The sequence below is a fragment of the Pinus tabuliformis genome, chromosome 5_1, assembly GCF_031772625.1.
Source record: "Pinus tabuliformis cultivar Carrire ecotype Pingquan chromosome 5_1, CPIR1, whole genome shotgun sequence".
Lineage (NCBI taxonomy): Eukaryota > Viridiplantae > Streptophyta > Pinopsida > Pinales > Pinaceae > Pinus > Pinus tabuliformis.
Window position 1 is genome coordinate 957,379,709 of NC_142305.1, and position 72,089 is coordinate 957,451,797.

At 38.0% G+C, this 72,089-nt stretch overlaps 2 pseudogenes across 1 annotated transcript; both read right to left on the reverse strand.

Annotated features, from left to right (window-relative positions):
* Positions 1-11,389: 11,389 nt before the first annotated feature.
* On the reverse strand, positions 11,390-27,394 carry LOC149167938 (fumarate hydratase 1, mitochondrial pseudogene; annotated as a pseudogene).
* Positions 27,395-30,026: 2,632 nt separating this feature from the next.
* Positions 30,027-31,274, reverse strand: LOC149167939 (fumarate hydratase 1, mitochondrial pseudogene; annotated as a pseudogene). The gene is made up of 3 exons (XR_016260159.1): positions 30,817-31,274; positions 30,452-30,779; positions 30,027-30,224 (listed from the first exon to the last, which is right to left on the reverse strand). The product of XR_016260159.1 is annotated as a fumarate hydratase 1, mitochondrial pseudogene (transcript).
* Between the last annotated feature and the right edge of the window lie 40,815 nt (positions 31,275-72,089).

The window sequence follows — 72,089 nt, forward strand, 5'->3', positions numbered from 1 at the left end:
TGTAGGGACACATATCTTACCAAGATTTGAATGCATTCAATAGAGTTGATTGGACTCTATCATTACATAAATGCTTTGGAAAGGTGTTTGCAATTACTACACTAACCATATCAAATTATTACATAAAAAGACCACACTCAATCAAATGAATGAAAGAAAACTAAATATTTTAGAAAACAAATTCATTTCTTTTTCTAATGTTAACTTTATATAATGCAATTTAGTTTTTAGTCAAGCATAAAAATAATTAATGGTCAAAGAGATGATCCAATGCATTATTCTTTCTTGGAGTCTTCGAGTCTTTCTTAATAGATTAATAATTGTTCTCATGATTTTCATACACCTGAAAATCCAAATAAAATTCTTTGTATGAAATAGGGGATTGCTTTCTTTGTTGTCTTATAGCTTAAGAAACCATTCTCACGTGTTACATTTTTGCTCACAAATAGAGTCGTTTTGTCTTTGAGTTGATATTTAATTTTGTCTTCTAGCATAAGAAATCACTTAGCTCTTAGTGGGCATACAAAGGCCTCCTACATATTCATCAAATATTCATCAAACTTCAATGGCTAAATAAATAAATATCATATTATGTTGAGAGAATCATTATTCTTTAACTTTTGAAAACATTATTGTATAAGAAAATGCCTATAAATATGTCATTTATTTATTTATATATATATAGAAAATATTTATTAATTAAAATATATTTAACGTATAATAAGTTACATGTTATTTGTGGAAATTGCAATAAAGTAGAAAGAAAAGCAAATAATACCATAACTATTAAAACTATAGATAAAATATTATATAAATATATATAATTTCACATTCACTTTATCATAATGCATGTTCTCTTTTTAAATAAACCATATAAATAAAAAATAAAATCAAAATTTCACTATGGTCCATGGAACTCATGGAAGAGTAATAAATAAACTTTATTGATATATCAAATATTCTCATAGTCCATCCTTACTCACATGTAAGGTTATTCATATACGATTCCACCTACAAGCTTTGTGTCTTATCTAATTATCATTCTTAGTCGGTAAACTTTTTTTTGTTTCTAGAGGCGCATGATATTTAGTAAGAAAAAGACTAACACTACCAAAAATATCAGCATTTGTGGGCATGGTTTTGACCTCTCTCACCCCATCTAAATAAGTAATCATAATTTTAACATCATATCATATCATATCATATCATATTATATATATATAATTTAATTAATAAATTATTATCTTATTTTATTTTAAAAAATAATAATAAATATATATTTCATATATACAAATCTAACAAGTGGTCTCATATTAAAAAATCAATAATTTTATATAAAAATACTGATAAATACATTTATACTTTCTTCTTTTATGAATGAATAACTCACAATTTCATATAAAGGATAAAGGCATGCCTCTGATAATATACTTTTATTATTTTTATAATAAAAAAATCCATTTAAACTATAAAAACATATTATATATAATATAATATAATATAAAAAAATTATAAAAAATAAAAATAATAACTTTAAAATATTCAAATATAAATCCTTATAATAAATAATATTTTTCCGATTTCAATATATTAAAACTCAATAATGCCCATCTCATAGTTTTTTTTAAAGTAGTTTATGGTCTTTTCCTATAAAAAAATTGAGTATCATTTATAGCATTTACCTCCATTATAACATTTTTAAAGAAGTTCATGGTTCTTTCATATAAAAATTATGTTATTAATTTTGTTACATATATAGATGAATTAGAAAATCATCTATTTTCGAGTATTATTCTTAGCATTTATATTCATTATAGCTTTTTTAAGAAGTATATGGTTCTTTCATACAAAATGAATTAACAAATCACCACATTTTTGTTTTTTATAGTTTATTGTAGATTGTCTGTTATCATTGTTCATTTGTTTGTCATGTTGTTATTCACTTTAGTCTCTTTCAACAAATTAAAAACCCAATTTAACCCAAAAATACCTATCATCTACCACTATAATCCAATAGTATATCCAACAACCTATAGCTAGACATCTCACTTGTGAGAATTGATACAAAGTGGAGAAGAAAACAAACAATGCCCATAGCAATGTTGGAAATATTATTGTCGTTGATGTCAAAGATAGGGGGAGACTACAAATATCCAAGATAAAGATTGTAAGATGGAGATTGTTGGAAATATTGATTTTGAGCTTTTGATGCCTAGAAGAAAATTTTATCCTCTCGTCGTTATTAGTGAAGGAAAAATTGTTGATAAACTGAGTTGCCATATGGTCCCATTCATCATTTTATCTTCTTATCTCTTCCTTCATGTACCGCGCCTGCAGAAATGTCCCCAGAGTGTGGACAAAGCTATGCATCCACAAATTTTCTAGAAGCCCTTCTCTGATCCATCTATCCTTATAGTATTGTAGGTGTTGCTGAGGGTCATTGCTCCCTCAATACTTAGTGATATTGGGAGGGCAGTCCTCTGAATATCCAAATCGGGCCACCAACACTGCCTTAACCTCCTGCTACTCTTTGAGATGATTTCGGCTAGAGCCCCACCACTTTGTTGGTGTCGCTTGGAGGGAGACATCTTGTAAGGGTACTTTATGTATTTCCAAGATGGTTGAATTGTTGGCTCAAAAGAGTCATTAGGGAAAAGACCTTGGGTTTGGGCATAGGAGGCCAACAGTGGTCAACTGTAGTCTAGGAAAGCGCCAGCATTTTCACCTTGCCTCGAAGGGCAAGGAGTCTCACCCGAGGTGCACCGCAACCAAAAGGGAGAAGGGTTCAGCATGGGGTCGAAGGAGTATTAATCGGTCACAGTCGATCACGCACACACATATCCATTATACGTGAAACAAAGATAACAACATCTTTGAATCATACACATATATCCATTACAGAGAAAACATAGATAACAACATCCTTGAATCAATCTATGAATTACTGTCCATATGCAACTGATAGACTATTCAAAATTTTAATAGACCCACTAAGCACGAGGCCAAATACATCAAAAGTCACAACCAACATCGGCTCTATCTTATATTAAACTTAACATAAAAGATTATATTAGGGCCTGACATTCACCATAAGCATTACATAAAGTACCCGGCTCAGTCGCTCGGGTTCAAATCAATTCCGTAACCAAGTCCCTCGAATCCCAGCACTCCATCATTCAACCTCTGTAACTGTGTATCCCTTCACCTGCAACCAACTCCTTCTTCTACTAGCAGGTTCAACAATAACCTTTTTCCTCTCTGGTCTTCCCCTTTTACATCCTTCTCCACTGCCTGGATTGCCAATTCTCGCTTGGCTGTTTTCTCCCTCGGCTGCTTCTGCGCCTTCCTGCCTCCTCGGCTACCTTTGCTTTCCACTGCCACCTTGCCACCACTCCTCCGCAACTGTTCGTTCCACCACCCAACCATTGCTGCCATTTGTCTCTTTCCCACCCTTCGGTCAGTCAAAACTGGTCAAAATCTGTCAAAATGAAACAAAGGCCCTAACAAGCCCTGACCACAATTTCTTGACTCATCCCTGAGTCAAGTCATTTCGACCTCTGGTAGTCCTGCTTACTTCCATGTGCTCTACAGGTGGTGGCTATGTTACTATCGGCGCTGTCTCTATTGTTTGTTGTAACGACACTTCTGCTGCTTCAATCGTTGCTTGCAGAGTGGGTGCCTCTTTTGCCTTGATCCTGGCTTTCGACGTGGCATTTGTTCTTGTGGCCCTTTCTTGCCCTTTTGGTTCCTCCGTTCCAAACGAAGGCTCCAACTTTGGGACTGAGGATATTGTCCACTACCTGAACTCAGTGTATCTTTGAAGGGCCAGGTCCCAATTGGCGAGGATTGCATCAACACCTTGAGTGAATGCCTCGGCCGATTGCGATGTTAGGTTTGTTGGTCGCTGGCTCTGCAGGTCATCCCATTGCTGGCCGCTGGAGTCGCATGCCTCCTTCAAGAGTAGAACTTGCATTCAAACTGAGGGCCGCAGATATCTGATTATCCGTTTCGTCTTTGCTTACTCCTCCTCAATGCTATCAACCTGGGCCAGGAGGATGTATATTTGATCATTAATCTGCTGCAGCTGAGTATGTTCTATACAATCCCTTGTGCTGGAAAACAGTGACTGAATCTACTCTCTTAGCAGGTAAACCTGGTGGTTCTTTAGTGCTAAACTGCCTGACCAGTCGTGGACCTTGCCCATTAGGGTGTATCCATCAGTGAGGGCCTCGGCCAAGGCTTTCTTCTTCACTTCTAGTTCTCTGACCTTTCCCTCGACCGTCCGCGCGTAAATTTCCACGGGATCTGGTAGTGCGGACCTTACCATCTCTAGCTTCCACCTCATCTCAGCATTGGTGGCTGCCAGGCACGTGCACATCATCTGTATGTGATCACAACAGTCGACCAACGTGCAGGTAGCCATGTCCATCGGTGCTTTAGTGTTGGCCTCGGTGACGGTCGGCCATATTGATCTAAACCATTGTGTAATCTGATCAACCTGGGCTTGCAATTCTGTGTTTTCTTCCCATAGGCGATCTCGCTCCTCTGTCACCATGTGCAACTGCTTCATCTGTTGTTCATGTTCTTTAGCCAGGTCTTCATGGAGGCTCTCGGCCTTGTGTGCTGCTTACTGAATAAAGGAAAATAATTGGGTCGATGACTAGTGATGGAGTGTATCAGCTTGCATTGTGCTTGGTTCAGGGAACTGTTGTTGTAGGGGTAGGCCGTTGGCAATGGATTTGTCAGAATGGGAGGCGGGTGAGTGGACCTGCTATGATGGTGGAGTGAACTGTGGGGTGGTTGGAATAATGCTAGGGTTTGGCAGTAATGCAAGCTTTATAGGGAGAGTGGGCAAGTACGGTTCAGTCCTTTCCCCCTACCAAATGGTATCCAGGCGTCTCCTTGCTGGTGGGTCCAACCCAAGCATTGGTGATGTACTCTCTGTTGGTGGCGTTCCCATGGTCGAGGTGGTGCCCTCTATCCGACTGGCTAACTAAACTTCTGCTTCTGCAATAGTCCTTCGGTGGCCTAACAAGAGGATCTCAGACAGGGTCGTGGAAGTGGAAGCGGTTTGTGGGGATGACTCCCGCGAATAATGTAATGTGGTGGATGTAGTGACATGGATCTCTTCGAGTATGGGGGTTGTGGGAATTGACTACTTAACCTCAACAGTGGGGTCGACGACTGGAGCTGGCAGGTTAATTTTCGGCTTTTTAGTAGTCGTCTTTCTGGCATGTGGGGTTCAGATGACTCACTTTTTCTGAGGTCTGGGGACCGTGATCTGGGAGGGAGCCTGAGCTGCTCCTGAGGGAAGTGCCATAGCGAGTGGTGGCATTACAATGGGGGAAAGCAAGGTGGAACCTTGAAAGTTCTCAGGATAGTTACTCTCACATGGCTCGAAGTTGGCGACTGTCCGTCTTAGTTTGAACTTCTTTTTTTTCATCTATAGCAGCATCAACTGGAGTACTTCGTCGGTTTCCCGCTTTCGACTACTTTCTGCCCCATCTCCCTCTCGGCCCTATGGCATCAAGGCTCTTAAAAGGTACTTGGGTTTCCCTTCCCTTACCTCGCAGGCCACTCCCAACCAGGAATCCACCTCGCTATGCAATGCTTCCTTCGTCAGGATAAACCTCTGCTGCCTCAACTTAAACATGCTCGGGTTGACACACTGCGGTCTTACGTAAGTGTGCACGTGGGAGGCGCAAAACCATAGCTTGTTTGAGAATTCATCAAAGAGAGCCTTGGGTATCCTCTTAGTGGACTGAATGGTGTCCAACATCTGCTCATACCAGCTCTTGAAAGCTTTCTCGTTGATTTCCTTTGTGTTGCGATCCCCCTGATGCATTCCACAGTTCATACCTGAGCGTAATTGGTTGGTATTCGGTAATGGTTGCCATTTGCCTCTCTAGTGGTGGCCTCCATTTCCACATTTCTAGTGCCATTAACAAGTACCCGAACACAAACCCAGTGCTGCTCTTGTGCACATCTTCACAAGCCTTGAATAGTTCATTGAGCACGAAGGCTAACCAGTTGAGTACTTCTCCTTGGCAACAATGTTCTACAACTGGAACAATGTATAAGGTCAACTTGTTCCTTGTGAAATTCCTCATTGTTTTACCTGCAATGAGATAGCAAGCAAAACTGATATTATCCTTGTTAATTCTATCCAGATTTGTGCCCCTCCCACCTTGCTCCATCCCGTATCTCGCATAGATGTTGGCCTTTGTTTGCTTCTTTCCCCACTTGACCCCAGCCTGGAATGTTGTGCTGACTGCATTTCCAACTTCTTCTAGTTCGGTGAGTCGATTGATATCCTCGACACGAATGGGGTATCCCTTATCCAACCATAGCGACCCACTGTGCATCCTGCTTTCCCGTAATTTTGTGCACTACATGGCGAAAAATTGGGTGCCGAATACGAGAAAATTTCTTAAGTGGAATAGTGTGGACCTCTGTATCCCCCTGAACTCATCTCTAATTCTAGAGGTCCTGGTGCCATCCTCCTTTTGAAATTCTTCCGCATACACCTCCCTTTTCATGGCTGGAAATTGGAAACCATCTGTGAAGTCATTGTCGATCAGATTCGACCTGTCATACTTCCCATACAGATCATCCACTGCTTCAATTCGTGCATTGAGAGCGTTTTGTGGGACTGATATTATTCCTTTCACCATCGCTTCTCTTCTGCGGTAAACTATCTGCACTGGAGGTTTCTTGCTTCTCTTCCTCTGCCCCTGTTCTTTAGAGCGATCTTGGAATTCTTCTGTGATTTGAAATTCTAGAGTCCCCTGCATCCTCTTGCTATGTAAGTAGCCAAATCTGACACGATGTCCCCTGAATGAGGAGGCTTTAATCAAAAAATTACTTCGGTGACCTTTCCATGTATTCTAGCAATATCTTGCCGCCGATATAGCTATCATTGGCCGACTTGGACATGATAACTGTGATGTGGTTTGGAAAGTACAGAGTGGGATGCATGGCATCTTTATTTTACCATGATGGGTTTATTTATTAACTAATTCTATGCTTAATGAGAAAGATTTTGTGACCCTATCTTGATAGTTGCCTTATTATTTACTTAATCAAGAAATAACTACTGATACAGTGGATGGGACGGGTACTTGTGCGGTCATCAATTCTAGAAAAGGTTCGGACCTACGTGTATTCTGTTGATTAGGATGACATGTGTGGTCACTGTCTCTGCTAACTAGGCCTACCAACGTGACCACTGACACTACCCAATCTCTAGTGACTAGGCCTACCAACGTGGCCACTGACACTACCCACCCCCGACTAGAAATGGGTTGCAGAATCCTAAGCCTTGTTGCAACCTTATTATTCAAACTATTTTTTCTTTTTACTTGTGGAAGGTCTTCAGGCATGCGCCATTCACCAATCCCTACAGTAGGAGTCCATCCAGTTGCATGAGTCTTACCACGCCCAATTCTCTTATTTCTGTGATTATGAATGGGCCTAAACAGTGCATCTGCAGCTTTCCTGAGAACTTTTGGAACTTGTTGTCATAAAGGAGAACCTGGTCTCTGACTTCAAATGACTTCTTCTTGACGTGCCTATCTTGCCAAGCCTTTTGTCTTTGTTGCTCGACTGATTGATGGAACTATGCTAGGAACCATGTTTCATCAAGTTCCATTAGTTGGCTTAGCCTGTCCCGCAAGGCACTGCTATCTGTCATTCCCATAGCTTCTGAGATGAGCATGATGGGCAGTATAAATTCTGTTTGTACCATTGCTTCTCTGCCATACACAAGATGAAATGGATTTTTCTTGTGCATTCTTTTTCTTGTTGTCCTATATGCCCATAGAGTCGCTGGAATTCTTTCATCCCAGTTGTCATGATTGGAAGATACGACTTTTGTTAGCCCTTTCTCTAGTATTTTGTTAAATGATTCTACTGCACCATTGGCTTGCAGATGATAAGGACTACTCTTATTATGCTAAACCATAAAATTCATTAGTAGAGCCTCAATGGTTTCATTCAGAAAGTGGGTTCCCTGTTCACTTGTGAGGCTCCTTGGGCATCCAGACCTTGAAATAATGCTTTCAAAACTGAACCTTGCTATTGTTTCTGCTGTGTAGTCTTTCACTAGCGTGGCCTCTACCATCTTGTGAGGTATTTTGTCGCTGTAATTATGTATCAGGCTTGCGAGTGTCTTGCTGGTGGAGAAATTGGTCTAATGAAGTCTACTGCCCATTTGTCAAAGATCTGCACCAAATGGACTGAGTGTAGTGGTAGCTCATTGCGTCGGGAAGGCTTATCGATCCTTTGACAAACATCATACTCCTAAGAAAATGCTTTAGAATCCTTATGGATAGTGGGCCACCATAATCCTGCATGTATTATCTTTCTTGTGGTGGCCTTGCCTCCTACATGGCCTCCCACGACTCTTGCGTGGCACTCCCATAAGACGTTCTTTCTTTCGTGCTGTAGGACATAGCGTCTGAGTATTTGATCCAAGCCCATTTTGTAGAGGTGTCCCGCGATGAGCTGGTAATTTGCTGCTCTAACCACAAATTTTCGGCTTTGTGCTGCCGTGTATCTCTCTGGTTAACGACCTATTGTTAGCATTGTAGCAATCTCTTCTAGGTGGTTAGGAATTGCCTTTATCTTGAATAGGTCAGCATCAGGAAATCGATCATCTATTTGTCCCTCTTTCTCCCCTGTATCTAGGCACGAAAGGTGATATGATCCTACATTCAATCTGTCGGGCTTAACAAGCACTTCGAACGTGAATTCCTGGAACAATAAAAGCCACTTGCATATTATTCCTTCTAGTACTGGCTTGTTTACTAAGTATTTCAGCGTGGAATGGTCTGTAAAGAATTTGAATGGCACACCCAGTAAGTAGTGCCTGAACTTTTGTAGAGGGCATACTATTTCCAAAGCTTCCCATTCAGTTGTTGTGTAGTTCCTTTCTACCGTAGAGAACCTTTTGCTAGCGTAGTATACTGGATGGTCCATCCTTTCTCCTGGTTGCGCTAAGACCGCTCCTAGTGTTATTCTAGACGTGTCGATGTGTACGTGGAACATTTTTTTCTAGTCAGGGTACACTAATATGGGGGCACTTACTAATATTTCCTTCACTTTATTCAGAGCTGCTTGGCAGTCCGCAGTTCAGATGAACTCTTCCGTCTTCCTTTTTCTATCAGGGCTGTTATGGCTGCGTAGTTCCTGATGAATCATCTGTAGTACTCCGTGTGGCCCAGAGTTTCTCTTAGTTGTTTCACGTTGCGTAGTGGTTCCATGTGGAAAATTGCTGCAACCTTGGTGGGGTCCACACAGACTCCATCTTTCCAGATGATATGGCCTAGTAGACTTCCAAAGGGAACTGTGAAAATACTTTTTTTTAGATTTAAGGAAATTTGCAACTGTCTGCACCTCTCGAACATCACTCTCAATAAGTTGGTATGCTTCTTCAATAGGCTGTATATTGTCCAGTCGTCCATGTAAACTTCTAGGAACTTATGAATATAATCCCAGAATGCAGCTATTACAATCCTTGAGAAGACTGTTGGCACATTCTTTAATCCAAATGGCATTACATTGTATGCGTACGACCCCCACTCAGTCGTGAAAGTTGTTTTCCTTTTGTCCTCTTTAGCTATTCGGACCTGATGGTAACCTGAGAACCCATCTGTGAATGATTATGCTTCATTCCCCACAACATTGTCTAGGACTTCATTGCTGAATGACGTGGGGAATGGGTCATGCACGCATGCATTGTTCAGGCTTCTGTAGTTGACGCATACCCTAATTTCGGTTGCATCTTTCTTGTTCTAAATAACTATGGGGCTTATCTAGTCAGCTTCATCTACCAGAAATATGATTCCTGCATCCAACATTTTGTCAATTTCCCTTTTAACTTTCTCTTTTACCCTTGGGTTCAGTTGGTATGGTCTGTGCTTTACTAGCTGGGTGCCTAGTTTCAGAACAATTTTCATTTCTCCCAGGTTACCTTTTATCCCCTTGAGTTCTGCCACTGAAGCTGGGAACAGGTCCTGGTATTCTTGCAATAAGTCAAAAATTTCTTTGGTGGTTTGTTTGTCCCAGTAGTCTCCCACCAATGCTATCTTGGGCTTATCTTCCGTCCCCACATTCTGTTTTCTCAGCTTCACTAGTAGGAGATGGGCACCTTCCATTGAAGGGTTCTCCCAAATACCTCTTTCCCCTTCCGTTTCTTCAAAGGCCAAGTGTCTCAGCCCCTCCAATCCGTCCTCCTCCAGTTCTGCATCTATTTTGTCGTAGGTCACAAATCCTGACAATTCCATATTGTACAAGCATTACAGAAAGTTTCCCTTGTGCCCCCCTTCAACTAACATCTATGAGGTGAAAATAACCCCTTTTACTACCTGGAGTACCTTTTTCATTTGTGCCTCATTGCCCTTGAATGAAAAATTTCCATTGAACTGTGCCTCCAAGGTACCCCAACTAGCCATCTGTCGTCGTAGCTCCTCTTGGATATACCAAGCTTGGGGGATAGTGTTGAGGGTATGTATAAACACATGTGCCCACCGATTCCTTGGCAGTCCCTAACTTTCCCAGCTAGTTGTGCAGTCTTTGATGTGCTTCTTGGGACTTGAATTCCCCATGTATTTCCCTTCATCCTGTGGCAGATCTGCCTCCCTGCCAAACCTCTCCTTCATTGCTTGCTTAGCGTCCCTCCAGTATTTTAATACTTTGCAGTGCGCCTTCCACCATCTTTCTAGCGTTGCCATAAGCATGATGTCTAGAAAGGGAATCCTTTGGTCTTCTGGTATGTCCTGGTCCACCCTGTCTAAAAATGATCTACCGGCTCAAGGCCATAGTACTTAGGGTAGTCGTCCATTCCCATGTCTCCCTAGTTTACTCGGCTTATCATTTCACATCATCGAGTTGTCAGTTTGTATCCACCCTACTGCCATGCATCCCATGTAGATTCTGAACCAGTTTCCGAGCTTTGAATTCTTCTCTAGCTAACATAGTCCTCCCTTTTCCCTGTTGTGAGTGTATATAGTTGGTCTAACACCCCTGGTTCATCCCTGTCATCTGTTGGCTCTGTAAACCTAGGTCCTTGGTAGGGGTCTAATGGTTGGATCACCCTTAGCCCATTTGCTTCAAAAATCATCAGCTCCTTCTTCAAATATATGACAATGTAGTTTTCATATGCCCAATCAATCCCCAAGAGTGTTGGATGTGGGTCTTTATCCCCCATAATGTCAAATACTTCGAACTTAGTGTGCATTTTCACCCCTACTAGATCCACCTCTACATTTACCAATCTCCCTATGGGCAATATGCAATAATGATTTTCCATTCCTAATTAAATTGACGAGTACTTCAGCTGTGGCTTCCCCATTACCTCCCAAGTCTTCCTGGGTAGGATGTTTACATTCTACCCTAAATCTAGCATGGTGTCCCTTATCTGGAACCCTTCCACTTGCGCATTGATCTGAAACTCCTTCCCGCTCCTTTTCTTATTACGCTTCACTCTCCTGGAGGCTTTCTCCGGCAAGGTTGCACACGGTTTTCCCGCTCCCCCTTCCTCCATGGATACTGCGGCCTTTAAGCTTTTCCGCAATTCCTTCAGCATGGCCTCATCCTCAAAAATTTTCAAGAACAATTTAAACCACTCCCCAATAGGCTAGGTGTGATTAGGCACGTGGACTTGCGGTCTTTGGGTGTCCCTATTTTCGGTCATTCCCTCAAACAATTTGGCTGCTTCTTGATAAAACTGTCTTTGGCCCTCGGACGGATATGCCCTTAGCGATGACGTCGCTTTAACGATCAAGGGGTGTCCTCGGCATAGAGGTCCTCCCCTATCGTCTTCCCTCCTCAGGTGATTGTATTGATAATGGTCGTGGGGAAGTCATCATCAGTCCGAGGCTCAGAATTCACCAAGTTGGTCCCCTGTTGTTGGGTTCTCTCTTCCCACTTCGCAATGAGCTCTGGGCAGTACTCCATCGCATGGGTGTTAACTCTGCACTGTGAACACCAGGGTCTTCTCAAGAGTGGGAATTCTCTTGTGACATGTCCTTCCTGGTTGTAGTTGTAACACCTTAAGGGCCTTCTTCCTCCCATTCTTCCTCCACGTCCATTTCCTCCTCACCCCCCTCGACTCGCTTCATTGACCCTGAACATGGATATGTCCAATCTTTCTACTAGAGCGTCCAGCACTTGGTACTGATTGGTGTGATGAGTTGTCGATGCGTAGAACTCATATTAGTTTTTATTGGGGACATTAGAGTATTTTTGCAGAATTGGGCACATCCGCGGCAGGTGTCCATATGCCCTACAGATCTCGCAGAAGTCCTGGTTATTCCTTCCTGGGAAGGGTCCTTGTGCTCTGACTGTCACAACCCTTGCAGTGGGAGGGGCCCCTGACGACCCTGCGACCCCCCCCAATGAATAAATCCCCATAACCGTGGGCATTCTGTCACAACATGCCCTTCCACCAGGAAATGGGTGCACCAAACATTGGGCCTGGCTAGTCGTACAGGCTAGAGATCCCTTAGCTTCTTAGTCAAGTTCGTGATTTGGCTCTGCAGGCATGTGATCGCCAGATCTTGCAGACTTGTGCCTCCCCAGTATTCATTGGGGTATCCTACCATTGCTTCTATTCAGTATGCTTTCTCCAATGCATCCTGCAGGGCTCTTATCTTCTGTTGTGTCAGCGGTGTTCTGGTTAAAGGAAAGAGTGCCTTGATAAACTAGTTCCGTTGGTGGTTTGGGTCTAGGGTGTAACTCAACTTGGCGATGGCATCCTTAAACCTTTACATGAGCTCCCAAGCCATCTCACCCTCCCTCTGCTTAATTTCCCATAGCTCTGATAACCCCTGCTAGTCTATCTACGACACCTTGAATTCCTGCACAAATCCCCTCTTAATATCATCTATTGTGGGATTCTGGTTCTACTCTACCCACTTTATGAACCAATGTAGAGCCCATTCTCTTAGCGTGGTCTGGAATTCCACTGCCTGGACGTTACCAGATGGCTTCACAGAGGTACTAGTGTTGCTCCACATCCTCGTTCCCCCTTCCTACAAATGTCGGGTATGTAGTAAATGACCCCGCCATATTGCTCTGAGTATGGGCTAAAAACACACAACCTTTGCTTCCCAGCTGTTGGGATCCCTGTAGTCCCAAGTTACTATTATAGCCGGTTCTTGTATTTCTTCCAATATTGAGACAGGCCCTGCATTTCTCCCATGCACTATATACTCGCGCTGCCTTGGCTAAGCTAATGACAAATTCCTCTGGTTTGTGATAAGGTACCAGGGGAAGGTTGGGGAAAACGCCACTTATGTTTCGGGGTTGGCGGTACTAAATTTTGATGGATGCTTCTTCCTCATCAAATAACCTCCTCATCCCATCGCCCACATTATCGTCATCTCTTTCCTCATGCCGATATGGTTTTTGATCTCACGATTCTACTTCTGCAACCTGCAGGGAAGGTCCCTCATCTGTTCCATGTTGCGATTCTACTTCCACAACCTTCCGAGATGGTCCTCCTTCAGTTTCCTGTTGTGATCCTAGTTCTGCAACCTGCAGGAAACATCCTTCTTCATTTTCCTGGCTCCAACATCCCTCTCTCCTGCACTCGGGTTGCCTAGCACCGTCTTCTCCCTCCTCTTCAACTCAAGGTTTTCCCATCACCACTCCTATTTGGTGGGGCCCCCTCCTTCTCTTCCCTAGAGCTTGAGCCACTCTTGCCTGCCACTTGTCTGCTAGTAGCACCCTCCTCTGTGCTCTAACATCCCTAGCTCTTTTCAATCCTTCCGCATCCATCCCCTCGCAGCATCCCTATCCCTCTGTAGGCAGCATTTCCCCCTCTAATTCCTTCCCTTGGTACTAGGGTTTTATGCCTCCATCCCAATAGTGGGTAAAGGTAGCATTCCTTCCTCTACCATAAACATCTTAATCCACATTGGGACTTCTCTTATTAACTCCCTCCTCAGCCCAAAGCCAAAAGCAACTTCTACCTTTGAGAAAGACTAGTATCTCTCCGCAGTAAACTCGACCACATACCCTTCCACCGTAGTCTTCACCCAGAAATCGACTGCTCTCGTTCGATCATTATCCAGCTGTTGTAATAATGCAATATCAAATGGAGTCCAACCATGGCAAACTGTTTCCGATCCACCTAACTGACTCTGCCTCTTTAGCTCTCTCAACCAATTGTATAGTTCCTTGGGGAACTTGTACTGGAAAATTTCATACTGGTCATTAATGCCATCATCGTATAAAATCCCCTCACTTACCTTGCCGATCGGTTAATCCCTGCGAGCAGCTTTCTCTGCCACAAATTGATCTACTTTATGATTCCACCAGTCTCTGATTTCTCTTTTAAATACCCTTGACACCATATTCTGAACCAGTTCTCTCAACTTCGGGTCCTAGCAATGGAACCATTTGTTGGCTCGAAAGAGTCATCAGGGAAAAGACCCTGGGTTCGGGCATAGGAGGCCAACAGTGGTCTGCTGTAGTCTAAGACAACGCTAGAATTTTCACCTTACCTCGAAGGGAAAGGAGTCTCACCCAAGGTGCACTACGACAAAAAGGGAGAAGGGTTCAACATGGGGTCGAAGGAGTATCAATCGGGCACAATTGATCACACACACACATATCCATTATACGGGAAATAGAGATAACAACATCCTTGAATCATACACATATATCCATTATAGAGAACACAAAGATAACAACATCCTTGAATCAATCTATGAATTACCATCCATATGCAACTGATAGACTATTCAAAATTTTAATAGACTCACTAAGCATGAGGCAAAATACATCAGAAGTCACAACCAACATTGGCTCTGTCTTATATTAAACTTAACATAAAATATTACATTATGATCCAGCATTCGCCATAAACATTACATAAAGTACCCGGCTCAGTCGCTCAAGTTCATATCAGTTCCGCAACCAAGTCCCTCGGATCCCAACACTCTATCATTCATCCTCTGCAATTGTGTATCCCTTCGCCTGCAACTAACTCCTTCTTTTGCTAGCGGGTTCAAGAACAACATTTTTCCTCTCTGGTCTTCCCCTTTTATGTCCTTCTCGGCTGCTGGGACTGCTAGTTCTCACTCGACTATTTTCTCCCTTGGCTACTTCTGCGCCTTCCTGCCTCCTCATTTGCCTTTGCTTTCCGCTGCCACCTTGCCACCACTCCTCCATAATTGTTCATTCCGCCACCCAACTGTTTCTGCCATCTGTCTCTTTTCCGCCCTTCGATTAGTCAAAACTGGTCAAAATCTATCAAAATTAAACGAAGGCCCTAACATGAATCAACTTCATTAACAAAATTAGTAACATAACCCATGCCATTAAAAATAGGAAATTCTTGTAGCTCGGTACCAACCCAGTGGATACGGTGGATCGTGGCACAATGACTGGTGTTGATTTCATGTTTGCCTTGCTTCCAGTCATCCCATGTAGCCTCAGATCCAACTTCAGATCTTTGAACACTTCTCCGATTGATCAATACTCCAGCTCTAGGGTTAATGTAGTTTTCCCTTTTCCCCACCATCAGCCAGTATAATTGGTCCTTCTATGTCATCCATCGGCTCAGTGGACCTCAACCCTAGTAGGGTTCCAGGGGCTGGATCACCCTAACTCCTTCCACTTCAAAGGTCATTGTCTCCCTCTTCAGATCAGTTATTGCATAGTCTTCAAATGCCTAATTTATTTGTAGCAATGTCGGATAAGGGTCTTTGTCTCCCATAATATCTATTACCTCGAAGTCAAAATAAGTCTTTACCCATGTTATGTCAACCTCTACATCATCTAAACGTCCAACTAGGAGGATATAATTTTGATTTTCCATGTGTAATTGAATCAGAGAGAACACCAACTTAGGCCTTCTGTTGAACCTCAGAATTACCCTCTCCTTAACATTTTTTCTCACCCTTTTCCCTCACTTTCTCGTAAGATTATAGACCCAATCAATGATAAATGGTAGGTTTTGTCTTAAGGAAAGCATTAAAATGATTGCCATATTATATTTTCATGTTCTTGCTATTTGAATATATTTTTGTAAATTGGCTACAAAACGCAACCTATTCTATAGCTAACTATGGATTCCATAACTACTCTCATGGTTTGGCAGGTTCCAGGTGTCAAATGAAGAATTGGGCCACATGGGCATTTCTAGAATCATCTCCACATGGATTCTATCCTATTCACTCGGTCTAGATTGATGGAAAAGAAAGCCTAAGGTCATGGTCAAAGATGGAGTCAAAGTACGTTATCCAAAAGTAGTAGGACTCTTGATTTGCTCTTTCGTAGCTAATCAAGAGTCTAATAGTTATGTTGCAAATCTAATTCGAATTAGCCACCTGTAGCTAATCAAAAGTTTAAACAATCCTATTGCAATTCGAATTAGCCACCTGTAGCAAGTTTATCTCATAAACAATCATGTTAAATTTAATTCAAATTAGCCACCTGTAGCAAGTTTATCTCATAAACAGTTATGTTATTTTCCTTTAAATATCGGTTGCATGGAACTGAGAGAAGTTAGAAGTTAGAAGGAATTACGTGTTAAGTTTAGGATTTTTGTTGATACTCTGTATTTAGACTTCATTTTTTTCATAATACAAATTTCGTATTGCCAGTGATCGTTTAAAGTGGATCCTTAACCAGCTAGCATTCTAGCCATGTCAGTTGCAGAGGGCCCCTACACTGAAGGAGGTTTTTCATTTGTTTTTTTTAGTTCAATTTCCATTACTCTGTTTTCAGCAAATCTATTTTCTAAATTAGGATGATATTTCATTTCAGTTTTTAATCAATAGCATAATGATAAATCACAACTGTGCAACCTTGTTCTTCTAAGATATTTCGTGGAGAAAAACGACTCTGTTTCCAAACTGAATTAAGATTGAAGTAATAAGAATACACAATTGCTTAGTTTTCTTACTGTTTTGTCATTCATTTTCTTAGAACATAATTGTCAATTAACTGTGTTAATGGATGTTTTCAAAAGCCATTTCAAGATGATGATGATCCTAAACTAAATGGTTAAATGTCTAATTCATACAGTGATTGAATTTACTCAGTACATTGTTATTTTCCTAGGAACTTAGGAACTAAGGTATAATTGATTTCTTGCACAACACTTCAAGAGGGTAATGCTTCACATTTGAATGTTGGAGAAAGTCAAAAATACATTAGTTGTTTACAGTTAGTTTTACATGCTTTTACCTTTTTGCTTTCAGATCCTCACTTAGTTGCATCACTGATATTCCCAATAATCATTTCAAGGAGATTGATTTAATCATATTCCAAAATTGAATGGTTGAATGTTTAATGAATGCAATTACTGAGTTACCTTCTGCATCAATTTCATTCTTGGTTTTAAGAATTAGATCCATGGATTAGGACTAATGATAAGATAAGATAGATGCTCTTTTTTTTAGGTTCTAACTAGCCAACAGTTCTTGGTCCATTTTTAGGAAATTAGATAGGAACATTTCCTTTCCTTTAAAATTCATTAGATTCACTTAAATTTTCTAATAGTTTCAGGTTGTACATTCTTAGACATCACAGAATAGAAAACCCCCTAAAAAAACATAAAATACAAAACAATGAAGTAAGAAAAAGGTTAACTAAGCACATATAGTGCACCACACTTCATCAACTTACAAACCTCGATTGATAATTTATGCAAGCAATTTAGGACACTAAATTGACTAAACATTTTGGCGCCATTGTTGGGGAAGTGTAATTAGGTAACCTCATCTCTTACATCTAAAAAATGATATGCGTAGAGAAAGAGACTCTAGGGGTAGATTCATAGCTAGAGGTAGGAGTTTAATTCCTACAACACCACTTACTCCACCAAGACTAAGAAGAGATACACCTCCATCTCAAACTCATATTCCACATTTCACTAGCCATAGAATTCCTGAAATTCCTAGGTCAGAAATCCAATTAAGAGGATCTCATACTTCATCTACTAAGGCCATCCTAGAGGAAGAAAATCTTGGATCTCCAACAAAAGGAGTAGCCTTTTTCACCTCTACAGGGGAAAATATTTTAGCTGAAGAATTAGAAATTCCTAGTGGAGAGGGAGAAGTAGAGCCTTTCTTCCACATACCATTGATAGAGGAACCAGAGGAAGAGCAATTAACCTTGTAGGTTGAATCTTATATTAACTCTGAAGAATCTATAATAGCGGGAAGAGAAGAAGAAGGAGAGGGAGTCCTAAATGGAGAGTTTTCACTATTTGGAGGAGGAAGAGGTAGAGGAAATGATGGAGAAGGTAGAGGAAATAGGAAAGTTTATAATTCTTTTGGATTCCCTATAGTTGATGAAGAAACAGTTTCCACAATGAAAAATATCTCACCTTTTCTCCTCCCAAATGTTCATTGATTAAAAAGTGAAGATCCGAAAAACTTTTTATTTGAATTTGAAGTCTTCTGTAGAACTTATGATTATTTACAAGACTCTCAAAAACTTAAATTGTTTCCTTCAACATTAAAAGGAGCTACTTTAAAATGGTTCATGGGATTGATCACTTAGTCTATTAGAACATGGAATGACATGAAGAGATAAATTTTGGACATGTATTTGGATTATTGCATGCCTATCAATCACAAAGATGAAGTATTTAAAATAATGCAAAGAGAGGATGCAAATTTGGAGGATTTAATTGAAAGATTCAAATATAACTTAAAAAAAGCAAAAATGGAAAACTTAGATCAAGATACTTTAAAAGCTCTTTTATTAAAAGCCATTAGAGATGAGTGGATAGACATCCTTAACATGATGGGGAAGGGAGATATCTCTCAACTCCCATTAAATGACATTGGAGAATTATGTGTTCATCTCTCAAGAGGAAAATCCAAAACTGGGAAAGGTCCAAGAGATCCTTCTCTTGCTAGAGTGAATAAATCTGCAACTGGATTAGTGAGTAGGGCAGAAATTGGAAACATGCTTGATGAATTTAAAACAGATATTCTAGGGAGCCTTAGTGAACAGATAGACACCCTTAAGTTACAAAACAAGCAGAAAGCTGAGACTGATGCTTTAGCTATTTTCTATCCCAAATGCAGAAAGAAGCATGCTTTAAGAGAATGCCCTTTGGATGCAAAAATCATAGAGACTTGTGTGATTTGTTCATAAAACCATGAGACCAAGAGTTGTCCTTCAATTCCTGATCTTAAGGCTGTTTTCAAGAGGAAACAATTTCAAATCCAACAGAATATCTTTGCTTTGTGTCTAGAAGACCTTAGTAGGGGCCACAAAACCAGGGTTTTAACAACCAAATGCATATTCAGCCCCCACCATGTTGGAATTTTTGGCAGCAACCTTGGCCTCAATCTCAATCTCAATATCAACCTTGGGCTCAAGGAATGCAAAATCCCTATGGAATATTCTATCAATACCATCAATATCCTCCATCATATCCAAACTATCCTCCCCAACAAATTCCTCAACAAAATCAACATCCCCAACTTCAAACCCAAAATCCTCAACTTTCACTGCCATTCCCACAGAGACTAAATCAGTTACCTACCCAACCATTACCAAACCCCAACAATAAAAATCCTCAAAATAGCTATATGGTGGAAGGACAACAATTTCCAACTTATATGATCACTCCTCTAGATTTCAATGATGTCCAACTAAGATTTGGTAGTATATTAGAAAAGAAAAAGATTTTTGTAGTTATTCAAGAACAAGACAATTCTGAGGAAGATTCTCTACAGCCAAATAAAATTTTTGAAGGAACATCTCTTCAAAACCAGAATACTGAAAATGAAAAACAGAAAGAACCAATAAACTCAACTCCTATCATAGAGCAACCACCAGTATCTACTTCTACACCTCCTTTTCCTGAAAGATTACAAGTTGATAGAGGGGTAGAAAGCATATTATGTTGCCTAATTATGATTTTCTAGATGAATTGAAAAATGTCTGTATCAAAATCCCTTTGTTACAAGCCATTAAGGAGATTCCAATTCTAGCTAAAACAATAAAGGAGTTGAGCATGAAGAAACCAGGAAGAAAAATAAAAGAAATAAAAAGAATTCAGCTGGCAGGAAAAATAGCAAACATAATGGTGGGAAATTTTTTTATACAAAAATATGTAGATCCAGGAAGTCCAGTTGTATAAACACATAACAATGGAGTTGAAATTCCGAATACATTGATTGATTTAGGAGAAACAATAAACATCATGAGAAAACAAACCATGGAACAACTCAAGCTTCCTAATCTTCTTTATACACCTACATTACTGCAATTGGCAGATAGATCTATAATCAAACCAGATGGTGTGTTAGAAGATATTTCAGTGTCCTTAGACTCTTGGGAGTACCTTGTTGATTTTATGATCTTAACCCCTAAGAACAATCTAGGAGGACATCCACTTATATTAGGAAGACCTTGGCTGGCTACAGTTGATGCTTTCATTAGTTGTAGATCTGGTGATATGTATATCTCTGATGGTAACTCAACTAAGAAATTCACTCTATATCCTCTAGCAAGAACAATCACAGAGATAGATGACAAAGAATGGATTGATGATGAAAATGATATTCAGCATCTCTTTACTATTTCAACCAATAGTGAAGATTGTCAAATCTTAAATATAATGGAAAATTTTGAATCATCTCCAGAATATGAGCATGATCAATTTCCAGAAAAAATCAAATATTGAATATTTGTCATATAGGTAAATTTCTCTTTATTCTCTGGAAGAATTTGGTAGCTCTATAGTTGAAATCTTTCTAGGGAAAACATTGAACATAAACAATAACTTGGAAAAATTACAACAGGAAAAGCTAATCAAAACATTACAAGAACATTCTTCTGCATATGCATGGGAATACACTGACATGAAAGGAATTAGTCCTAAGGCTTGTATACATTACATCTACATTAAGGAAAATTGTAAACCTATCATACAACCTCAAAGAAGGATGAATCCAAATCTTAGGGAAATTGTGAAAGAGGAGTTGCAAAAATTGTTGAATGTAAACTTCATTTACCCAATTTTAGACAGCCAGTGGGTTTTTCCTCTAGTGATTGTGCCTAAAAATAATGGTAAATGGAGGGTATGTATTGATTATCAAGAATTGAATAAATCTACCCTAAAAGATCATTTTCCTTTTCCCTTTATAGATCAAGTGTTAAATACATTAGCAAGTAAGAAGTATTTCTCATTTTTAGATGGTTTTAGTGGTTACAATCAAATTCAGGTAGCACCTGAAGATCAAGATAAAACCACATTCACCTGTCCATGGGGAACTTATGCCTACCGAGTACTTCCTTTTGGATTGTGCAATGCACCTGCAACATTCCAAAGAGTAGTACTAGGAATTTTTTCTGATCTAATACATGATTGTGTAGAGGTGTATATGGATGACTTTACAGTTTATGGAAATACATTTGAAGAAGTTTAGAAAATTTGGAAAAAGTCCTTAAAAGATATAAGGAAGCAAACCTTTCACTAAGCCATGAAAAAATGTTTTATGATGTTTATAGAAGGGATTTTTTTAGGGCATCACATTTCAGGAGATGGAATTAAAGTTGATAAATCTAAAGTTGAAGTTATCTCTAAACTATCAATTCTAAGTTGTCAAAAGGATGTTAGAAGTTTTCTAGGATTCACAGGATACTATAAAAGGTTTATAGAAAATTTCACTAAACTAGCATCCCCACTCTTCAAATTACTCACCAAATATTGTGAATTCAATTAGAATCCTGATTTCTAGTTGGCATTTGAGACTTTAAAAGAAAAAAATTCTGAAGCACCCATCTTAAGAGGTCAAAATTGGAAACTACCTTTTCACATTTCAACAGATGCTTCAGATACAGCTCTGGGAGTTGTATTAGGACAAAAATATTTGATCCCCTATGCCATCTATTACACAAGCAAGAATTTGACTCCCATTGAGTTAAATTACACTGTAACTAAAAAGGAATTCTTAGTTGTTGTTCATGCTATCAACAAGTTCAGACATTACATAACAGACTATGAAACCTTTGTTCATATAGATCACTCTGCAATTAGGTACATAATGAATAAACCTATTACTAATGGCAAAGTTACAATATGGTTGCTACTCCTGCAAGAATTCAACATCGTTGTTCTAGATAGATCTGGAAAACAAAACACAGTTGTTGATTTCTTGTATAGAGATCAAAATATCAAAGATGGCACTCCAGTTGAAGATAAAAAATTTTATGAATATCTTTTTGCAGTAACTACTCAGATCCCTTGGTTTGAAGATATTTCCAATTACTTAGTCACAAGAAAACTACCTTCACATTTGTTTCCTAAGGAGAAGAGAAAAATCATTCAAACAAGTGCAAGTTACTCATGGATTACTAATGAATTGTATAAAATAGGTCAAGATCTCATGATCAGAAGATATGTTCGAGAAGATGAAATGCATGAAATTCTTAAGGCATGTCATGATGAACCTTGTGGTGGACACTTTGCTAACAAGAGGACAACTTATAAAAACCTTCATTTAGGATATTATTGGCCCTCCATCTTCAGAGATGCCAAAGAATATTTCAAAAGGTGTGATAGCTTCCAAAGGGTAGGAAAACTTGCTCCTTCAGATGAAATGCCACAACAAACTCAGGTACTCATTGAACCTTTTGAAAAATGGGCCTTGAATTTTTTTGGACCAATTAATCCTCCATATAAAAAAAAGAAGTATATTTTGGTATGCACTGATTATGTCACTAAATAGGTAGAGGCTAAAGCATTACCTTTTTCTAATGAAAAATCTATAGTTAATTTTCTTTTTGAGGACATCTTCACTCGTTTTGGTGTTCCTAAAGAAATTGCGATATATCAAGGATCTCAATTTACATCTAAAACGGTGGAAAATCTTGTGGAAGATTACAAGATCAAACACAAAAAGTATACTCCTTATCATCCACAAGAAAATGGGAAGTTGAATCTACCAATAAGGTGATTGAAGGAATTCTCACTAAGACTGTACATCTACACAGAAGAGATTGGGAAGAAAGGCTTCTTGAAGCCTTATGGGCCTAGAAAACTACATGGAGGAACACAACAGGACATACTCCCTATGCGCTTGTTTATGGGAAGTAAGTCCTATTCCCTATAGAGTTTCAAATTAGAACCTTCAAGATGGCAGTCCAATTGGGACTGGATTTATCAGAAGCACAAAAACATAGATTGGAGAAACTCAATGAGCTTGATGAAATCAAGCAAGATGCAGTTCAAAGAACCAGTATAGTCCAACAACAAGGGCTAATTGGCATGATAAGTATATCAAGGAGAAGAATTTTCAAGCAGGGGATTGGGCACTTTTTTTTGATTCAAAATTCAAAGATTTTCAAGGAAAGTTTCAGATTCATTGGCTTGGGCCATATATGATTGAAGAAATCTTTAATAATGGAGCAGTGAGAATAAGGACAATAGATGAAAGAAAGGTACCTCTTCTTGTGAATGGTCATCGGTTGAAGATATATCATAAGCCAATTTCAAGAGAGGATTTTATCAAGATTTTCCAAGATAACACTAAAATGAAGTTGGTGAAGAAGAATTCTTCTTCTCCACTAACTTAGCTTTTATTTTTCCTATATATATATATATATATATATCATAAAAAAAAACATAAAATAATAATAATAATAAAATGTATAAGTATGAAAACCAATCATTAATTGGCATACTTATACAGAAAATACAGGGTGAAAATCATAGATTTCTGACATCCTATATGTTCCATTTCCTTTCTATAATAGGTAGTGACATAAAGCTACATTCATTTGCATTTCATAATATGCAAATTCATTTCATTTTACAGTCTCATTCCATCTCATCCCATTTTCATTTTATTTTATAGTTTCATTCCATCTCACTCCACTTTCATTCTATTTCACTGTCATATTCCATTTCCATTTCATTTCACATTCATGTTCCATAGCCATACTTCATTTCTTATCATGTTCTGTAGCTGATTCCATTCTGTAGCTAATTTTCTTCTGAAGCCATATCTTATTCAATAGCTCTGGCATAATTATACACCTTACAAACAAATGATGATTGGAGGAAATTGAATAATCTTGTTTTGACGAACAATATGCTAAAAGGGTACCTACGGATCAACACCAAAGAAAACATCAAACAAAAAGGTTAAGTTCTAAAAGGTAAATTGCAAAAATTTATTTTAAATAGAAAGGTTAAAACATAAAGCATATATAATATGGATATTCATATGTTTCCTTGACGAATCATCATTTGATTTGATTGCAATCTCCATCATACTACATATCCGCCACATCCTCCATATTTTGTCACATAATGGTCCATAATTAACTCCCTTGTTGATTATTAACAGTCATGACTACGACATGACATACTTGTCTAGTTTCTCTAAAGCCCCTACCATCTATTTATTTCATAGAAACCTGTAGTTCCTTTCACCATATTCACAGCTAATTCATTTCATAATACCGGGAAGGGTAAATCTGAAGGTTGAGAATTCTGCGTAGTAGAAGGCATGGGGATAATTTTCATATCAGAACTGGTAGGAGCAAAGTACATGGAAGGATACCCACAACTCAAAGAAATGTTGCAGAAAGCTGGATGGCTTAAATTCATTGAGAAATTTGATGGTTTTCATAAGGAGATTAAAAAATCCTTTGCTCGATCCTTTGATGGCACAGAGGTAAAAATTGGAGATATCAAGTTTGTAGTGATATTTCTTCTACTTAGTTTGCAGTGGGACTCTTAATTTTCTCTTTCGTAGCTAATCAAGAGTCTAATAGTTCTGTTGCAAATCTAATTCAAATTAGCCACTTGTAGCAAGTTTATCTCATAAACAATTATGTTATTTTCCTTTAAATATCGGTTGCATGGAACCAAGAGAAGTTAGAAGTTAGAAGTTAGAAGGAATTACGTGTTAAGTTCAGGCTTTTTGCTGATACTCTATATTCAGACTTCATTTTTTTCATAATACAAATTTCGTGTTGCCAATGATCATTTAAAGTGCATCCTTAACTAGCTAGCATTCTAGCCACGTCAGTTGCAGAGGGCCCCTACACTGAAGGAGGTTTTTCATTTGTTGTTTTTAGTTCAATTTCCATTACTCTGTTTTCAACAAATTTGTTTTCTAAATTAGGATGATATTTCATTTCAGTTTTTAATCAATAGCATAATGATAAATCACAACTGTGCAACCTTGTTCTTCTAAGATATTTCGTGGAGAAAAACGACTCTATTTCCAAACTAAATTAAGATTGAAGTAATAAGAATACACAGTTGCTTAGTTTTCTTACTGTTTTGTCATTCATTTTCTTAGAACATAATTGTTAATTAACTGTGTTAATGGATGTTTTCAAAAGCAATTTCAAGATGATGATGATCCTAAGCTAAATGGTTAAATGTCTAATTCATGCAGTGATTGAATTTACTCAGTACATTGTTATTTTCCTAGGAACATAGGTGTTAGCACTCAAATCTGCCTCAGGCTGAGGAAGGCAAAACTCAAGGCCACATCAAACCAAGCTCAGCCTCGTAGCTAGCCCTACGAGGACAGGAGAGGGCTCTCTCCGGGTCTATCTCGACAAAATGTCTTCAAAGGGGCTGAGATGACCTATAGTGAATGCTGATCTTAGGCTAGTAAATAGATATGAATGAGGTTTCTAATAAATGACAGGATTTTCTGGACTGTATGGGATCAAGAACAGCGTGAGCTGGGAAATTAAATGAAAGATGCAGATTAGTACATAAGGCAAGATAGGCAAAAGCTTAAACATTCAATTTGAATTTATATGGAATGTGAAGAATGTTTGAGAATGCTGAAAAGGGCATGGATTCATGAATCCTTTTCAGACAGAGGAAAACATAGAACTTGAATACTTTCCCAAGGCAGAGCAGCACGCTGAATTCTGACCTTCACACTTTAAAGTATTCAACAGGCAATGATTATGAATGAAACAATAAAAATCACAAGAAACATATGTAAATAGAGAAAAACATAATGCTAAGTTGTTACCACAGGGATCTTATGAAACAGGGCTGCAAACTTTCAATTAAATCTCTGTCAACTGTACAATAAAACTCTGTATTTCTCCTCGCACCTCTGCCATAACTCTCCCCCTAAACCTGTTGATGACCAACAAAGAAGCACACCTATAGAATAGATCTCATAACTGAAGACAAACATAGGTCATCGAATACTTGAATGCCACTTTGCACATTCTGGAAATTACAACTTCCCCGCAAATTTCTAGAAATGTGTTGGTCATTCGAATTAGGAAATCTGAAGTCATAAATAGGAAATTGAATCCTATTCTTCTGCTGTGATAAATAGTCTTGATTTATTTTTAACCTTTCGATCTCTGACTGCCACGTTACATTTGTCATTTTAATAAAAACAACCTTTAAACTAAAATTCTGCCAATTTCAGCTCATGATGACAACTGTGCTTATTTGTTGCAGTGACACGCGCAATCTAAACATTTGAAGGAGAATGGTGCATTCATTTGTTGTAGATATGGCGGCAGAACTTTTGACTGGGAAGGTATTCGTTCAATCACTACCCGTAGACTAGGAAACCATTAGATCTATACCTTGTGCTTCACTGCATCCATAGATTCACATATATCTGCAGATGTAATCTTCATCAAAATCCCAATTAGAAACAAACTCTCCTTCCTCAATTTCCCCTTCTTTACAAGTTGAGAACGCAGCGGAGCACTTGCAATCAATGGCTTGAAAACATTAAGTTCAAAATGACCATTCGAGCCCCCTATTGTAATTGCCACATGGTTTCCCATAACCTGAGAACAAACCATTGTCAAAGCCTCACATTGAGTCGGGTTCACCTTTCCAGGCATGATGCTGCTCCCAGGTTCATTTGCAGGTAATATCAGTTCACCTAGTCCATAGCAAGGTCCACTGGCAATACTACTGATCTGGAGTACAACACAAACACCTTCCTAGGAAGCGTATATCATTTGCTATCTTCATTAGAGAAACTACAACAGTGTTCACTGATCCACTGGTTTCAACAAAAGCATCATGTGCTGCTAGAGCTTCAAATTTGTTTTCAGCGGTAAGAAATGGTAGCTATATTTCTTCAGCAACAGCCGCAGCAATTTTAATGTCAAACCCCTTTTTAGTATTAAGACCGGTTCCAATGGCAGTTCCTCCTTGGGCAAGTTGGTATATATGAGGTAATGCATTTATAACACAGTCTACGCCATATTTCACCTGCGTTGCATAACCACTAAACTCTTGGCCAAGACTTAGCAGCGTCACATCTTGGGTATGAGTACGCCCAATTTTCACGATATCCTTGAATTCATTACTCTTAGCTTCGAATGTATATTGCAGTCGCCGCAATTTTGGTATGAATTTTGAGTTCAATTCAACGGTTGCAGCAATGTGCATAACCCAATGCGTAGCGAGCTGCAAGTGCATAGCGTGTTTACCCAACGCGTAGCGCACGACATACGCGTAGCGCACTTGATTTTTAACACGGGCTGTGGGCGTTATATGTGCAGCACCCATTATATGGGTAGCGCGCCTCCTGTATGGGTAGCGCACACCTTCAGTCCAATTTTATTCTCCAATTTTGCTACCCTCAGCTCAGGAGCACTCTTTCTCACAATAAACCCTTCGATTTGTGATTGTATTCCTGGCAAAAACCATAAGTATGTCTGCAAAGGTACTGTTTCGATCTATCGTTTTTGGCCATCTAACTTACAACTGCCTTCCACAAATTGAAATGGTGAGCATTTCCAAGCAAGTATGCACCATCATAAATGTAGAACAGTTAGCATCTACCCTTTGCAAGTTCAGTCATTGCAAGAGCACTCCCAAGAATAGATAGACCAGGGCAACCATATCCCTTAATGGTGCCTCCAGCCACTTTAATATTCGCGAGCTTTGGCACGATCTCAAATGGAAATTCTGCTTGTTTCTAGTACTTTTACAATTACAGGGGCAATTTTTGTTTCTTCAACTTCTCTTGGTTTTTAAAGAAAAAGAGTTTTCTTTGTTGTCTACTTGCAGGGATAATTAACATCGAACTTTGGCAAGGAGAACCAGCATCAGCAACTGAGGAACTACATGGTGAAAAGATACATCTGATGATTTCTTCTTCAAAGCAGTGTTTTGAAGAAGAATCAATTTCACATTATTAACAATGACATAAAAATAAAAACTTACTGAACCTTCCTCTAGTCTGCAGACAAAACCATGGACTCAAGAATTAAAATTACTCTTTTCTGGACCACAATAACATCAATGACTGCGCATAACAAGGAATGAACTATGGAGAATTTGACTGCAGCGGGCTGACAAGACGAAGTCTAACATTGGCTCCAATGGGGATGGCAGCTGCCGCTTTTTGGAGGTGCCAAGAACAACAGAGCTTTGGGAGAGCAAACAGTGCTTCCATCCATTGGGCGATGGAGTCATTATTTCAATCAACCACACAAGATTTTGACTCATTTATTAATTGAAACTGACTGAAAAGACTGAAAAACTAACTCAGCAAACTTCACACTAAAACTGTAATGAAACTCAGAACGAAATGTTGCCTTTTGGCTGCTTATTTATTTACAAAATCTACCCTACTTTACTGTAAAAACAGTAGATCAGGTAATACTGAAATGCCAGATCAACCATTCAAGTAAACCTGAGAATGATGCCGCTTGTGAATGCTTCCACCAGGACACAGATGTAATTGCTGGTAGCTCGTCATGCACGTAATGAGCCTGGTCATGTAAAAGACAGTTTGATTTGTCAGTCAAACTTAAAAACATTTCCATGTACATCGCAATAGGATCGCGAAAGCCAGACTCTGTTTGCTTCCCCAACTCTGCAATACATACTTCCAGCTGCACACTGTCAATGCAAACATCTGTAGGCAACTCTATTTCTTGTTTTGAAGGATGAAGAGTTTCCAAGAACTTGTTAGGATCTCGGAAATCATATGAATGGATCTGCTCATTCAAATACTGAATCTCCTTCTCAAGTTTTTCAACAACTAACTCGCAGAAACCAGTTTTAGCTTCAAGAGGAAGCTTCAGAGATTTCAAACATTGAAGCAAGGCATTAAAAAAAACTTCATTAATTTCAAAATCTGCTAACTGATTTCTTACTTCTTTTACAGCTTCACACAGTGCATGGTTTGCCACATACCCTACCATTGCATGAATGGATCAGCGAGCACTGGAATCTCTGAATCAAGTTGGAGTCTCCAGGTGAATGTTTCAGCCTTCATATGTGTCTGACTGCTGTCCACCATCAGCATCAGATCTGAACTTTGTTATCCTTTACCAGGGAGGATTTTCCCCAGTATGGTCGCCACTATGTTAGCGCTCAAATCTGCCTCACGCTGAGGAAGGCAAAACTCAAGGCCACATCAAACCAAGCTCAACCTCGTAGCTAGCCCTACGAGGATAGGAGAGGGCTCTCTCCGGGTCTATCTCGGCAAAAGGTCTTCAAAGGGGCTGAGATGACCTATAGTGAATGCTGATCTTAGGCTAGTAAATAGATATGAATGAGGTTTTTAATAAATGACGGGGTTTTCTGGACTGTATGGGATCAAGAACAGCGTGAGCAGGGAAATTAAATGAAAGATGCAGATTATTACATAAGGCAAGATAGGCAAAAGCTTAAACATTCAATTTGAATTTATATGGAATGTGAAGAATGTTTGAGAATGCTGAAAAGGGCATGGATTCATGAATCCTTTTCAGACGGAGGAAAACATAGAACTTGAATACTTTCCCAAGGTAGATCAGCACGCTGAATTCTTCCCTTCACACTTTAAAGTATTCAACAGGCAATGATTATGAATGAAACAATAAACATCACAAGAAACATATGAAAACAGAGAAAAACATAATGCTAAGTTGTTACCACAGGGATCTTATGAAACAGGGCTGCAAACTTTCAATTAAATCTCTGTCAACTGTACAATAAAACTCTATATTTCTCCTCACACCTCTGCCAGAACTCTCCCCCTAAACCTGTTGATGACCAACTAAGAAGCACACCTATAGCATAGATCTCATAACTGAAGACCAACATAGGTAATCGAATACTTGAATGCCACTTGCACATTCTGGAAATTACAACTGCCCCCCAAATTTCTGGAAATGCGTTGGCCATTCGAATTAGGAAATCTGAAGTCATAAATAGGAAATTGAATCCTATTCTTCTGCTGTGATAGATAGTCTTGATTTATTTTTATCCTTTCGATCTCTGACTGCCACATTACATTTGTCATTTTAATAAAAACAACCTTTAAACTAAAATTCTACCAATTTCAGCTCATGATGACAACTGTGCTTATTTGTTGCAGTGACACACGCAAGCTAAACATCTGAAGGAAAATGGTGCATTCATTTACTGTAGATATGGCGGCAGAACTTTTAACTGCGAAGGTATTCATTCAATCACTACCCGTAGACCAGGAAACCATTCGATCTATACCTTGTGCTTCACTGCATCCATAGATTCACATCTATCTGCAGATGTAATCTTCATCAAAATCCCAATTAGAAACAAACTCTCCTTCCTCAATTTCCCCTTCTCTGCAAGTTGAGAACGTAGCGGAGCACTTGCAATCAATGGCTTGAAAACATTAAGTTCAAAATGACCATTCGAGCCCCCTATTGTAATTGCTACATGGTTTCCCATAACCTGAGAACAAACCATTGTCAAAACCTCACATTGAGTCGGGTTCACCTTTCCAGGCATGATGCTGCTCCCAGGTTCATTTGCAGGTAATATCAGTTCACCTAGTCCACAGCGAGGTCCACTGACAATACTACTGATCTGGAGTACAGCACAAATACCTTCCTAGGAAGCGTATATCATTTGCTATCTTCATTAGAGAAACTGCAACAGTGTTCACTGATCCACTGGTTTCAACAAAAGCATCATGTGCTGCCAGAGCTTCAAATTTGTTTTCAGCGGTAAGAAATGGTAGCTGTGTTTCTTCAGCAACAGCCGCAACAATTTTAATGTCAAACCCTTTTTTAGTATTAAGACCAGTTCCAACAGCAGTCCCTCCTTGGGCAAGCTGGTATATATGAGGTAATGTGTTTATAACACGGTCTACGCCATATTTCACCTGCGTTGCATAACCACTAAACCCTTGGCCCAGAGTTAGCGGCGTCGCATCTTGTGTATGAGTACGCCCAATTTTCACGATATCCTTGAATTCATTACTCTTAGCTTCGAATGTATATTGCAGTCGCCACAATTTTGGTATGAATTTTGAGTTCAATTCCACGGCTGCAGCAATGTGCATAACCCAATGCGTAGAGAGCTGCAAGTGCGTAGCGTGTTTACCCAACGCATAGCGCACGGCAACGCACTTGATTTTTAACACGGGCTGTGGGTGTTATATGCATAGCGCCCCTTATACGGGTAGCGCGCCTCCTATATGGGTAGCGCACACCTTCAGTCCAATTTTATTCTCCATTTTTGCTACCCTCAACTCAGGAGCACTCTTTCTCACAATAAACCCTTTGATTTGTGATTGTATTCCTGGAAAAAACCATAAGTATGTCTGCAAAGGTACTGTTTCCGATCTATCGTTTTTGGCCATCTAACTTCCAACTGCCTTCCACACATTGAAATGGTGAGCATTGCTAAGCAAGTATGCACCATCATAAATGTAGAACAGCTAGCATCTACCCTTGCAAGTTCAGTCATTGCAAGAGCACTCCCAAGAATAGATAGACCAGGGTAGCCATATCCCTTAATGGTGCCTCCAGCCACTTTAATATTCGCGAGCTTTGGCACAATCTCATATGGAAATTCTGCTTGTTTCTAGTACTTTTACAATTACAGGGGCAATTTTTGTTTCTGCAACTTCTCTTGGTTTTTAAAGAAAAAGAGTTTTCTTTGTTGTCTACTTGCAGGGATAATTAACATCGAACTTTGGTAAGGAGAACCAGCATCGGCAACTGAGGAACTACATGGTGAAAAGATACATCTGATGATTTCTTCTTCAAAACACTGTTTTGAAGAAGAATCAATTTCACATTATTAACAATGACATAAAAATAAAAACTTACTGAACCTTCCTCTAGTCTGCAGACAAAACCCTGGACTCAAGAATTAAAATGACTCTTTTCTGGACCACAGTAACATCAGTGACTACGCATAACAAGGAATGAACTTTGGAGAATTTGACTGCAGCGGGCTGACAAGACGGAGTCTAACAATAGGAACTAAGGTATAATTGATTTCTTGCACAACACTTCAAGAGGGTTGTTGTCCCTTAAGAAACCAATTTCCTTGCCGTGTAGAAATTGTGCTTAAGACATTAATGTTTATAATTATTGTCACTTGTTTGTCACTTGATTGTATGTTGTATTCTCAAATTAGGGACCTGAAAGACTTAGCTTTTAACCCTTAATACTTAGGTGACATGAAAATATCAGAATGCCATTTGATTGCTGAACATAAATGATGGATGAAGAAAGTTGAAGAAGTCAGAGACAATATGTTTTTTTACACAGAATCTATTATCTGTGACAATTAGAAGAAGTTAAAGATAATATGTTGTCTTACACAGAAACTACTATCTGTAACTTAGAATAATTGCAGAGGTAGGAACTTCAAGTATAGGAGCGCTCTTTTAATGGATTTTAACTTCATTTACATAAGAAAATAAAGACGTGAAACTTCATTACCATTCTTAAAGGAAGAAAACATATGATGACACATAACAGAGAAGTGACAAAATCATACCCAACAATGTGTGGAAAACTTCCGATTCTTTCATTAATCAATGATTTTATCAAGAATAAAGTGGCCTAGACTCCAGGTTCTCCAAAGTTCAAACCATTTCTCTGTAAACTTTCCTCCTTTTATACATTATGAGATAGTTGGTAATCACCAAAATTTTCAAACTACTTAACTACCTCCTAACTGCTTTAAGTAAAAGTTATTGCAGAATATTACAATGGAGGCTAAAGACACCCCATTCTAAAGAAAATAACATAACAGGAAGTAATGGAATTTAGAAACCTGATGATAGTTGTTCGCTATTTAGATACGTGGCTTGGTTGCTGATGAAGTTTCTCTGTTGATGTTTTGATAATGGTTAAACTGTTTTAACACACCACAATGCATTTTAACAAAACCCCATGCGTGAACTTGTGGGCCACGTATATATCGAGAATTTTCAGATTTACTAAAACACAAGGAAACCCGACCAATCACTATTGTCAAAAACAAATGAATAAAGCCCCAAATCATTACATATCGGGTCCACCTGAGTCATTAACCCCTACGCACATTTGAGTGCGATCACCGTCCGATCACTCATCCAATGGATGATCCGATCTTCGGAACTCGACGAGACCTTAATCCTTTTGAACGAAACCTTATCGGGTCTATTTTTTCAACAACCCTTTGACTCCCACATGGACCCGATAAGAAATAAAACTGTCAGTTAAAGATTTATCGGGTCTGATTTTAAAAATAAAACCTAATTACTTTTCAACGTGATATTCGTCGGATCTCGTCTCTTTCGATGAACAGAAGCGATCGATCTAGACTTCAATGTATTAGATTGCATTTCATACCCCATCGCATCCGATTTCTGAAATAGACCTCGTCCATGTTATGTGCGCGACTACCGTTGGATCTGTGGTCTGTTGATTGGACGACCTAGATCTTCTCGCGGGTTTATCACTTTCAAAAACCATTAATAATATAAAATCAACCATCTCTTTCAAATCTCCACATTTCCTTTTATTTCCGTTATAACATAATATTTGGTATTTTCTTTCATATTTTTTATTTTCTTTCATTTTGTGATAAAACTGAAAATAAAATTAAATAACAATGGATTCTACAACAAGGTTAATGCTTCACATTTGAATGTTGGAGAAAGTAAAAAATAGATTAGTTGTTTACAATTAGTTTTACATGCTTTTACCTCTTTTCTTCCCACTGATATTCCCAATAATCATTTCAAGGAGATTGATTTAATCATATTCCAAAATTGAATGGTTGAATGTTTAATGAATGAAATTACTGAGTTACCTTCTGTATCAATTTCATTCTTGGTTTTAAGAATTAGATCCATGAATTAGGACTAATGATAAGATAAGATAGATGCTCTATTCTTTTTAGGTTCTAACTAGCCAACAGTTCTTGGTCCATTTTTAGAAATTAGATTAACTTAGGAACATTTCCTTTCCTTTAAAATCATTAGATTCACTTAAATTTTCTCATAGTTTCAGGTTGTACATTCTTAGACATCAAAGAACAGAAACCCCCCCAAAAAAAACATAAAATACAAAACAACGAAGTAAGAAAAAGGTTAACTAAGCACATATAGTGCACCACACTTCATCAGCTTACAAACCTCGGTTCATAATTTATGCAAGCAATTTAGGACACTAAATTGACTAAACACCTACCCAAGGCTTTCCAAGTTTTTTTCAGTAGGATATTCACATCTAAACCCAAGTCGAGCATTGTATCCTTGATCTGAAATCTTGCAATTTGGGCATAAATCTGAAATTACCTTCCTATCCTTCTCTTGTTCCTACGCACCCTTTTGGAACGTATTTCAGGTAAATTGGTGGAAATGAGTCCTTCCCTGTCTGCCCCATGTTTGACAACAACTTTAAGATTTTCCCACAATTATCCGAGCATTTTATCAACATTCATAATATGCAGAAACAACCTGAACCATTATGTTGTAGGTTAGGAATTAAGTTGTGATAGTTTCGGGCTTCTGGCCTTTGAAGGGTCTGGTTGTTCTCCTTGGAGCTCAACAATTGGGGTCAATTTATTAAAAATATTTGTGGCCTCTTTGTAATACTTCTTCTTCTGGCTAGAATCATACAAGCGCTTTGGTGAGGATGACTTTATGATTCTTGGTTGTGCAATGGCTCCAAAGTTAACTCCAGTCTTCTTCCATCCTCGGGTGACTATATTAATGTTTAAAAGGGTATTTTTCTCGCGTTCCCTTGGTTCGAAATTAATTTTATTTTCTCCATGTTAGTGATTGCTCTCTTCTCATCTGGAAATTAGCTCTAGACAATCTTTTGTTGTGTGCTTGTTGACCCTGCATTGAGAGGACCAAGGTATTCTGGGTAGCGGAAAGTCTCTTGCAACATGCCCCTCTTGCTCACAATTATAATAATGGATCAAGCCTTTGCCTCCTAATCTTCCCCCTTCTGTTCCTCCACCTTCTCATCCTTGGGGAGCTTCATTGATCTTGTAACCATAATGATCCAGCTGATAAGCTAGGGAATCTAGTGCCCTACATTGATCAGTGTGGTGAGTAAGTGAACCACAGAACTCACAAAAAACATTGTTTGGGACATTTGAATACTTCTGTAAAATTGGACAGAGGCGAGGGAGATGCCCATAGGTCCTATAGATTTCACAATATTCAGTTGGAGCTGCACCCTACTGGTTAGGAAAGGTGTGGAACTACGTTCACCCTATATATAACCCTTGCATATGAACCTGTGCAACTCCAGCGGTGGGTAAAGATGTGGAGGTCCCCACCGATATAGAGCGAGTACTTGGACCTCTCAGTATTGGGAACTTTGTGGTGTGATTCCCCTCGATATGGTAGTTGGTACACTATATGTGTGGTTGCAATAGTCGCATCAGCTGCATGTCCCTTAAATTCTCTGTCAGATCAATGATTTGATGTTGTAGTCCTATGAGAGTGGGGTTGTGGGAGACCATTCCTCCTCGATGTTCATGTGGGTATCCTTCCATGGCCTCAATTCAGTTTTCCTATTCTAGGGCGTCTTGCAAAGTATCAATCTTCTTTTGAATCAGCAGCATGCAGGTAAGTGGTGATAACGCTTTGATAAAACAATTTCGTTGATGATTGAGGTCGATAGGGTAACTTATCTTGCCAATGTCATACTTAAATATTTGCATCATCTCCTAGGTGTTTTCTCCTTCCATTTGCTTAATTTCCCATAGTTCTGATAGCCCTTGCTAGTTAGTCTAGGGGAGTTTAAACACTTGAACGAACTCCCTTCGGACCATTTATCGTTGGATTCTGATGTAATGTAGACCACTTGATAAACCATCTTAGTTCCCTATCTCGAATAGTGGTGTGAAATTTAATAAGATTTGTAGCATATGGATTTTGTTGAGCTCTCAAGATGGCATCACACAAGTACCAATGTTGTTCGAGATCTTCATTCCCTTTCCCAGAGAATTTAGGATATCTAGTAAAGGATCACGCCATGTTACCAACCATACAAAGTTGAACTAGCAGAATGAGCATGAATCCTTGGTAACCCAGTTGTGACGATCCTTGGGGAACCAAAAAATAATTACTATTTATACCACTAGAGGGACCAACCTTGTAGGTAGTGTGTACATTGTGGACCTTTATAACTTTAACTAGCTTAGATAAAAATTGACCAAGGTTGTGATAAAGTACCAAGGGAAGGTTGGATTTGGGGGGGGGGGTAACTACCTGAGTTGTTGGGAAATGAATCACTACTTTTGGTTGACACATCAATCTCACAAAACAATATTCTCATAGTGAAGTGCATGTAATCATTTGGGCCTTCCTTGGAACTTGTAGGGCTTGATCCATTTGGTGTTTCCATCTTTGCTGGCAGGGTGAAATATATACTACTTATTTGAACCTCTGTCACTGTGGTGGTGTTAGACTCCCCTATTGGACCAAGTTTCACTCTAGTGTCATCCCCATCACTCTGCAACTTCAGCTGAATTATTTCTCCTTCTTGTACCTCTGGACTGCTAACACTACTCCTGCTTGGTGTAGCTCCTTTTTCCATCTATCTATCTCCTGCCAAGGTTTGTCCCTCCATTTTTCAGATATATGTTCTCTCCTTTGTGCTCTCATATCTCTAGCCTTCTAGAAGTCATCTGCATCTATTTCTCTAATATTTTCATAGCTCCCAACCAGGTAGCATTCCTCCCCTTAGGCCCTTCCCCCAGTACCAGGGATTTAAGATGCCATGGTGGGCCCTGGAACACTAATAAGTTCTCTTCTACCATTAAAACTTTAATCTACAACAATATTTCCTTCAACCCTCGTAGCCCTAACTTGAATATGACCTCAGCCTTAGAAAACAACTAATGGCCTTCACAACAAACTCGATAATATACCCCTCTAGAGTGGTTTTCACCTAGAAGTTGACAACTTGAGTCAAGTCCGTGTTGAGCCGATGTAGTTCAATAAGATCATATTTGGTCTAGGTACGAGGAGATCGGTTTGGCTACTAGTATTTTCTTTTATCTGCAGCCTCTACAACCAATTGTAGAGATCCTATGGTAATTTGCACCAGAATATCTAATACAAATCACTTGCAAGATCTTCATACATAATTTTTTCCTTCATCCGCTTCGCACTTTGGTGACAAATTTGTGCTTGTTAGGAGGAAAACCGCTCTACAATATCATGCCAACAATCTTGCTGGCCCTTCTTAAATATTCTCGACACAATATTCCAAATCATTTTGAAAATTTTTAGGTCCTGGAAATGTAACCATTTGTTAGTGAAAAATGGTTATCAGGTTGAGACCCTGGGTTTGGGCACAGTGGTCAATAAAGGGTCTGCCGTAGTCTAGCATAGCGCAAACATTTTCACCTTACTCAAGAAGAATAAGGTGTCTCACCCGAAGCATGCCACAACCTTACTTAGTTAAGGGATTGGAACCAAGCATCAGGAGAAATCACACAAGGCTACCAATACTTGTTAAAATCAGAACCAAGGCATCAAACATGTAATCATTGCAGAAGAAAACAACTAAAGTATTCAAAAGAACATAGAATACACAAATGCATTCATAATAAAATTTTAAAGGGGTCACATAAAACCAACACAAGGAGATCATCAAACATCCTTGCAACTTCCTCTTTCATTAGTTTTAGCCAGCATTACATCATTACATTCAAGCTCAGATGCCCTCCCAACAAGACAAGAACTAGGAATATAATCTAATATATGGCCAGGTGATTATAGAATCATGCGGGCTCAATAGGATCTGTGACAACATTTCAGTATGCTCTCTTCTCTCCTTTGTTCTATATTTTCCTTCGGCCTTTTAAACATTCCGCTCACCTGGACTATTGCTTTCTTCCTTGGATGTTCATTTAAGACTTCTTGATTGCAAGGGTTTGGATTGAGGATCATTGGAAGTAGGCTTCCAACATCAAGGCATCATTGTAATTCTACTTTTCTTCATTATTAATACAAATATATGTTTCTTTCCCATACACATTTTTCATGATGTTTATTGTAAGATTCCTTGATCACTTACATAATTTATGATTGAATCATTGATGTCTTATATGCCTTGATCACTTGTTTGCTTCTATATTTGCACAACTCTTTTTTGAGCATTGAGAGAGAGAGGTTGAAAGCTACAAAGGACAACAACAAGGATCATCATCAAGAATTTCGAAAAAAAAGGTATGAGCTATGTCAGTTATCCATCCCACTTACATTGTGATTTAATGATAAATTAGGGAATTTTTTCACATGTTTGTTTGTTTGTGTCTAGGCTTGGTTTCCGATTCTAGGGTGATCTGTCCTGTTAGCAAGATAAGGTTTGTCTACTAAACAAATTGGTGACTCCACTGGGGAGTGAGAATGCTTTTCAGTTTCCCTTGTTTTCTTAAAAATTTGAACCGTGGCTTGAGTCTATAGTCAACATTGATTCAAAAAACATAGATCTGTGATACCTTTTGAATTTTTTCATTTTTTTGAAGTTTTTGCACCCATCGTGTCTTGTTGTGAGAGGCAATGTGATGTCATCATGCTTTTATTCTTAACAATTGCGACTTTCACACTTGTGTTTACTTTTGACCTACGACAGTCAATGAAAAATTGAAATTTCTTTGAGTCTTTCTCTGTTTGATCTTCAATCTTAGGATTAGATTGGTTTTTGGGACAATTGTCAGTCTGTTATAAGTGATTTTTTTTTGGTTTGGTTTCAATTGACTATCTTGTTGTGAAAATTTCCATTTTATATATTATTTTTATTTTATTTCTCCATTTATCTATTGAAGAAAAGGTAATTTTTGACTACTCTGAATGTTCAAGCTTGTTAGTTCTTTCTTTTTTTATTTTCAGTGTTTTGTTTTTCAAAGTTCTATTGTTTATATGTTGGAAAAAAATTTATTACTTTTCATAGATTTGCTTTTCACAAAAAGAAAAATCTTGTATTGTAGTTCATGGTTGAAGTATTTTTTAGATTCTTTGACCTACAATCAAAGAGTAGTTCATGTTTCTTTATTTAAATGTTATACTTGTTTCTTTGCTTGAAACCTCTTACTCCTTACTCTAGTTAGTATTCATTGAATTGAAAAAGATTACATTTTCATATTCATTGCATTATATTTGGAGTCGATTCATAATATCATTGGTTTCATCTCCATGGAACCTATTGAGTAAATAAAGACTTTAAAAGAAACACTAATAAAATCAATTAGACTTTTTTTATCTTTCTATCGTAGTCACACCTACATTAGATTAGTTGTAGGGCTTCAGAATAAGAGTGAAAGTTAATGCTCCAAAGCTGCAAACAAACAATAGAAGCTTGTCATAGGGAAAAAATCCATTTGCTACAATTTGTCTCTGGGAAGTTCCTCTTACAAGGGAGTTAAGCACGGATTATATCAGAACCAATGAAGTAATTGACCTTTCTTCATTGGTTACGATAGCGTGATCTGCATGCATTACAAATGATACCAAAAGGTACTTGGGAATCACTTGAAAGGAATACCTCGTTTCAAGGGATCTTTCAAGGGGATTAAGCTTTGTTACTCTTCCCTTGCATGTATGTTCGATCTGTGACTGTCACCCCAAGGAAATTTTTTGTATGTGGTGACCTTAGTGACCATAATCTTAGGGCTTTTACCCAAGGTGAAGATAGGGAGAAGTCCCTATTATACCTAGAATAGACATTGGTTATAATCACTTGGGCCTTCTTGGAGGGTACTTCTCTCGAGATAGTATATGTGAAGTTACCTGCACTAGGTCCTGATCATTAAGTAGGTTGTCATCGTAACTAGTTCCACCCACTCTATCTCTATCCACTTTTCACATTGATCTCCATGATGTTGGATTCCATCACCAACTAATGATTTCACTATGAAAATGTTGTTTGGATGGTTCGACTCCTTAAATTTATTTGCGTGTGTTTTTTTTTTTTACTTTTTAGTGTACCTTGGGGTGAATCTATGACAATATTTCCATAATTTTCCAATCAAGGAACCCCTTTTAATAAGGATCCTATTCCTTTTCCTTGCTTTGCAAATGTTGGTCTTCCTTACATGGCCATGTTGTCTCTTCCTAGATTCACGATAGGTTTATGGGTATGGTTATTTTCAACCTCGTTGGTCCCAAATACCCAAGTTTCTTCACCTCAACCATGTTCTCCATCTCAATAAAACCAACCTCATGTTGACCATTTACCTTCTTCACCCCTCATGTTTTCCTCCCTTTCTTCTTCTTCGCCCGTTGAAAGTCTTAATGCTAGTAACCAAGAGGCTAGGAACAAGAAGAAAAAAATAAGAAAAATGGAAACCAATCAACCATTACTATAAGTGTTGATAATGTTGAGGAACCCTCCAACATACATTGCAAGCCCAAATACCCTTGCAAATTTTGTAAGGTTGACCACCTTCTTATCAGTTATCCTAGTATTTCTAAAGTCTTATAAGTGTGATCTAAAGATTCTCATCAACTTATTATTGGTCCTTAAATTAGTGATTATAAGATTTCGGGGAGAAAGGGTAAAGTTATGTTTCCTTGTAGGTTATGCAAAGGGAGTCATCAAACTCACCTTTGCCCTCATATGGATGAAGCCTCAAAATTGTTGGAAAGCATTATTGTTTCTCAACAACAACTTCCAACTAGTTACCATAAGATTTCTCCCAACCTACCGTTAGTTGACAAAGTGATTGATCTGATTCCAAGTTCAGTCAATCCCACTCTTCCCTTGGAGAGTGAAACACATACCACTCAAGTTGATGAACTATTGGCTGATGTGTTGTCGACTTGATTCCATCTTTGCCTGATCCCACTCTCCTCTTCGAGAGTGAAGTTAATATCACTCAGAATCTTCTTGTTACTTTATATTTCACTACACAAAGGGGCATTTCATCCATTTCCATGAAACCACATCCAAGTACTAAGGTCATGTCCTTTGATTGGAATAGACGAACATAGCCTTGTCTCCCTTCCTACATCCCTTGCCAAATCATTGTGAATGTTTGTGATAAGAATGTGCATCACACTATTATACATGAAGGTGCTTTTGTTAGCATTTTATCCTCAACCGCTTGACAAACTTTGGGTTCTCCTCATCTTGTGTTTGTTACTCAAAATCTATTGGATTTTAACAGAAGAGCCAATGAACCTTTATGGATCCTTCCTCAGTTTCCCATTACCTTGGAAGGAAAAACAATTTGTATTGATATTATGGTAGTCCAAGGCCCCTTGGATTTCAATTTTCTCCTTGGGAGAGACTATGTCTATGCCATGAAAGTTGTTGTATCCACACTCTTTCACGTGATGTTTTTCCCTCATAATGGGAACATTGTGACTACTGAAAAAGTTTCATTTGTTGGCCCTGATATGACTGCCAATCATCCAACCTCCCTAAACTTTCCTTGTAAAAAATTGGCATCTACCCCACCACAAGTTAATTATGTGGCAACTTGTCCCATGCATAGAAAATTTTAGGGGTGAATGTTCGCCCTTTGGGGAAATTAAGGGGTTTTAAATTTTTAGTGGGCGAATATTTTGTATCATAGTACATTTTTACAAATCACCTCAAATAGCCCACCTTATTTTAAGGGAGAGGGTAAAAAAGGTAAATTTAGCCCTTGAAATTAGGAGTTACAACCTTCTATTCACCCATTTTCAAGAATAGGTTTTATTTAAGTGAATCCATTCGCCCATTTTCAAGAATAGGTTTTATTTAAGTGAATCCTATGGGTCAAATACCATATTTATTAAAGAGGTATGGTAAATTAATAAAAATATAAATAAATGAGAGGAATGGTAAATAAATAAAACATCTTTTATATTTACTCCATAAGTCACCTTATATACATGCAAGGGTGTAAACAAATAAAAATATAAGTAAAGTGGAGGTATGGTAAATAAATAAAACGTCTTTTTATACTTACTCACAAGGTATGGTAAATAAATAAAAATATAAATAAACTAGACGTATGGTAAATAAATAAAACCTCTTTTTATATTTAGTCCATAACCCTCGTTCTATTTATGAAGGCTCAAGAAAGAGGTTTTGTTTAAGTGAATCTTATGGGCCAAATACCATATTTGTAAAAGAGGTATGGTAAATTAATAAAAATATAAATAAACGAGAGGTATGGTAAACAAATAAAACTTTTTTTATATTTACTCCATAAGTCACCTTATATTTACGAACACTCAAAAAATGCCTTATATTTAGGTGAAACCTATGGGCAAAATACTATGGGACAAATACCATGGACTAGATTGTTATTAATACCATGCAAAAAAACATTATTAACCCTAATATTAGTATTAATAAAAATAAAAATGGCACATGGTATTGACCCATGGTATTCACCAAAATGGCACATGGTATTGACCCATGGTATTCACCCGGAATGTAGCCTATTTAAATGGGGGAATTAAACCAGCATATGATCCATCTTTACTCTGGATCTACTAACCCCTGAGAGGTATCAAATATCGTGATAAAAAATAAAATAAAAATCAACTATTAATTTTATTAATTTTTATAAATTACTAATAGTAATTTTTAAGCTCTAGGTTTATGATAACCCATGGTATTGACCCATGGTAATACCAAGATCTTACAAGATTTTATAATTGAGTAAAATATTCGCCATGCCTGGTGATTATAATTGAGTAAAATATTCGCCATGCCTGGTGAGAGATTCGCCAAAAAAATTATATATACATATTATATTATTGATAAAATCGCCTTCCATTTTTCCCATATACCATGGAGATTCGCCCATTTATTATACATATAAATTTAGGGGGGGTTCTTAAAATTTTCCCTGGTCCCATGCCTTCACTTGCCAATCAAAATGAGCCTCTCATTATATACTTGACATCTTTTGACCTAGATCTGATAGTTGACATGGTGAACCCTTCAATGGGGACATTGGAGCCTAATATTCCTATCCCTATCGAGGCCCTTGATATATATTTCTTCCAGAGAATTGTTCTTCCATCCATTGAAGACCTCTTGGAAGGCATGATCGAGATGTGTCCCTTGGCATGTATTCCTTCCAGATATTTTTCCTCTTGGAATCCATGATCAAGATAATTATGAGCATAGTTCATTTCCTGCATCAAGCTCGTTAAAAAATGAAATAGGTCATTATGAGCATGGTTCTCTTGTGTCAAGCTCGTTATAAAATGAAACAAATCTCTTTCCTTAGATTCTGGGGGGCATGTTCATTTTCTATTATGTTAGGGGAATGGTAACCTAAATCATGGAGAGTTATCTCTCTATTTGAAGCTTGTGTAAAATGAAACCTATCTTGAGCTTAGTATGTATTCCTTCTTGTGCTCATAAATACATGAGATTAAATTACCGAGCATATTGTTATCACTTTTTTGGGCTGGTAAAAAACTGTGTGAAAAAAGGAACCCCCTAGAGTTCTCTTTAAGCTCTTTTAAGACTCCCTACACATGAAAAGTTTGTTGAGTGAACTTATTCCTTTCACACTCATTAAGAGGATTATAAAGCGAATCTGTTTAGTGTAAATTTACCTGTTTTTTTTTAACTGGATAGACTAATTATAGAAAATATATACTCGATTCAATCATGGCTATAAAAGTTCTCCTTTGTATTGTTTTATCCTTTTTAGCCCTAGGAGACTAGATTTACGAAAAATAACACCCTCAGAGTTTTCTTTATGTTATTTTTAAAATCCATAAATATGTAAAACTACATCTTTACTTTCTCCGGGCGCGTTAAAATTTTACGTTGAAAGAACTGAACGAGTTATATTTTATCATTTTTTGAGACTCGTTCAACTTAATCGAAAAAAGGCCTTTTTGGAGTTTTCTTTTTATTTCTTTTCAGACTCTCTAAACATGAAAAAGAAGTTGAGTTACCCCTTCATTGAACTTGTAAAATGTAAATAATGTAGGACTTGCTGATCATGATGAGACCAATCCACTCCTTCCTAGGGTTCATTAAAAAATACTTGAAGGAATCATCGGATGATATTTTATGACAAGCATATGTTATCCTCCTCAATCTTGTGTAAAAATAAATAGGTACTTGCCAATAATGGTGGGGGGAATTGGAAAGAAACATTCATATTTTGTATTTGAAAAGGCAGTATGTCACTCTTGAACATGACACTCTGTCACTTTTTCATGTTAGGGTTGGGAAATCCATTTTCCTCTCATTTGATCATACCTCAGTGAAAGTATTCATATTTTTCTCTAGTTTTACTTTAATTCAAATGCTACCAAGTCAATTTTGGTGTCGACAATATGTTCAAGGGAAGTTCAACCTCAGTTAAAATCACTTTGCAATCTTTAAAAGTATTTTATCGTGTCAACCATCCCCGACTCAATCTTGAATCACTCCTATTTGTTCTTCAAAACTTGATATTTGCTTCATGTCATAGGCCCTCCTGCAACGGGTCGCTTCCTATCAGCTTCAACACATCATTTGTAAATTTGATCTAGAAACCTCCTTTTAGTACCTTGGAGCCTACATGCCTCAATGGAAAATTTCTTCACTTTCAACAGACGGTTCTCATCATTGGCTTTGGATCAAATGATTCTTTGGGTGTTCCACCTCAAATCATTTATTAACACCTTGTAGATTGTACTAGAGTACCTTGAGAACCATTGTCATTATTGTTGGTTCATCTTGCATCTGTTAATGGTCCTCATCATCGACCAATAATAAGATGGTTTCTACCATGTTTGACTTCAAGATATTTATTCACATGGTTAGATTCATGCTACGAATTGATAGAGATGAAGACCCTAGATTTTGTCTGATATATCTAGGTTGCGTGGAGTTTTGAGTATTCATGGTTGTAACATGGATCCACAATGTATATCTAGTGGCCATGACCTCATCTTGATATGGACCTTTTCATATTTCCATACTTTAATTTTGAGATACTTGTACTCTGAGTATGCCTACCTCAGTGATGATCATATGATGATAATGTAATGTAATTCCTTGATTGTTAACTTGCAGGTTGGTGATTCCTTGATTCACACCTTTGCATGATAACACACTTCATTCATCATACCCTTCATAACTTGGTACTTTAGGGGGAAATATGTTACACATAAATTTGTTACATCCATGCAAATGATTCCAAATTTGGATCTTTCGCTATCTGATGAACTATTGTCATGAATTCCCATGAAATATGGAAGAAATACCTCTCCATGAAGTATACGAATCTCAGATTAAATACCTAAAAAATCCTATTTTTGAAGGTCATTGTGTGTCTTTGGTTCACAACTTTGATGTCACATGTTGTAGAGTAAATAAAGAGTGATGTCATCACAGTTTTCCTATGTTAAATGCGCGATAGTTTTCTTACAGAGGTAAAAAAAACAAGAAGTAAAAGAAGATTCCTCTTCTAGAAGCCTCAAGATTGGTATCTATTCTGAAGTGGTGGAGATTGGGCTCGAGCTCCCTTTATCCTGGACCTCCTTCCTACCATAGTGGATCCATCCCATTCATTGTGGATCTACTTCCTCCCTTTATGGATCTCTCAACTTCCACTCTTTCCCTATAAGTACAATGCACTCAAAGAGAACTGGGTTTCCATTTTTGACTTTTGAACTATACTTACATGTTGTCCAAGTATTCATTGAAGACTTCTTGATTGCAATGGTTTGGATTGAGTATCATTGAAAGGAGGCTTCCAACATCAAGGCCTTGTTGTAATTCTCCTTTTCTTCATTATTAATACAAATATATGTTTATTTCTCACATGCTTTAACATTTTTTGACATCTTTAAAATGTTACAATTTTTTTTCGAAGTTTTCCAGTTTATTTCATGGAGAAAAGTCTCGAGCATATACAAAATTTCTTGGTAAAATGGTTCATATACATTTTTTGGGCCATGTTTAATAATGGTTTTGATTTTAAATAAATTTTAATTTTACAAAAATATTATTATATATGTTTTTATAAAAATATTTATTTAATTTATAAAAACGTTTTATTAAAAAATTGGGGTTATACGTGGTATATGTCAAAGTTCCTATTCAAATGAAAGATGCAATTACATTCCATTGAGAGAACTCGCAAAGAGACTTCCAGGAGTTTTGGTGCCGCTTAGACGATGATTAAAAAAACACTTAATGGCTCTTCTAAATCTAAAGCTTGTATCCCTAAATCCCTAAGCTAAACCTCGACTGTCTCTACAACCATGGTGAACACTCTTATTCACATGATCCATTCAAAATTTATTACTCTTAATGCAAACTTACTCTATCAATGTCAATGTTACGAAGACAACATTAACAATGCTACAGAGGCATGAGCAGAATAACGTGAGGGTTGATTACCAGCGCAGTGGGTCGGAAGTTGTATTGATTACCAATGCAATGGGTCGTTGTTTACCAGTGCAATGAGTCATTGATTACCAGTGCAATGAGCCATTGATTACCAAGCTTATGCATTCAACAATGTTTTTGGGGAAAAATTTAAAATTCAATGTTTCAAGCACCAAAGGATTGAATAAGCTATAAATGCATTCAAACATGGCGACAAGGCAAGGAATTTCAGAACCTATGGAAACAAATGATCTAGGAAAAGTGAGATTGCCTCATCCGCCAAAGATGAGAAGTGGGTTTGGGTCAATGCCAAACAATATCGGAGCATTTTAAAACGAAGACTATCATGTCTAAATGGGAGTAGACAAGGAAAAAATGATCTCAAAGGGAAAGTACTTGGGACCTTCGCAATAAGAATTCAAACAAGTCTCCTTTGAAAAATTGTGGCAACAACAAGCCCAGAGGAAAAGTCATTGATGATTATGCCTTCTATAGTCCCACATCCACACCTCTCACCTAGTCATCTGATCTTTATGTGAAAGAATTGTTAAATGAAAAACAAAGGTTGGAGGTTTTAGAAGCTAAAGAGAAAGAAAGAGATCATAAAATTCATATAATAACAGTTGAAAACAAGGCTTTAGCAGAAAGCAATAAAGTTTTGAAAGAACAAGTGGCATTGCTATAGGAAGCTCTCCTGATAGGGAAGACAAAATGGCAACACAAGAAAGCGGATGTGAAAAACATAAAGAAATCAGTAGTGGAAAGTACAGAGGTTGTGAATGTGAAACCATCCCAAGATAAAGGGAAAGTGGTTGCCCAAATAGACAACCATGAAGAGAAAGCAAGAGAAGAAAAGAAAGGAGACCCCACAAAAGTTTCCAAAACTTGGGCTCAAGTTATTATCAATTCTGCTAATACAGAAGGAGAAACAAACATTCGAGTTGGAAACATGCAAGATATAGAAAGCAAGGAAAGACAAAATAGAGTATCAAAATAATTATTAAAGGGGTGAAATACTGTGGGAAAATTGAATGTACTCTTGACCTTGCAAGGAACTTCTTGAAAGACAAGTTGATATGCCAAGGAAAAATATGCCAAGCATGGAGGGTGGGTAAGTTTAACGGTGAGAGATCCAGGCCAATAAAAGGCATCATGCCTAGCTTACGTGATAAATATATCATTCTAAGAAAGAAGCATCTCTTGAGGGGTTCTCGCTTTTTTTCTAGAAGAATATTTAACTGTAAGAAAGGAAGGAGGAAAGGAGGGAGGAAATGTCAAAGGTTAGGGCAGCAAGAGATGAAAGCAAGAGAGCATTGATTTATAAAGGTAAAGCTATGATAACGTGATTTGGACCTCCTTCCAAAATAGAGAAGAAAGATGGTAATAAAGAAGAAGAAACAAATTCTTAAACATGAAATCAGGAAGCAAGGTCAGTATGGGAAAGTAGGTACAAAGACTCAACTGCGAGTTTTACAAGTCAAAATAAATAACAATCAAGTCATACCCAGGTTTCCTTAAGTTTATTTTGTTGGAACTACAGAGGTTACCCATGGAGGCAAGGACCTGGGTTAGGGCCTATTGCAGAAGATATAGACATAATTTTCCTCATAGAAACACATGAGCCTGAAGGGTGCAAGACACTTTTGTTTGAAGGATACTGGAAGATGGTAGTGTGGAACAAGGCAGAAGGGAATGGAAAAGGACACAAGGGTATCATGGTATTATTGAGGGAAAAATAAGGTTGTTTAATTCATTTAGAAAAAGAATACTCAAATAAACAATTCATTTGGTTTAAAATATCATAAAATGGAAATCACATCAGAATTGCATCATGTTATTTTGCGTCGCAAGTTTCAAAAATCTACAAAAGTAGAGGGCTTGACCACAAAGATCCCTTTGCAGCTTTAAAAACAGATATTGTAACATATTCTCAACTAGGTGAAGTACTTAAAGTGGGTTATTTCAATGCTAGGACTGCAAGTGAGCAAGCTAGTATTCTTTGTTGTAAAGAAGGCTACGACCCTATTTGGCTTACAAAAGAGAGTAATCATTAGTGGGAAAGAATTCATAGGACAAGGGTTGCAATCTCTTTTGTGAACAATTTCTTACTCTATATGAGGCCTTCAATTTATTCATTTGTAATGGTTTGACTAGATGGGCAAAGTCCGATAATTTCACTTGCAATTCTTACAATGGAGAAAGTGTAGTAGATTATGTAATTTTCTCGCATGGTTTGTGTGAGAAAATGGAGGAAGTTTTGATTGGATATTAACTTTGGGACTTAAAATCATATCACAAGCCAATTTATTTAAGTTCCTCTTGGACTGGAAAGAAGCAATTAGAGTAAAAAACTCAATGTGTTCAACAAAATCTCCCAAAGGGTAGAATTCGTTTAACTCCAAAAGATTGTAATACTTTCAAATGACACTAGAAAGGCTCTTCGAGAAGGAGAAATCCCAATTCACAGCCTTCATAGTCATGAATTAACATCGTTAATCCAAAGCGCACTTGCAGAGTGATGGAGAGAAAAAATTAAGAAGTCTGAAACAAATTGAATTCTACTTAATGCTTGGTTTGACAAAGAATGAAAAAAGGCAAGGAGAGTGTGGAAAGATTCAAACAACGATAACCCAAAGCTCAAAGCTTACAAGTAGAGATTAAGAAAGAACATGGTCAATTTCTTGGTTTCAAGGAGGGAAGAACTAATCTTCCTTGGGAAGAATAACCCGAAATTATTTTGGAAGGAGATCAAACCGAGAAAGATGCAAACTGAAAATAGTATTAGAACTTCTTAATGGTTTGACTATGCAAGACAACTCTATGAGCAGGACCCCAAGGTTAATCCTCTCCCCTTGGTCAACGCTGATATTAAACTCTTCACGGTGCAAGAGATAGAGATGGGTATCAAGAAGTTGGGTGTTGGAAAAGAAAAAGACTTAGTTGAACTCCAAGCATAGTATCTAAAGTGGGGCTTAAATATTCTTGCACCTCACATTACAAAAATTTTCAACAACATCATACAACAGGGGTTCCCCATAGATTGGACAGCTAGTCTAGAAATACCTCTTTTCAAGAGTAGTGATATCAATAATCCCTCCAATTATAGGACCATAATGATAAACCCCTTGTTTGCAAAGTTATTTGGAAACATGCTAGAAAATAAAATCAACAAGTGGGCAGAAGAAAGAGATAAGCATGCTAAACGGCAAGAAGGTTTTAGACCTAAACATTCCACAGTTGATCATTGTATAACTTTAAGGCACATCATTGAAAAAATTTGGGAGAAAAAGGAAGAATCATTTTGTTGCTTTGTTTATTTCATAAAAGTGTTTGACATGGTTCCTAGGGATAAGATGTGGCACACAATGGAGGAACTTGGGGTTCCTAAACATTTGAGAGCAGTTGTGCATAAGTTGTGTGAAGAGGTGAAAGTAAAAATTAGAACTTCAACAAGCATTTATGAAAGTTTTAGAAGCGATATCGGGGTCAAGCAAGGTTGCCCATTATCTCCTACCTTTTTTGGTTTATATATTGACAAGCTTGAGGAGTGGTTAAATTCGCAAGGGGGTGATGGTATCCATTTGGGCAAGTTTGTTATAAGGCTTCTTTTGTATGCAGATGACCTTATTCTGATTGTTAAATCTGCTCTTGGTTTGCAAGAGCACTTACTATCCCTTGAGCATTTTTGTAGAAGGGTGGGGATGCAAGTCAATATTAGCAAAATGAAAGTAGTGGTTTTCTCTAAAAAAAAAGAAAACATAACCAGCATAAGTTCTACTTTGAAGGAAACATTCTCAAAGAAGTTGCATATTACAAATACCTTGGAATTGACTTCAACACAAATCTAAGCTGAGATGGCTGTAGAAAGAAAAGAACTTTGGAATAGGTGTAGAGAGGTAGAGCTATGGGACTGGAAAACCACTCAAACTGTTTTTAGGCTTCTAGTGATTTTGATGATTCTCTATGGTTGTGAACTGTGGGCTAGCAGTACATCTGACATGCAGTGGAAACAAATTGAGAAAATTTAGAAGCATTTGATTACAAACAAATTCAAAATTAAAAGTGTATTTCCTTATGCTATCTTGTTAAGTGAAACATGAGCTACTCCTATTGAAGTAATTTCTATGGTGCGAGTCATAAGTTATTTAAAAAAAATTGAGCAAATGGAAGAGGGGAGATGGCCTAAGGTTGTTTTTAATGATGTATTGTGCACAAGAAAGAAGACTTGGATGCAACAAAATAACAAATGGTTTAATAAATGGGGTATTTATTTGAACACGTGTCCCATAAACAGTAAAGGGATAAAATCTTTTTTTATGGATAAGTTCCACAAGCGTATTGGGGATAATGATCTAGGGAGAAAGAAAATGTACTATATTGAAGTGTTTAATCTCACTCATAATCATCAACAAAAAATGTACATAGAGGCCAATATTTCTTGGAGAGAGAAAATTCTTATTGCTCAGTTAAGGACTAATTCTCATCAACTCTGTTGTGAAAGAGGGTGCTGGAAAAGGCCAAAAGAAGTGTGGGAGGAAAGAGTATGCATTTTTTTCTCTTCTAAAAAAGTGGAAACAGAAAAGCATTTCATTTTAGAATGCGAGGCCTTCAAAGACAACAGGGAAAGTTATGTATATATTTTCGCAGCTAGCTCTTGAGATCATCTATTTAGTGAGGGGTTTGTCGAGAAGTTGGGAGAATTTATTGTGAGACTTCACAGGAAAAGGGTTGGAATACATCACATAACTTTGGTAGCTAGCTCTTGAGATAATTTATTTAGTGAGGGGTTTGTCGAGAAGCTAGGAGCATTTATTGTGAGACCTTTTCAAGTCGGAATACATCATCAACTAGATGAAGAAGCAATCTGTCCCATAGGATATCTTTAGCCTCGTGGACGTTAAAATAATTTTCTTTCTTTATATGTTATCGAAGGTCACTAAGCAACCAAGTTAGGATATCTTTAGCCTCGTGGATGTTAAAATAAATTTCTTTCTTTATATGTTATCGAAAGTCACCAAGCAACCAAGTTACAAACCAAGGGGTTTGTCGAGAGGCTGGGAGAGTTTATTGTGAGAATTCATGGGAAAAGGGTCGGAATACATCACATAACTTTGGCAGCTATCTCTTAGCGAGGGGTTTGTCAAGAAGTTGGGAGAATTTATTGTGAGACTTCACAGGAAAAAGGTCACCAAGCAACCAAGTTACAAACCAAGGGGTTTTTCGAGAGGCTCGGAGCGTTTATTGTGAGAATTCACAGGAAAAGGGTCGGAATACATCACATAACTTTGGCAGCTAGCTCTTAGCGAGGGGTTTATCGAGAAGCCAGGAGAATTTATTGTGAGACTTCACAAGAAAAGGGTCAAGGTCGAAATACATCACATAACTTTGGTAGCTAGCTCTTAGCGAGGGGTTTGTCGAGAAGCTGGGAGCATTTATTGTGAGACTTCACAGGAAAAAGGTCACCAAGCAACCAAGTTAAAAACCAAGGGGTTTGTCGAGAGGCTAGGAGCGTTTATTGTGAGAATTCACAGGAAAAGGGTCGGAATACATCACATAACTTTGGCAGCTAGCTCTTAGCGAGGGGTTTGTTGAGACACTGGGAGCATTTATTTTGAGACTTCACAGGGAAAGGGTCGGAATACATCATCAACTAGATGAAGAAGCAATCTATCTCATAATATTTTCTTTCTTTATATGTTATCGAAGGATGAAGAAGAAATCTGTCTCATAGGATTTTCTTTCTTTATATGTTATCGAAGGTCACCAAATCTAGAAGCAATCTGTCTCATAAGATTTTATTTCTTTATATGTTATCGAAGGATGAAGAAGCAATCTGTGTCATAAGATTTTCTTTCGATAACATCTTTCTTTATATGTTATTCAAGGTCACCAAATCTAGAAGCAATCTGTCTAATAGGATTTTCTTTCTTTCTTCTTTCTTTATATGTTATCGAAGGATGAAGAAGCAATTTGTGTCATAAGATTTTCTTTCGATAACATCTTTCTTCTTTCTTTATATGTTATCGAAGGATAAAAAAGCATTTTGTGTCATAAGATTTTCTTTCGATAACATCTTTCTTTATATGTTATCGAAGGTCACCAAATCTAGAAGCAACATGTCTCATAGGATTTTCTTTCTTTCTTTATATGTTATGGAAGGTCACAGTCACCAAACAACCCAGTTACAAACCAAGGCAACACTTAATCAAAGGATGAAGAAGCAATCTGTGTCATAATATTTTCTTTCGATAACATATTTCTTTTCTTTCTTTATATGTTACCGAAGGTCACCAAATCTAGAAGCAATCTGTCTCATAGGATTTTCTTTCTTTATTTATATGTTATGGAAGGTCACGGCCGCCAAACAACCTAGTTACAAACCAAGGCAACACTTAATTGAAGGATGAAGAAGCAATATGTCATAAGATTTTCTTTCGATAACATCTTTCTTTTCTTTCTTTATATGTTATCGAAGGTAACCAAGGCAACACTTAATCGAAGGAAGATTTATCATAGGCAACCCTTAATCGAAGGAAGATTTTCTTTCGATAACATCTTTCTTTTCTTTCTTTATCTAGAAACAATGTCTATTTCTTTTCTTTCTTGATCTAGAAGCAATGTCTCTTTTCTTTCTTTATCTAGAAGCAATGTCTCTTTTCTTTCTTTGATAAGATCTTTCTTTTCTTTCTTTATCTAGAAGTAATCTGTCTCATAATATTTTCTTTCATGGTCACCAAACAACAAACAACCCAGTTACAAACCAAGGCAACACGACAACACTTAATTGAAGGAAGATTTATCGTGGGCAACACTTAATCGAAGGAAGATTTTCTTTCAATAACATTTTTCTTTCATTTCTTTATCTAGAAATAATGTCTCTTTCTTTTCTTTCTTTATCTAGAAGAAATGTCTCTTTTCTTTCTTTCCATAAGATATTTCTTTTCTTTCTTTATCTAGAAGCAATCTGTCTCATAAGATTTGCTTTCACGGTCACCAAACAACAAACAACCGAAAGATCTTTCTTTTCCTTTTTTATCTAGAAGCAATCTATCTCATAAGATTTTCTTTCACGGTCACTAAACAACAAACAACCGAAAGATATTTCTTTTCTTTCTTTATCTAGAAGCAATCTGTCTCATAAGATTTTCTTTCTTTATATAGAAACAATCTGTCTCATAAGATTTTCTTTCTTTATCTAGAAGCAATTTGTCTCATAAGATTTTCTTTCACAATCACCAAACAACCCACGGTCACCAAAAAACAAACAACCCAGTTACAAACCAAGGCAACACTCAATACACAAGTTACAAACAACCCAGTTACAAACAAAACAACCCATGGTCACCAAAAAACAAACAACCCAGTTACAAACCAAGGCAACACTCAATACACAAGTTACAAACCAAGGCAACAACCAATACACAAGTTACAAACCAAGGCAACACTTAATACACAAGCAACTCAAGGCAACACTTAATACACAAGTTACAAACCAAGGCAACAACCAATACACAAGCAACCCAGTTACAAACCAAGGCAACACTCAATACACAAGTTACAAACCAAGGCAACAACCAATACACAAGTTACAAACCAAGGCAACAACCAATACACAAGTACACAAGTTACAAACCAAAGCAACAACCAATACACAAATTACAAACCAAGGCAACAACCAATACACAAGCAACCCAGTAACAACCAATACACAAGTTACAGCCAAGAAACAACTAATACACAAGCAACCTAGGCAACAACCAATACACAAGTTAAACCCAGGCAATAACCAATACACAAGCAACCCAGTTACAAACCAAGGCAACACACAAATTACAAACCAAGTTACTCCCAGGCAACAACCAATACACAAGCAACCTAGGAAACAACCAATACACAAGTTACACCCAGGCAACAACCAATACACAAGCAACCTAGTTACAAACCAAGGCAACACACAAATTACAAACCAAGGCAACAACCAATACACAAGCAACCCAAGCAACAATCGATACACAAATTACACCCAGGCCACAACCATTACACAAGTTACACCCAGGCAACAACCAATACACAAGCAACCCAGTTACAAACCAAGGCAACACTCAATACACAAGTTACAAACCAAGGCCGGTCACCAAACAACAAACAACCCAGTTACAAACCAAGGCAACACTTAATACACAAGCAAGGCATGGTTACCAAACAACAAGCAAGGCACGATCACCAAACAAAAGGCAACACTTAATACACAAGCAAGGCACGGTCACCAAACAAAAAACAACCCAGTTACAAACCAAGGCAACACTTAATACACAATCAAGGCACGGTCACCAAACAACAAACAACCCAGTTACAAACCAAGGCAACACTTAATCCACAAAGGCGACAAACCAAGGCAACACTTAATCCACAAGCAACCTAGTTACAAACTAAGGCATGGTCACCAAACAACAAACAACCGAGTAACAAACCAAGGCAACACTTAATACACAAGCAAGGCACAGTCACCAAACAACAAACAACAACAAACAACCTAGTTACAAACCAAGGCAACACTTAATACACAAAGGCAACACTTAATACACAAGCAACCTAGTTACAAACCAAGGCACGGTCACCAAACAACAAACAACCGAGTTACAAACCAAGGCAAAACTTAATACACAAGCAAGGCATGGTCACCAAACAACAGACAACCCAGTTACAAACCAAGGCACGGTCACCAAACAACAAACAACCGAGTTACAAAGCAAGGCAACACTTAATACACAAGCAAGGCACGGTCACCAAACAACAAACAACCCAGTTACAAACCAAGGCACGGTCACCAAACAACAAACAACCGAGTTACAAAGCAAGGCAACACTTAATACACAAGCAAGGCACGGTCACCAAACAACAAACAACCCAGTTACAAACCAAGGCACGGTCACCAAACAACAAACAACCCAGTTACAAACCAAAGCAACACTTAATACACAAGCAAGGCACGGTCACCAAACAACCCAGATACAAACCAAGGCAACACTTAATACACAAGCGCCAAGGTGAAGGGAGAAGCCAACAAGGAGCACTACGTAATGCACAACATGATGAAACATGTTGTGGCTGGTTGAAATTATAAAATGTATTACTTACATTTTCTTGCTGCATATGGGATAAATGACACATAAATACCTAAGTCTCAAGGCGATGCTAAAAATAACTCCAGTTAAATGTTGAACAAAACACAAATTCTAACAACATAATGCACATCTTAGCCATTGATATTCAAATGCAGTTGTTGTCCAAAAAAATGTTGTAGATGTTACAGAGAGATTATTGACAGGAAAAGATTTCATTAAAGAATGATGCAATTTGTTTTCTCCTCGGAGTTCAAAATGATCCAAATGTAAGTGTGAAATCAATGGTGGAGGAACACAAGATAAAATGCCTGCAACTTTCAATGGTGGGAATTGGCTATTAAAAATCAACGATGGTTGTTAATTTGCTTTAATGAGGGGATGAGGTCCGCAATTAACTTTTTTCTGAAAACCACCTTTTATTACGTGGAAAGTCGAGGAGAATTACACACCCCAATTTCCAAAAATCACATACCATGCGCACCCCCCACCGCAATCAACTTACAGTTTATGGAATACAACGCATTCACAAAGAGGTATTGTGGATCGAATATCTAGACACAATTGGAAGAGAGATCGTCTTTGTACTTGAATTTATGGGATGGAAACAACTATTAGAAGATTTTGAGTGACTTATTGTGGGAAGCATGCATGAAAAGGTTATTTATAGTTGTTAAGCGATTCCTTCTTTATGTTGGAAATCTCATCCATTGTGTAAAAAATATGGAGTCTGTGTTTTGTGGATTAGATTATTACCAAGTTTGAGTTTTATCATTCCTCAAAATTCTTCTCTAAAGATTCAATGTTCTCTCCGAGTTACGTTTTTCTTCATTGATGGGTTGTACATAATTGCAAGTATTTCATTTGCAAACACATTAAAAGTCCTCATGAAAGTTCTTGGAAATGTTGTTATCTACTTGTTGCTTGATGAATGACATGATTATTTGGTCATAAATTCACGTTACTTAAATAACTTTTAGGATATATTTCTATTAGGACAAGGATAACATTATTTGCTAAGAGAAAGAAATCATATCATTATTGTCGGGAATTTTCATACATCGAACTTCGGGCTCAGATTCTGGGCAAATGGAGGCGAAATTCAAAAATCTGAGACATGGGTTTTGTGCAGAATGGAGTGAATAAGATGAATCGCAAGAATTTTCGCAAAATTTTAAGTGGAAGGGGAAGATTATGTGGTTCTTTTGAAGGGTGTGTACTTTGTTTTTTGCATGGCCAGTTTTAGTAAAAATGCATGATATTTTATTGGCAGCAGTCTCTGGTTTTTGACACATCAAGGTTGGACGTAGCCTTCCCTACATAAAGAGATGATTATTTTATGTTCAATTTTACATTGAGAATAGAAGCCTTGAGATGAATACTGGAGAACAAAAATGTTTGTATAATTTTAAGCACAAAGACCAGAGTTTATTTCCACAAAAGATCCATAAAAGAAACAGAGTTGATGCTTACAACAGGGACATGTATCCGAATGAAGCATTTTAGAGGAAAAATATCAGAAAAATAGATTAAGGAGCTCAAAGTTGATGGAGGTAATCTTGAATTAAGCTTAAAAATTAATAAAAGCCCAACTACATAATTTCAAATCATGCATTTTTGGCCATAACCTAAAGGATATTCAAGATAATTATTTGTTCCAAGTGTCTTGTGCAACATTGTTGTAATATGCAAAGGAAAATACTTGGGAACCTACTTTTCCAAAGCTCGAAGAAAGTAATTTTGTTTCCATGAATGATTTACAGCCTCCTCGGAAGTATGAAAATGGAGTATTTAGCAACCTACATCTATTATCATTAGAATTTATGAGGACTTGACATCTTAAATAGTGATCAAGAGTAGTTTCAATACTTATTTTGCTTCTTTTCCATAATTTTGTTCATCTAAGTCAAGTGTAAACATGGAAAAAAAAGAGCAGTTGAATGTGCCTCAGAATCTGGGTTTTCATAACTCGACACAGCAACATGCAAGTTCATTGGATTAAGACTCTAAGACACTAAAGAATTATTAAGTAACATTTGAAAGTTTTCATTTGGTGCTCTATGAATTTGAAAAGAGGTCTAGGAGTGGAGACAAGTGTAATTTAGTTATTCAGGGAAATACCTCGAAGAACTGGTGCTACCAGTGTTTTTGGTACTACAAAAGTCAACTACTTTTTGAAGTGTTGAAAACAATTCTTATGGTGACAACCTTCTTTTGTTATCTTTGGTGCTTTTGCATACACTACTCAAGGCTTGTTTTCAATGCAGATCACCATTTTACAAGGTGTTGGAATTGGAACAAATGGAAAGCTGATGTGCAGGGATGGAAAAAAAGCATTTGGGAATGCAAAAGAACTTTGCACAAACAAGCAAATGTCAAAGTAATTTGCATTCTTTGCATTCTTGTGCTTGTTTCAAGTAGAGGTAGAGTATTAGGTAGCAATCGTATAAGTGATAAGGGGATATTAACATTTTGCAGATTATTTGAGTACGAGTCTCCATTAGTTGAGTATATCCAGGATAAGGATCAATAGTCAAATGACAAGTGGCAATTATTTGACACAATATCAACAAAGTTGAAGATTGTTTACAGTTACAAAAGAGAAGAATCAATGATCAAGCTTTGCTAGAAGTTTCTACACCTGAAGGAGATTTTAAGAGCGTTTTTAGGTTGATAGTTAAGTAGACAGTTCAAACATATGGAAAATGAAGATAGCAGTTCCAGATTCGATGGCAGAGTGTCCAATAACTATTGATTTTGCGAGATTTGAAGACATTTGTTCAAATCTCTTGAAATTACTTCCAGATTCCAAGGAGAAATATTAGGAAGAGATTACTAAACAGTTGGGCTTATTCCAACAATTTCAATAAGTCGAGAAACCTTGTAGCAATTTCAAAATTTAGATTATTTTTATTTCCAACAAACTAGTAGACACTTAGAATTTGTAATTTGTCTATTTAAACTATTATTTGTAATAATTGGTGGTTGGATTTTGAGCCTAGAGAGATTGCAATTTTTGTAAAACCTGATGTTACAGAGTTTTAATTCAAGGGTTTATGGCTTCAGTTCTTTGAAAAAACTTGTGTAAAAGTGAGTGCTTCCTATGTGTACATATATTTTTCCTAGGGTTTTGAAGGCAATTCTCTTGGACGGTCAAATCATCAGCAAAACTTGTATCCTGATGTTCATACACCTTCCTCTATCCTTAAATTACCTTATCAATCACTTCCCATCACTGAGATCCCCCCAATTCCTCATTTTCGCACAAACCCTAGTTTCTTGCTACAACCTGGCAATTTTCTAGGTTGGACCTGTGTTTTGCCTTTTTGGACCCCTTCCCCTCACTCAATCTTTGAAATTCCACTTTCCCTTACTTCTTAACATCCCTCCCTACTTCCAAGAATTTTCCCAAGAATTTATAAGCCGCTTATCCCCTTCATTTCGCTTCATTTCGACAAATCCCTTGTTCCACACATCAGGATAGGTTTCACTCAAATGATGTTTCTGAGAAATAAAAGATGCATTTTGAAACCTGAGAGAGGTTTTTTTCCAAAACATGCCAAGGAAGAAAAAACTCCTTCACTGTTTACACAGGTGACATGGTTTTGGAGAAATGTCAAAAATACAATCGCCTTGGGAGAATCGATGCACCTCTGAAGTGACCTTGGGAAAATCAAGTTTTCTCCTAGCTCAGTTGGCCAAATGACTTGTTTGATGAGCCAAATGATGCCTAAACACAAATATATTTCTAATGAGCTATCATGAGGTCAATTTGGAGTTGAGGAAGGCATTCAAAAGTTTACTGTAACAACACTCTTCCTTTAGGCTGCCTCATTTGGCACATTTTGACCAGTCTTGGGAGATTTGATTTTTGATAGGTAAAATGAACTCAAAATTGAAAAATTCCAGTTTGGTTGGAAATCAGACTCAAATACCTTTCCAACGAGCTATCTTGTGCCCAATTTGGACACCGGGAAGACCTCCAAAAGTCACCTGGAAAAGGGCGCGATGCACATAGAGAGCGCGGTGCACTGGGAGAAAATTTCCAGTGTAAATTTACACTGGCGCAGCACACATGGAAGGCGCGGCGCATAGAGCTGCCAAGGCTGATTTTGCTTAGAATTTGCAACCAATTGCCTTCAATCTCTTGAATTTTCCAAGTGGGGTCAATCTCTCAGTGTTTCATCCATTTTTATGTTACTATGATGATAGTTCATGGTGGCTTATGGTTGCACAAAAACTCTTAAACCCTACCACCTATAAACACCAAAGCCATTGTTGCTAGGGTTGCAAAATTGTGGTGTTGATGCCAAAGCTCCTCTTTCACCTCTCATCTTTTCCCTCACCTACCCTTTTTTTCCCTATCCTCCCTTTCTCATTTTTCCCATTATCCCTACCCTAAAACACTACCAAACCCTATTCCCTTTCCCCTCCTCTTATTTGTCAAATATACACCCAAAAACCCTACCTTATCAAAACCCCAAAACCCTACCCTATCAAATCCCCAAAACCTCCTATATATCCCTAAACAAAACTTCTCCCCATGAACCCTATTCCCATCATATTATCCCCCTCCTAACACTCCCTTTTTTCATTGTTCCGCTTGGTGGCAGATATCACAAACAACACCTAGCTTCACACCATCATCAAAGGGCAGACTAAATATAATACACACAGCAATCATGGCATCACAGCATTCATCAGAGTATGAGATGGAGACACAAAGTGACTCATCCTCGAAAGAGCAGGCTCCCAGTAGACATCGCAAGAGTGGAAAACATGTTAGGGATGAGCCCACTACCCTCACTGAATTACAAGCATGCCCTCTTGCCATGTCATGTTTCCAACACCTAGCATGTTTTGAATTTTGTCAAAGAGTGGATAACGTTAGAGTTCATCATGAGTTGGCCCGTCTTTTTTTGCTTCACCTACATGGAGGCCAGTCTATCTTGGCCGGGGTCACCTTCACATTAACACCCGAAACCATCTCAGTGGCAACAGGCATACCAAATGTTGGAGAACAGTGGCATAAGAAGAAGAAGGTGGATAGGCAACACTATGAGCCTTACATTAAGGCCAGATTCTTTAGTCAACTCACAAGAGTCTTTCCATTCAGATATTTGAAAGATGAGTATGCTCCACTCATGAAATTGATCATGAAGTACTTTAGTTGTGAGGTATGAGTGCAAAGGCCCGGATAAGGAGCTTGAAGGCAAAATTGAGCAAAGCAACAAAAGAGGTAAAAAAGGCAAAAGAGTAAGATCAGCTTCGAATCTTGGTTGAAGCTTCCGTAGCCCAGCATAGTGCCTCTTAGAGAACCTCCAGCTCAAATTTCAAGAAATATGGGGCATTTTGGTCGCATGGTAATTTTTTGGTCAAAACACAGGTTTTTTCTCCCTGTGCGTCGTGCTCCAAATGAAGAATGGTTTGCATTTTTGGATTCAACATGAAAAATCACGACTATTGGTGCTTGGACAAGAAATTTGGACAAGATCTGAGTCTCCAGGAGGTTAAAAACACCCAAAAAATGACCTCTCTGCCCCTATTTTGACACACAGGAAGCATCCTTGGGAGAATGAAGATTTGGAGGGGAAAATGAGCACCAAATTCAGAAATTTCACTTGGGTTAGAAAGTATACAGGCCAGGCTTTCCAACAAGCACACTTGGGCATAATTTGGACTCCTGCAGGTACTTCAAAATAACCTCCAAAGTGGCACGACACATATAGAATTTGGCGTGGCGCATATAGGAAAAGGCCAATTTTACCTCCGTTTCACGAAATTTCGATTCGCGACTTCTCCAAGTGGGCTCGCTCATCTACATTTCAGTTTTTTGGCACCTAAGGTGGCGTTTAAAGTATTTTCACTCTAGATTGGCTTCTATCCAAGTGGCGAAGGAAGGCAAATGGTCACCCAAGCCATTTGTCATGTTTGTAACGCTGCACTTGTAGCTTATGGTTGGCTCTTCACCTCCATTTTGTGATGATTCCAGTAACTCTCCAACCCTTGGGCATTCTATCTCTTCATGGCACATTCTATATATTGTATGCAAACTATTTGCAAAGGGTTGGTTGGCTTGTAACTTCTGGGAGACTGTGGGAAAGAAACTCTGTTTCTTCACTGTATATTTTTGACAGAGAATTAATGAAAGGCAGCGGCTCTATTTCATGAGATTCATGTGGTTGTGAGTGTAGTAAATGTGTCTCTTATGTTTCATATGTATTTTGTAATGTTTCATAGTTCAATTCATATTCATTTCCAGTGAAATTTTCTGAGTTAGATAAGGTAGAATTCAATTTTATTGCTCTGCCTGTGGGAAAATTTCATGTTCAGTGTTCTTCTTCTGTTGAAAAGGATTCATGTACTTATGCCCTTTTCACTCTCCTAAGAAATCTCTCCATTCCGCATTATTTCTAACTAAATTGCTACACTTTCTGCCTGTCTTGCCTCACGGAGTAATCTGTGCCTTTTTATTAAATTCTCTGTTCATTGCTGTCCGTTGGTCCCATAACATCCCAAAAGCTCAGTCATTCCTAAAGAATTGCTTCTTGTATCCATATTCACTTACTAGCCTAAGATCAATATTTCACTGTAAGTCATCTCAGACCGTTTCGTTTATCTATTCACTAAGCGTGACTCGGAGAGAGCCCTCTCCTGTTCTGGTAGGGCTAGCTACCAGACTGAGCGTGGTTTGTGGTTACCCTGAATTTTGCCTTCCTTTAGCCCAAGGAAGATTTAGGTTCTAACATAGTGGCGACTCCACTGGGGAAGAAAATGGTTTTCTTGAAGATTGTTTTGCCCCAGTACATATCTCAAGTTCAAAGCTGATTGTTGATGGTGAACAACGATCAGACATAAGAAGATGGCTGAAATCATTCACCTGGCGACTCCTTTCACTGAAGAATCCAACAACCTGTGCTTCATGGTGAATCCACTGCAGAGGGATCAATAGCTTTGAGATTTTTTTTTAAATGGAGCAGATTGTAAGAAGATATGCTCCCATGAGCTGAGATCACATTCCAGGCTTTCCAAATAAGATTCCGAAAGTAGATTGGTCAAGGAATTTGCCTACGTTTAAAGATGATGGTAAGAAGGACACTGCTTTACATCTAGTTCAATTTCACATGCATATTCGCAAGTTGAAGGTTGATTTTCCTAAAGATTTCTTAATGAAGATATTCTTGGCCACTCTAGAAGGTGAAGCCCAATCTTGGTATGAAAGTTTGCCGCCTGCTTGTATTTACTGTTTAAAGGATTTTCATGCCATGTTCGTTGAGAAGTATGAAGACTCTTATCCAGCATTAAATTTAGTTCATGACTGTTGCAAATATGCTGATGGTTTTATTGAAAGCCTTGAAAAATATTATGAAGATGATAATTTCATGGATGACGAGATCATGGAAGCCCTGTGTGAAAACCCATTTCAGCAGCATGAAGATGATCATGAAAATTTGCAGTAGGATCAAGATTGTAGTACGGTGGAAGATGAAGGAATTTTGCATCTTGACAGTCAACAGGAATTACATGAAATGGATCAGCAGTCTAAGGAAAATTTGTACACTCCTCCACTTGAAAATATTGAAGACAATCACTGTTTGAGCAAAAGGAAACAAAAGGTCTTATCTCCTTTTTCTGAAGACGAGATAGATCAACTCTTGCACGGTCATGTTCCAGCTCAAGCTAAAGCAGATTTGCAGTGCACACATGGTCAAGAAAGTGTTGGTGAAACTTCTTCCTCTTTTGAAAAGGATGACAGTCCTGTGAGCAACGTTATAGATCAGCAGGCTGAAGATTTCCATATGGCTGGAAATGATGAAAGAAGAAGTTTTGCTTTAGACCTGGTGGAAATAAAAGATGACATGCAAGAAAATGATGTTCCAATCTCAGATAATGGGGATGACAAATCAGATCAAGAGATAGATGGTGAGGAGGAAAAAGAGAGTTGCATGGTTGAGGCTGCCTCAAATGGAGAAAACAGAGGTACAGACCTAACTAACCTTATCTTACCAGAACTAGACCTTCATGAGGAGGTAGCTCATTCCCTCTATGAACAGCGAGATGAGATCTTTGTTCAAGTAAGTGAAAAAGTTCTGGGTGAATTTATGGTAGATGATATAAATGATTGTGTTGGGTTTCAAGAATCATTTGAGGTTTCTTTTCTCATGATTGATGAATGCAAAGACAATTTGGCTGTCATATCATATGAAGATGACCTACAATATATTCAGACTTCAGCAGACCAGACCATTCAGGATTCCCTTTCAGACTCTTCCTCATATGTCTCATGTTTTGAAATGTTCTTTGAAGAGGAAATCTGCTCACTTATTTGTTCAGAAATTTTTGAGGACCAGGAACATACTTTTTCTGAAGTACATTATGAAGGAAGATCAGAATAAAAAGAAAAAGACATCTTGTTTCCTCAGCAGGAGGTAAATATTCATGTTTTTCATGATCCAATGGCAAATCTATTGCATTCAGCAGTGAAGGTGATTATTACAGTATTCAGTGATGAAGGGGATCATGGTCAATTATGTTTTTGGAGGCCCAGTTACCAGTATCTGTTGTTGACCAGAAGATCTGATCTGGAGAATCAATCAAGGAGGCATCTACTTGATTGGTTACATTGGAAGACACATTACACATGATTGTACATATTGCATTAGTACGCAGGTGGCTGTCATCATGATTTGAAACCCTCGAATCTTGATGGACTGCTGCCATTGAATAAGTTTTGTCAGTTCTTGTTTTAGTTAAGTTAGTCATGAGTCATTTCCTTTTGCATAGAGTCAAGTTTTTCAGTCATTTCAGTTCGCATTGAGTCAGTTTGAGTCAAGTTTTAGTCAATAAATGAGTCGAAGTCTTGTGTTGTTTGTCGAAATAATGACTCCATAGCCCAATGGACGAAGGCACTGTCTAGCTCTTCCAAAGATCTGCAGTTCTTGGCACCTCCAAGGAGCTACCATCCCCCATTGGAGCCAATGTTAGTGCAGCCTTCCTCCAGTGATCAAACATGCTCTTACAAAGTGATTTTAAGGTGTCAAGGTCAAATTTTATCATTTCAGTGAGTCTTCAAGTAAAATTTGGTCACTAGGCATTAGGTCTAGGGTTTGCTTTCACTCCTTTCAAAGTTGTCCAAATGTCAGTCTATGTCACTATTCAGCTGAGTCTATCATCATTTAGAGGGTTTTCATCATCATGTCAGGTTCCAATGGGTCATTTTACACCTTGTTCATGCTTCAGTTGCGCCTAGCTACGGTCATTTCCCTCTCCTAGGGTTTTGAAGGCAATTCCTCTTGGATGGTCAAATCATCGGCAAAAATTGTATCCTGATGTTCATACACCTTTCCCTATCCTTAAAGTACCTTATCAAGCACTTCCCATCACTGATATCCCCCAAATTCCTCATTTTCGCACAAACCCTAGTTTCTTGCTATCACCTGGCAATTTTCTAGGTTGGACTTGTGTTTTGCCTTTTTGGACCCCTTCCCCTCACTCAATATTTGAAATTCCACTTTCCCCTACTTCTTAACATCACTCCCTACTTCCAAGAATTTTCCCAAGAATTTAGAAGCCGCTTATCCCCTTCATTTCGCTTCATTTCGACAAATCGCTTGTTCCACACATCGGGATAGGTTTCACTCAAATGATGTTTTTAAGATATAAAAGATGAATTTTTGAAAAATTAGAGAGGTTTTTTTCCAAAACATGCCAAGGAAGAAAAACCGCCTTCCCTTTTTACACAGGTGTCATGGTTTTGGAGAAATGTCAAAAATACAATCGCCTCAGGAGAATCGATGCACCTCTGAAGTGACCTTGGGAAAATCAAGTTTTCTCCTAGCTCAATTGGCCAAATGACTTGCTTGAAGAGTTAAATGATAATAAGACAAAAATATCTTTCCAATGAGCTATCATGAGGTCAATTGTGAGTTGAGGAAGACATTCAAAAGTTGACTGTAACAGCACTCTGCCTTTAGGCAGCCTCATTTGGCACATTTTGACCAGTCTTGGGAGATTTGCTTTTTGATAAGGAAAATGAACTCGAAATTAAAAAATTATGGTTGGGTTAGAAATTAGACTCAAATAAGTTTCCAACGAGCTATCTTGTGCCCAATTTGGACACCAGGAAGGCCTCCAAAAGTCACCTGGAAAAGGGCACGATGCACATAGAGAGCGCGGCGCACTAGGAGAAAATTTCCAGTGTAAATTTACACTTGGCGCGGCGCACATGGAAGGTGTGGTGCATAGAGCTGCCAAGGCTGATTTTGCTTAGAATTTGCAACCAATTGCCTTCAATCTCTTGAATTTTCTAGGTGGGGTCAATCTCTCAGTGTTTCATCGATTTTTATGCTAGTATGATGATAGTTCATGGCGGCTTATGGTTGCACAAAAACTCTTAAATCCTACCACCTAAAAACACCAAAGCCATTGTTGCTAGGGTTGCAAAATTGTGGTGTTGATTCCAAGGCTCCTCTTTCACCTCTCATCTTTTCCCTCACCTACCCTTTTTTCCCTATCCTCCCTTTCTCATTTTTCCCATTATCCCTACCCTAAAACACTACCAAACCCTATTCCCTTTCCCCTCCTCTTATTTGTCAAATATACACCCCAAAACCCTACCTTATCAAAACCCCAAAACCCTACCCTATCAAATCCCCAAACCCTCCTATATATCCCTAAACAAAACTTCTCCCCATGAACCCTATTCCCATCATATTATCCCCCTCCTAACACTCCCTTTTTTCATTGTTCCCCTTGGTGGCAGATATCACAAACAACACCTAGCTTCACACCATCATCAAAGGGCAGCCTAAATACAGTACACACAGTAGTCATGGCATCACAACATTCATCAGAGTATGAGATGGAGACACAAAGTGACTCATCCTCGGAAGAGCAGGCTCCCAGTAGACATCGCAAGAGTGGAAAACATGTTAGGGATGAGCCCACTACCCTCACTGAATTACAAGCATGCCCTCTTGCCATGTCATGTTTCCAGCACCTAGCATGTTTTGAATTTTGTCAAAGGGTGGCTAATGTTAGAGTTCATCATGAGTTGGCCCGTCTTTTTGTGCTTCACCTACATGGAGGTCAGTCTATCTTGGCCAGGGTCACCTTCACATTGACACCCGAAACTATCTCAGTGGCAACAATCATACCAAATGTTGGAGAACAGTGGCATAAGAAGAAGAAGGTGGATAGGAAACACTATGAGCCTTACATTAAGGCCATATTCTTGAGTCAGCTCACAAGAGTCTTTCCATTCAGATATTTGAAAGATGAGTATGCTCCACTCATGAAATTGATCATGAAGTACTTCAGTTGTGAGGTATGAGTGCAAAGGCCCGGATAAGGAGCTTGAAGGAAAAATTGAGCAAAGTAACAAAAGTGGAAAAAGAGGCAAAAGAGCAAGATCAACTTCGAATCTTGGCTGAAGCTTCTGTGGCCCAGCATAGTGCCTCTTAGAGAACCTCCAGCCCAAATTTCAAGAAATATGGGGCAATTTTGGTCGCTTGGTAATTTTTTGGTCAAAACACAGGTTTTTTTCTCCCAGTGGCACGGCGCTAAAAGTTGGGAGCTCCAAATGAAGAATGGTTTGCATTTTTGGATTCAGCATGAAAAATCACGACTACTGGTGCTTGGACAAGAAATTTTGACAAGATCTGAGTCTCCAGGAGGTTAAAAACAACCAAAAAATGACCTCTCTGCCCCTATTTTGACACACAGGAAGCAACCTTGGGAGAATGAAGATTTGGAGGGGCAAATGAGCACCAAATTCAGAAATTCCACTTGGGTTAGAAATTAGACAAGCCAAGCTTTCCAAAAAGCACACTTGTGCACAATTTGGACTCCTGCAGGTACCTCAAAACAGCCTCCAAAGTGGCACAATGCATATAGAATTTGGCGCGTCACATATAGGAAAAAAGGCCAATTTTACCTCTATTTCGCGAAATTTCGTTTCGCGACTTCTCCAAGTGGGCCTGCTCATCTACATTTCAGTTTTTTGGCACCTAAGGTGGCATTTAAATTATTTTCACTCCAGATTGGCTTCTATCCAAGTGGCGAAGGAAGGCAAACGGTCACCCAAGCCATTTGTCATGTTTGTAACGCTGCACCTGTAGCTTATGGTTGACTCTTCACCTCCATTTTGTAATGATTCGAGTAACTCTCCAACCCTTGGGCTTTCTATCTCTTCCTGGCACATTCTATATATTGTATACAAAATATTTGCAAAGGGTTGGTTGGCTTGTAACTTCTGGGAGACTGTGGGAAAGAAACTCTGTTTCTTCACTATATATTTTTTACAGAGAATTCATTAAAGGCAGGGCTCTGTTTCATGAGATTCATGTGGTTGTGAGTGTAGTAAATGTGTCTTTTATGTTTCATATGTATTTTTTAATGTTTCATAGTTCAATTCATATTCATTTCCAGTGAAATTTTCTGAGTTAGATAAGGTATAATTCAATTTTATTGCTCTACCTGTGGGAAAATTTCATGTTCAGTGTTCTTCTTCTGTTGAAAAGGATTCATGTACTTATGCCCTTTTCACTCTCCTAAGCAATCTCTCCATTCCGCATTATTTCTAACTAAATTGCTACACTTTCCGCCTGTCTTGCCTCACGGAGTAATCTGTGCCTTTGTATTAAATTCTCTGTTCATTGTTGTCCATTGGTCCCATAACATCCCAGAAGCTCAGTGATTCATAAAGAATTGCTTCTTGTATCCATATTCACTTACTAGCCTAAGATCAATATTTCGCTGTAAGTCATCTCAGACCGTTTCGTTTATCTATTCCCTAAGCATGACTCGGAGAGAGCCCTCTCCTGTTCTGGTAGGGCTAGCTACCAGACTGAGCGTGGTTTGTGGTTACCCTACATTTTGCCTTCCTTCAGCCTAAGGCAGATTTAGGTGCTAACACCTTATTGTTTCGTCAAGGCTTCAAGGGGGTTAAGGCAGGGATGTTCACTTTCCCCTCTTTTATTTTTCTTGCTCATTGATGGTTTGAGTAGAATGATTACAAAGGTACACTCCATAGGGTCTTTCTTGGGGTATTGGATCTCAAAAGACATTTCCATTACTCACCTTAGTTTTTTGGATGATGTTCTTATTCTTCGGAAGGTTTCATTTATGGAATGGAAAATTTTGCACAAGATTATTTTCTCCTTTGGTGATGCTTTGGGCCTCTATATGAGTAAAACAAAATCTGTTGATAGTTGTGTCTCCGAAAGAGGTCAATGTTTCAGAGATTGCAAATTTATTTGCTGTTGAGACAAGTTTGATGGAAAGGGGATTCAAGTACCTTGTTTTCCTTCTAAAACCAAATAAATATGGTATAAGAGATTGGTGTTGGCTAATTGATAAATTTGAGCATAGGTTGTCATCTTGGTATCTTAAATGGTTAACGCTTGGGGTAGGTTGTCTCTAGTGCAGTCGGTCCTGTAGATTAATATTGGGTACATATTATTGGAACCCATCCCACTAGTTCTAGAATCCTTGGTTGGAATATGCTTTAAAGCCATGAGTGGGTTGAGTTACTAGTCCTAGAGCCTTCGTTGGAAAAACACTCTGGATCCCTACGACAAATGTGGGTTGAGTTACTAGTCCTAGAGCCAGGTTGGAACAAACGCTCTAGAGCCCTGGACAACTTGGGTAGAGACCGATCTAGTGATGGTTAGTGATGTCCGACCATGAGGTGGATTCACTGGTTGAGATTTGAGTTGGTTTGGACTCTTGAAGCCTTTGTTTGGTTTTCGTTGGTTTATTCCATGATATCCCACATACATGCTTGGAATATGGCACAGGGGTGATTAGCTGAAAGAAATATTTGGTTAAACCCAATCTATGGTCGGGTGATATGTTGACGTCCTTGAATTGGTTTCCTTTTGCATATGTTAATGAGAGCTATTTTCCTCTTGTATTTCATGAGTACATGTACTTTTTATCATGTATCTTTGATGGTTGTTCTATCATGGTTATTATTCTGGTTATAAACATGGTTTTATAATAGGTTCTAGTTATGGCTCTTTCCATGTTTTGATTAGATGATGAATGGTTAATGAATGCATGAGATAACAAATTTTATTGAATATATTTGAGAGTGCATTAGACATTCTAGATGATTCTCAGATAAGTGTCAGAACCATATGTTTAGATATGCATTCATGACATGTAGATTTCATGTTCTCAATGTGTTTGACGAAATGACTGTCATGGTTAGGCCTTGTTAGGTCAATTCCTTGATTAGGGCAGTGATCTGGAGTCTATCCCTGGAAAGGTGGCACAAATCTCGCAGTTTTAGACTAAGAAATGAGAAATTGGGACTGTAGTCGCTACCTTGTAGGATTATGCATGTGATTGGAGGCCTACAGTCACATTCGTGTAGCCTAGGTTAGTGAAAAAGAAGTCTAACTCAGGGTTTGGGCACCTGGAATGGTTTTTTAGCTCCTAGGGGTCTTTTAGCTTCTGAGGAAGGTAATTAAAGTTTCAGCTTGTCAATTCCACTTCCTTAATTATACTTAGGAGGTTGAATCATATCATAATAACTCTTCATCACGTATTTACTCCAGTGGGCCGGTGAAACTGGGTAGATATGGGAGGGGGTGTTATAGAGTGGTATCAGAGCTCCTAGGTTCAACACTTGGACTGGATGGGCTAGATGCATATTGTTATGCATGCATTGTCATGGTTAAGGTTTTCATGCATGAGGTCATTGTATGCACTTTGTGTCATCATGATGTTGATGGATGTGTTGGCTAAGATAGAACAGGAGAAACAAATCATTAGAGTGAGGTTGCAACACTGGACCCTAGGGTAACAACAGATCATCGTACAAGTCTGTAAGTTGGGCATGTAGTTATGTTATTAATGGTTGTTATATACATTATGGTTATATACATTCCTTTCATTCTATTTTTGTTGTGGTTACATACATGATAGAAGTTAGCTAATCGATGTGGTTATATTCACGTGTCGGATAATCATGCATGGTAGTAACTTATTGTTATATGCATTACGGTCATAGTCATGATGTTTATGGTCTTTGCATTACGATTTTGATGTTATATGTATCATGCTAATCTAGGTTTACCTATGTATATGGTTATGGTTGTGATATTCAGGTATGAGTTGATATATTTATGATATTGTGTCATACTAATTTAGACTGACTGATGTAGATATTATAACCTCCCCTGAGAGACATTGAGGTGTGATTTTGATTATGTCATCTATTTGGTTTATCTAAAATGGGATGTTTACAGGATTTTTGAATGTTTGATTAATTGCATGATATGAGTATGTGTCTATAAGATTGCAAGAAGGAATGATCTTGTTTTAAGATAGTTGTACTAACATAATTTGTGCTAAGACAATTGATATGTACTTGAGTGCTAGTTGTAGTATTATGACTAATGATTGTGAGTTGACTGTTGGCTATGACATGATTGTTTAGTATTGGTAAAGGAAGATTTCAATTTGATAGACATGATGTTTGATCTTTGGAACATGTGACTTACATGTGTGAATAGTTGCAGGGAAACATGCTTGGTATTAGAATGACAAGGTAACAGTTGATTTGTTTATATAACTAACAACTGGGTGATGTGATAGTACATAATAAGACTCAATTACAAGAAGGAAGAAAGGTAAAAGAAAGGAATTGGGTGAGAATTCCTTTGGCTATTTTTGGAAACCACAATTCCAAACGAATGAGTGCTTTGCATACAGGAAGTATTCTTAACCTTGATTTTGTCTGAAATTATGTGGATATGTGCTATATTCATGAACATGTATTTGACAGGTATAAAAATTGGTTTTTAGTTATAGTTGGATTCGTCAAGAGAATTGGAATCTCGTGAGAAATGATATGTGTATGTGTTTAGTTACAAGGCAACATGTTTGGCACAACAAGGTAAGATAACTAGTATATTGTTAAATTTATTTATGAACGAACAATTGTGTATTTATGGCAGTATTATGCAGGGGATTGCATGGCAAAAGCGATCCATAAAGTCTGTAGAAATTCCTTGTAGATCCAAACTGCTAATTGTAATCTACTAAAACAATAGACTTGAATCTACTCTACTCATTAGCGGAAACCATTAAATGAAATCACGAAACATACAAGAGAAAGAATTAAATCAACACATTACACAATGATTTCCTGGGGAAAGCCATAGCTAAAATCCCTTCTATTTGTATATTTCATTAGTTAGCAAATATGACAAGATTACAATGCTTTTCTCAAGCTTGACCAACCTTTGCAGTATCTATATCTGTCTCACACCTTCCTAGACAAGCTCGGACCAATACTTGACCAATTTTATGCTTTCCCAAGTCCCTATTTCCTTACGTTGTTTCCTTGGGAATTAACCCCTTATTAATTAGGGAAATTTCTCAATTGGAATTGCGCAATCCTCATAGGCCTTCCTCTGATTA